The sequence below is a fragment of the Papaver somniferum genome, chromosome 5, assembly GCF_003573695.1.
Source record: "Papaver somniferum cultivar HN1 chromosome 5, ASM357369v1, whole genome shotgun sequence".
NCBI lineage: Eukaryota > Viridiplantae > Streptophyta > Magnoliopsida > Ranunculales > Papaveraceae > Papaver > Papaver somniferum.
Window position 1 is genome coordinate 1,748,109 of NC_039362.1, and position 60,948 is coordinate 1,809,056.

General features: G+C 36.6%; 2 protein-coding genes, 1 long non-coding RNA gene and 1 pseudogene across 4 annotated transcripts; all 4 read left to right on the top strand.

Annotated features, from left to right (window-relative positions):
- Window positions 1-9,862: 9,862 nt before the first annotated feature.
- On the top strand, window positions 9,863-13,792 carry LOC113277207. The gene is made up of 8 exons (XR_003324782.1): window positions 9,863-9,997; window positions 10,114-10,208; window positions 10,389-10,487; window positions 10,588-10,719; window positions 11,270-11,346; window positions 11,868-11,974; window positions 12,128-12,221; window positions 13,735-13,792. It is a non-coding gene; the product is annotated as an uncharacterized LOC113277207 (long non-coding RNA).
- Window positions 13,793-40,835: 27,043 nt separating this feature from the next.
- On the top strand, window positions 40,836-46,809 carry LOC113277208 (ribosome biogenesis protein BMS1 homolog). 2 transcript variants are annotated; one of them, XM_026526362.1, is made up of 9 exons: window positions 40,836-41,049; window positions 41,151-41,337; window positions 41,473-41,591; window positions 42,503-42,696; window positions 42,883-43,093; window positions 43,173-43,421; window positions 43,522-43,761; window positions 43,871-44,020; window positions 45,803-46,809. In XM_026526362.1, the coding sequence occupies exons 1-9, from the start codon at window positions 40,846-40,848 to the stop codon at window positions 45,941-45,943; spliced, it is 1,695 nt and encodes a 564-aa protein (XP_026382147.1). In that variant the 5' UTR covers window positions 40,836-40,845; the 3' UTR covers window positions 45,944-46,809. The 2 variants fall into 2 exon arrangements, with proteins under 2 accessions (XP_026382147.1, XP_026382148.1); XM_026526363.1 differs by having other exon boundaries at window positions 45,806-46,809.
- Window positions 46,810-51,733: 4,924 nt separating this feature from the next.
- On the top strand, window positions 51,734-53,396 carry LOC113277169 (annotated as a pseudogene).
- Window positions 53,397-56,582: 3,186 nt separating this feature from the next.
- On the top strand, window positions 56,583-60,628 carry LOC113277170. The gene is made up of 10 exons (XM_026526329.1): window positions 56,583-57,115; window positions 57,227-57,582; window positions 57,781-57,998; window positions 58,155-58,340; window positions 58,425-58,605; window positions 58,660-58,976; window positions 59,067-59,706; window positions 59,836-59,858; window positions 59,929-60,003; window positions 60,143-60,628. Exons 1-10 carry the CDS (start codon window positions 56,583-56,585, stop codon window positions 60,626-60,628), a joined length of 3,015 nt encoding a protein of 1,004 aa, XP_026382114.1.
- Window positions 60,629-60,948: the final 320 nt, after the last annotated feature.

Sequence of the window (60,948 nt, forward strand, 5' to 3'; positions counted from 1 at the left end):
GGGTTATCAATTGGTTCTTGTTCACTTTGATTTATCAAAAGACGGAAAAAAACTCGTAGGGTATATCTGTGGGAGACGTATTTACCTATTACCGTAAACTTTTCTGTGTGATACAGATTTGTTTATTAAAGTCTTCGACTTTGGGTCGTATCAACTCTTAGTTGTGGGTGATATCATCTAAGGGAATCAAGTGTATAGTATCTCGCTGGGATCAGAGACATATGAGCATAACTGTAGCTTGGATCAGTGTGAGATTGATTGGGGTTCAACTACAGTCCAGACCGATGTTAGCTTGTAGTAGGCTAGTGTATGTAGCGGCTTAATACAGTGTGTGTTCAATCTGGACTAGGTCCTGGGGTTTTTCTGCATTTGCGGTTTCCTCGTTAACAAAATTCTGGTGTGTGTTATTTCTTTTCCGCATTATATTTTGTTATATAATTGAAATATCACAGGTTTTGCGTTGTTCAATCATTTAGAATATTCGACCTTTTGGTTGTTGATTTAAATTGATTGACACTTAGATATTGGTCTTTGGTACCATCCAAGTTATCTCTCTAGTATTTGATAAAGACTCGCAGATTTCTATTTTCTTGATTGCAGATCAAATCGAGAGATTGAGATATTAACTCTTTGATATACTTTTTATCTAGATTGAGTCTGACTGTCTAGTTGATTCGCTAGAAAGTGTATTGGAGTTTGTCCATACAGATTTCTAAGCGAAATATTGGGTGTGGTTATTGTACCCCCGCTTTTTCATACATATTAATTCTCCCCATTTTTGTCAATAAAATTGGCAAAGGTACAAGAACGGGATCCTAATGAAATTTCCGAATGAGACATTTCATGACCAAAAGAAAGCACATATCAACTTATTTAGATGCAATCATATAGCCGAAGCTAAAAGCATTCATCAAGGAGTTTAAAGATACAAGATAACCCCTATAATATTCCATATCCGCACTACAAGAGCGACCTTAATTTCGAAAGAAAAGAAGGATTTCTTTGGACATAAAAAATCGCATAAGTATGAATTTGAATCCAAAATACTTAATTAAATTGACCATAAGAGAATCCATGATTAATTTAATCGGAAATGCTCAACATAAGTGAACTTATGGAGACTTAAAAAAAACTAAATTAGATTAATCACAAGAGAACCCATAATTAATCTAATCGGAATACACAACCAAACTAATCACAAAAAGTAATCAATTTAATTGGTCATGCTCGATATAAAGTATCTCACGGAGCAACAACTAAGCTAATTATAAGAAAATAATCAACTCAATCGATAGTGCTCAACATAAGAAACCTTACGTAACAACACAGTATATGCACAAAAATTGTAGACCGGAGGTCGACCAAATACTGTGGAATACACAAGGATTCATTCTATTTTCCATCACTATTCGCATAACGAAATTAAATAGACATAATCCTTGCAAACAAAAAGTTCATCCTATCTTCCATCAATAATGACATAATAGGCTTAACTTTTGTATTTTGTCAAAAATCCATTCATTCTTTTATCAACACATGCATATCGACTTACGAAAGACTTTACTTTTGACAAGGTATGGGACAATCATAGTTCACGGACGCAAACACACATATCCCATAACAAATTGCAATATATAAAACCATAAAGATTAATATTGCAAAAATCATCTTCCAAAAATTTTTAGAATTTAGACAAATAAACCTAAAAACATGAAGATGAAAATGTTGGACATAGCTATGTGTACTGACAATAATGGCTATTCCAAACTCTAGTAATCCTTCTCAAAAATAAGAACAAATTCTCATAAGAAGTTTACTAGGTATCAAGACAAACTCATAGTGTACATATAAGATGATTTTTCCTTAGAAGGTAGAATCAATCTTTTTCTCCCGGATTTACACCAAGAATAGCTACCAAATGCGTATAAAAAGATTTTCTTAACAAATAAGAACATAGAAAGTCATTAACGGCCATGCACCATAGTTCACAAAGGATGATTGTGAACATTCAAGAATCACATAACAATACGTACAACTGCCCATTCTTGAACTTCCTTCTTTGTGATTCATAAACAACATCCTTGTAAAATCTACAAATTAGCTTAAAAGAGTATTACTCCAAGAATCCAAGTGCCCAAGTCCAAGAGCAGTGGAACAACTGCGACGAAACCGAGCAAAACACTCAAAAACAAGAGACAGGACAAATACCAATCTTAACTCATCCAAATTCAAGGTTTCTCGTCTCCACTTTGAACAAAATTCAAAGAGAAAGAGAATGCAAAAATAATAAGGTCATTCCGAGTTCGGACGAAGAAGTTACGGCCAAAACAAGTTTACCGACGTTAAGTACACATACTGGTTTCTAAACGAATTTTCAATTCCGCGAACTTAAACCCCTGGATTTTATAAGATGTTATGCATACCTGGTAGGTGTACCATGAAGTCCAAACATCCCGAACTACTATTTTCAAACCTTTTTATAAGAATCCGATCGAATTCTATAGCATTACCAAACATTCAAAATCATACCCAACTTAATATGTGTGCCCAAGTTCTTGTGCTTCCCTCACCGTATACATAATAGGGAATTTCTTGGTGAGGATTCACTTTCAACACAATCAAGTTGTGTTGAGGTGAAAAAAGTCTTGCTCACCATGGCACCAATAAAGAGTTTCTTTCCAGCAACTCTTACATCTTGTAGTGTTGAGAAACACCAAGGAACTGTTTTTATAAGTCTATCAAGGAACTTCAAGAGAATCCAAAAAGATTTGTGTTTCCGATTTATTGTTTTCCAACTTATATAGAACAATTTATGTAGATAGTTTTTAGTACTGCGAAGGGAAACTTTTTTGATAAAAAGAAACGTCCTAGTTTCTTCATAAAAGAAGATAATACTACTATCTTGATAGTAAGTGTCAGAAATTGAGCAATGAATCGATTCATGCTTTGAAGTGATATACTCAGATGACTGAGATTTAAACACCTATTGTAATTCGTTTAGTTTGTTACAATTAATTGAATTACGCAGAGGAGGAGCATTGATCTCATTGATTAGTAAATCAAAGTCGACTTCAACATGAATATTATTCTTCATAACTTGATTTAGCTTGTCAAAATATTCTTGTTATTTATGGAGGTATAAATCAACATCAAGAGATAAGCTTTCAAGTTTCTTTTCAAGCCCTGAAAACACTTCAATGGATTTTAACCTCGTGGAGGTTTAGATAGAATTTCTTCTACATATTTTATTAAATCAGTCGAAGAAACTTCTGCAATCCCTGGATCTGGTGGTGCATTTATTGAGAAACCACTATTGTCCATATAGTCAGATCGCTACAAACACAGACTTATGAGGTCTTTAATGTGTTTTCCTGCTCTGATACCAATTGAAAAAGCGGGGGTACAACAACCACACCCAATATTTCGCTTAGCAATCTGTATGGGAAAACTCCAATATACTTTCTAGAGAATCAACTAGATAGTTAGACTCAATCTAGATAACAATATATCAAAGAGTTATAATATCTCTCTTTCTCGATTCAATTCTTACTCAAGCAAATAGAAATCTGTGAGTCTAATTAAATACAAGAGAAAAAACTTGAACGGTACCAAAGACCAATGTTCAAGTATCAATAAATCTCAATCAACAACCAAAGGTCGGATTTCCAATTGATTGATTCAAACGCGCAATCTGTGAAATTTCAATTATATAACAAAATATAATGCGGAATAGAAATAACACAGATACCAGAATTTTTTTAACGAGGAAACCGCAAATGCAGAAAAACCCCGGGACCTAGTCCAGATTGAACACACACTATATTAAGCCGCTATAGACACTAGCCTACTAAAAACTAACTTCGTCTGGATTGTAGTTGAACCCAATCAATCTCACACTGATCCAAGGTACAGTTATGCTCCTACGTCTCTGATCCCAGCAGGATGCTACACACTTGATTCCCTTAGATGATCTCACACACAACTAAGAGTTGCTACGACCCAAAGTCGAAGACTTTAATAAACAAATCTGTAACACACAGAAAAGTCTACGGTAATAAATAAATCCGTCTCCCACAGAAATACCTACGAGTTTTGTTCCATCTTTTGATAAATCAAGGTGAACAAGAACCAATTGATAACCCAGACTTATATTCCCGAAAAACATCCTAGTATTATCAATCACCTCACAATAATCTTAATCGATGCGACAAAAGATGATATTGTGGAATCACAAACGATGAAATGAAGATGTTTGCGACTACTTTTATATCTTGCCTATCAGAGATATCAATCTCAAGCCAATATTTTCGATTGTACTCGTACGATAGAAACAACAAGATCAGATCACACAACTACGAGAAAATAGTATCGGTCTGGCTTCATAATCCCAATGAAGTCTTTAAGTCGTTAACCTGGTTTTAGAGAAGAAACCAAAGGTTAAAGGAGAATCGACTCTAGATTACACAACTAGTATGACACCTAAGGTGTGGGGATTAGGTTTCCCAGTCGTTAGAGTTCTCCCTTATATAGTCTTTCAAATCATGGTTTGCAATCAATGTTAGCTTGGTAATAAAGCATTCAATATTCACCGTTAGATGAAAACCTGATTAGAATCAATCTAATATCTTTCAACCGTTGGATCTAAAACTTAGATTGTTACACACAAATAAAATGCAAGTTTCTAGGTTTGTGTAACCGTACCCAAACATGTACATTTTTTGGTTCAATAGTTAACCAAATGGTTTAGCCATATGAGCAATTTCATATCAACCATATTCTTCTTCACCATAACTAGTTCAAATGACTCAAATGAACTAGTTAGAGAGTTGTTCAATTGCTTAGATCTTATAGAAGTATACAAGACACAATCGAAGCAAAAACGATTTGATTCACTTGAATCGGTTCATGAAATTTATGGCCACGGTTTTCAAATGCATTCCTTATTTTATATAAATATAATTTCAGGAACAATTGTCTTTAGATATAAACAACTCAAGTTCGCGGACGTAAGTTCTCTGAAGGAGTTCTCAAATTCCAGTAGATATTCACGGGTCGAGAACTTCCGCCAGTTCGCGGACTGAGTTCACGGATCTTGTTCCGGTTCTCTTGATCAACAAAGTTAGCAAACTTCGGTTCAAAGAATAAGGACTTATACATATATGTGTTTCCACACAATGCTTATATCCAACAATGGTTATATAAACTCTCATTTCAATCATTAAAAAATTCTTAGAGGACGTTATAGAGTTGTTATTCACAAACCATTTCTCGTCAAAGAAATTTTCAAAGTGATTGAAACATGGCATGACTTTCGTCACTAGGTAAAGATGAACTTGTCAAAAGCAAAAGCTTACTAACACATATTTCGAGAAATAGATAGGCGAGATAAACTTGGATCGAAATATCAAATGTGTATAATTAAAGTCTATATATCAGAACGACTTTTGTCTCAAGATATTAGATAAATATACTTTTGAGTGATAGATAAGTTCAAGTCTCCACATACCTTTTAGTCGATGAAGTTCCACCAGTTCCTTGAGTAGTTCTTCGTCTTGTATGATGATTGCCATGGAGTTCTTGAGCTCAACTACACTTTCTATCCTAGTCCGAGACTTATCTATAGAAGACTAAAAATCAAGACTTATAGTTTTGATCACTAACATTGACAAACATGCTTGAGATAGCAACGCATGCGAGTTCGACCGAGCAATGCTCTAACAAACTCATGATTCTTTCTTCTTCTTCTTCTTCTTCTTCTTCTCTTTCCTTCTTCTTTTGTTCTTCTTATATGCGAGTTCGAGAGAAATCGAATGGGAGTTCTGTGATCGGTAGAAGGTGGGGAAAATTATTGAGTAGAAGCTGGTGATGATGAAGATGAAGAAAATGATTAATTAAAAGAGAATTTGAGTAGTTGGTGATGAAGAACAAAAGGGGTTGTTGTTTAATTGTAGTTATGAAGTTGATTCGGTGATGAAATGAAGAGTTAATATTTCGTTAAAAATTCAAAGAAACAGTTAAAAGGTGAAATTGATGTTCCAAGAGGTTGATTTGAGTTGCGTAATGAGTGATTGGAGGGATTGAAGTTGAATTAAAGGTAAAATTAAGTAAAGCATATTAAGCCAACATATGCAATAGAAGATGTTGGAAGTGAAAGAAGCAAATAGAGTTGGTGGCATAGTCGAGTTTGGAGTTGAGAGTTATGTGGAAGTGCGACGGCATATGGCAGCAATATTATGGAGTAACGCAGCAAGAATGAATATGTAAGTCCATCAAGGATATGATTTAAGAGTAACTCATAGTTTGGAAGAACATGATGTTGTTTTTCCTCTACATTAATGCGTAGCATTTTGAAAGAGAAAGTGATGCTTAAGTTACTGGTTTCAAAGGCGCGTGAAGAGAAGACATGTCCAGTGAGGCGGTGTGATGTCACGGGTATCCTAAGTCATGACTATACCAGAGTCATGTATTTCAATCAAAGTGTTGAGACGATGCAAGAACAACGAGGTGCTGGTTCTTTGGCATACAAATTATGCAAGTCCAAGAAGGTGAAGTTTGCAATATGATTTGCAGGCCAAATCTAGTGAAAGTGATGATGTTTGCAAGGTTCAGCAAAGGCTATAGGTTTTGGCACATACCAAGTATGGTATGGAATCATAGAGTGCGTACCTCAAGGCATGACATGATTTAGTGTAGGCGCACATGATTGAAGAATGAGGCCGAGTTTTGTATAAGTCCTGTTATGTTGCGAAGTGCAACTAATGTCAGAAAATGAAGGCAAAAGACTATGGCGGTGATCATTGTGATCAGTTGGAAAGAATCATTGCTTGCATATACTTAGACGCAAATGATTCAAGTGAAATTCAAGCCTAATTCAGGGAGTTGGCAAGCGGAATTTCCAAGTTGCATTTGGGTATTGATGCATGATTTGAGTAGTCGTGTAAGCGTAATGCATGACGCCGAGAAGTGGCTCAAGTATATGAGATCAATGGAAAAGCAGTGAAGCTAAGTGGTGCTGATGTTAAGGCATGAAAAGTTGCCATAGTGCGAAAGCCAACAGTGATTGCTGAATATCAGAAAGGGTTCTGAAAGTGCATGCAGCGAAGATTGAGACCAGTATTGAGTTTATGCTTGGCTGCGTTCAACGAGGGCGTTTAACGGATTAGGTGAGAGAGGTCTATTACAGGTCATGCAAGTGACACATAATGATTGCGCGTTATAGTTGAAAAGACAAGGGTACCAAAATACACCATAATCTTAAACTTTTGATCACAACCTATATAAGACCCACTTTGTATAAACCTCTTGGAGCAACAATCACTCAAGGAATATTTCAACAAAGTGTCCACTTGAAATAGGGTTAGTCCGAACTGGCCTAACACGTGTATAATTATATCAGACAAGTGGAGAAATCCAATACACTTTGTGGGATCGTCTATGGATGTGAATCGAGACAATACAACAATAAAGTGTTCACTTGATAAAGGTACAATAATGAACGAAACCAATAGGATTGATATCAAGTGCCTTGTTAACGTACAAAGTGCAATTTACTTTAATTATAATAAAACAATTATAATGCGGAAATATAAAGTAAATGACACAACAAGATTTTGTTAACGAGGAAACCGCAAATACATAAAAACCCCGGGGCCTTGTCCAGAATTGAATACTCTCAGGATTAAACCGCTATACAAAATCAAACCAACTTAGTATAGTTGAGACCAAGCAACTAAACCTATAGTTCACCTAGTTTTGTTTGTATTCCCACGCCCCCAACTTGTAATAAGTCACGTATTTGGAACAATTCCTTTGGTTCGTATTCCAAACAGTAATGGAATAACAAATCTTTTTGGTAGCAACTCTTTTCAACCAAGTGATATGAGTTCGACAAAAGAATCTTCCATTTATCCCAATAAACTCCTTTGTCAGGTCCTTAGATCTATCTAATAAAAACTACCAAAGTAATTGTCAAGATTTTACAATCAATACTTTGAATCACAGATAATTCTATTGATGCCGATCTACTCAACTAATCAATCCAATCTACCACAAGGATAAACCGATTATAGTTGGATCCTCTTTAACCGAAACAAATATTGTGCACACCAAAGATTATGAACCTAAATCAGAAATCTTTTTTTTCTTCTTCAAATCTTCTTAGATCTTCAATAAACACTTGCACACAATCAACTTGAATCTATTGTGATCAATCACGTACAGAACGGAGTCTGTTAACAATGGATTATCATAAGACGTCTTTAGATCTACAAACAATCTAAAGATCCCCGTCGAAACATCGATATAGTTTGAGTGAATCTTATATCAGAAGAGAAGATTCTCAAGCATAAACAAACCAGGTGCAATCAAAGTTCAACAACCGTTAGTCAATCAAATCAATGGAAAACTAATAATAAACCGAAATTATCTAGTTTCCCACCAAAAATACTAATAGAGTTTCTCAATCCCAAATAAGTCTTTAAACCGAGCAGCCGTAAGATATTTCGCCTAATTAGGTTACTTTCCTCTCTGAATAGGCGGCTCCACCAATAACAACACAACTAGGTATTGCTGGCTCTGAGGATTAGTTTGATCGAAATGCAAACTTTGATAATTATAGACCAAGGAAGTTTGGACACCAAAGAATTTCCAAAACCAAAAATATTCTCAAGATATGCAATATATTTCCAAAATCGATTTCCATAATTCCTGGAAATGCTTTGTCAAAACATTGAGCGAAAATCTCTTAGAAAATATCCAACTAGTAAATGCACATTACTAATTTTTATTTTCCAAAAATAAAATTAAAAGATTCTCAATTTATTTTTCGATCCGGGATTTTTTCCTTCAGATATTAAGGAATATCTTTGAACAATAAAAGATAAGTTTTACTGCACATGTTCAAAGTATGTCGACATCTTTACTTTGTAAGTCCTCTTTCATACTTACAATCTTGAAACTGATTTTCCACACTTCCAAACAAGTTTAGAATTGGTTCATCTGACTTTCAAGCACTATGTGATTGATCAAGAACGTTCAATAACCAAACATGGGTTTCACGGTTCAACCAAAACAAATTTCGGTTCTACCTCCATGTGAGTACTGGATTAGTCACACTATCTTTTCAAAAATTCGGTTGACTAGGTACTAGGATCGGTTCACACATATATATGGTATCTAACTTGTATTTGTTGCACATGTCCATAGGATCTGTTCCCAATGTCTAAAAACGTGTTGCACATGTTCATAGGATCAGTTCTCAATATCTAAAATCTTGATGCACCTCATACAAGAATCGATTTCCCTTTGTGATCGGTTGCACCTCTTACTAGGATCAGTTCCCCTTTGCCTAGAGTTGGTCATTCCAATTAAAACAAATCGATCATACCATCTCAGGTGATTACTTAAGATCGGTTTCACAAATAAAAGTCATACCAATACAAAAGTCAGGCCTTTGTGAATAGTTTTACCAAGAACATAAACAAGTCATGGGAGGTTATACTAATCACACATATTGGTAGTTCGAAAGATATGCAATGAATAACAATACCAATAAGCCTATCGATTTCCCTTTCGATTCACAAAACAAGTTTGTGAATTTACTTCCTTTAAACGAATGTAAAACATTATTTTCTATGATGAAATTTTCACCTCATCAAGAATACATGGCACAGTTTGGATAATTTTTCCTATGTAAAGAGTGGTCAGGATTTTTTCATGAAAAAGATAAATCTACTGCTATGAGGTGATGTTTAGGCATGATCTAGAGTCGTCTCAGACGCGTGGCTTAGGTGATGTTTCCTCTCCCACTTTTTATTGACAAAATTGGGAACGAGATGGAGAGAGAACTAAGAGGCGAAACTATTTGGTTCGTCTTCCAAACACTTCAGAAAACAAAGAAACAAGAAAATGGAAAATGATCAGAGACTTCCGACCAATCTGATTTCTCTAACTCCTTTAATAGTTATGAAATAGGATAATTTCAAGTATTGAGTTTGATGTAAGTTTTGGGTTTTCCGCCTATTTCATTCAATTCTTACTTCTCTTACCGTTTCAGGAGTTTTATAGATAGATCATATGAATGTTCTTATTGTTTTCTTTTGTTTGATGTTACAGAACGTGGACGTAATGGAGCATTTAGAAAAGTATAACCATTGGGATCCACAAGGTGATAGAACGGGAGTCTGCCAAAAAAATAATATATGAGAAAGGTAATCGATTTCAACCCTATGAATGTGGTAACTGGTGATGGAGTTCATTGGGAATTGTTATTCTTAGAGTCTCATGAATTAGGGATTTTGATATGACTGATCTGTTTTTCTATTTTGTTCTGTTCTGAATGATTTGATTACCCTTTTTTGATTGTTTAAACTGAAATTGGTGGATAATAGCTATGGAAAAGGAAAGTGAAGGGATTGATTGGTATCTTTCCTGTTAGAGACGTTGCAGAAGGGGTTGATTGGTGTCTATTAGTTCAGTATTATCTCAAGGTATTATTTTGTTTTTTCGTTTGATGTTCACCAGCCTCAATAACCTTATAACTAAAAAATGTTTAATATTATGATTGAATGAAAACAAATATCATTGAAGGTGTGGCAACTGTTTCTGGGAAAAGAAGCACCAATCTCTTTTGGCAACTTCAGATACTCATAAAGTTAGATGGGAAGAATCAACCTGAATACAATGGCATACTAGGAACGACCGTAGATGGATTCATATGTGGTTTGTAGCATTTTTTTTTACGATATTTGTCTTTTCTTGAGATGTGATGATAATTGAGATGATACATCACGGGATGTTAAGTCAATTAAGAAGTATCTTACAATTGGATTTATTTAAGGTTCTAGCATGAGGATCTCAGTTTTTTAGTGTTGAATGTGTGTGACTGTGTGTTTGCAATGCATCAAACCATTTTCTTATTATGTCGACAACAACAAAAATGGCATTAGTATAATGAGGTGTTTTCTTATTACTTATTTGTGGATTTGGCCCATTTGGGTTTTCTCTTATTGGCATGACCGTTATATTAACTGAAACTTTCATCAGTTGCGAGTGTTTACATTTGCTACAGATGATATCGAGGTTGTATGCACAAGCATAAGATCTGAGAGAATTATTTGTTGCTCGTACTTTGATCATTTTTGCATTGTGCTTACTAAAATGCCAGATTTTACAAGCAATCTTTAATTTTGGAATATTAATCCATGTTCCATTTAAAAAATTAGCCTTAATTCTTATTTTGTAGTCTCAAGGTGTTATTTGTTCGTTGCAGCCACATATGGATTTGATGCTGGTAAATCTAAGAAAGGAAACTTACTTGAAAGGGTTAGATGGTGGTATCAGAGGCATGTAAGTGGCAGACCATGTTAGATATGTCAAAAATCAATTCTATTGGTCTATTTCATAAATTCTGATACAGGGAAAACAACTTTGCTGGATAAGTATACCGTTTTACCATTATGCGAGTGACATACCATGTTTGGCTAACTTAGGATATATAAAGAGCGATCTAGATTGTTTTTGTAAAAGATAAATTTATGGTTGTGGTTGACTCTATGAAAGTTGAAACACATTTTACACCCGTATTTTTTGTGACTCGCCTTATAATTTCTTAAACCCTTCATTTTCGATGGATGAAGATGAATGCCTTTCTTTTAGTTGAGTTTTTGGATGTTCTTCCCTGCTAACTAGATCAACCTCTCTCACTTCCCCTCGGCTTCCTAGATTTACATTTCCTGCATTTAAGTTTTCTCTCCATATCTCTTTGGCGTATTATTATCTTGAATTTCTTCAAATTAGAGACACCATCTCTTTAAATCCTTTAGGTTATTTTGCTTTTGTGATTTCATTTAGTTTTTTTTTTTTTGAAGTATAAGGTGGTGGTTCAGATTATTTTTGTTAAGGAAGCGTCACTTCTGAAGGAATCAAATTCAGTCATTTTCTCTTTCTCTAGATTCATCGTAGACCCAAAATATGTGTAAGTAATCTTTCTCTATCTTCTCGCTTTCTCTACTGAGCTTAAAATTATAAGACTGATATTTAGATTAGATTTTCGAAGAATTCATAGTGTCTGCAACCTGACTTGAGTGGATTGAATGTTTGATAATTGCTTCTGCGTTGATAATTGCAGGGGTTGTGTATATAAATGATATTGCTGATAACTACTTCACTGACTATTTCAAAGGATAATCTTGGTCATCCAAGAATCTATCTTATTTATCACGGTACTTCTTTTTTCTCTTCTTGAGTACATTCCTTACTATGTTTGGAGTTATACACAAGTAATTCTGTTTGGGAAGCATTGAGTACTCATATTTATGTGCATCGGTTTTGTTCGTCCAACTACACAGTTGGTTTTATGTGGACTCATCCTGTATTATCTAATTTTGTTTTGTGTCATGGATCTCTTGCAAACCTGTATATAAACAAAGAATGATAGTTGTTGATTAGCTTTTGGATTAATACCTACCACCGTTTTATGGCAGCAGTGGCAGGAACTTTGAAATGAAAATATTTTTTTTGGTTGGTAGAACTTTGAAATGAATTGATTTTATGTAATCATGTACCTAGTTATTGAAGGTGGGCATGAACTTGACTGCTTGAGAGATGAATCCAAGATCTTAAATCATTTCCTTGGAAAGTAAGGAAACTTAAAACAAAACCCTTTTTGTTTCTTCACGGTTTTTCATTGTTTATCGGCACTCGCCGAGTTTTATTTCATGTTTTCGTCTTTGAAATTACTAGCTTTTAATCTATATATATAGGATATATGATCAATTTTCCTTCAACTTGGCATGACATAACAAGGTTCAAATTTGATTTGCTGACGAGTGAAGAAGACCTTACTAGGAAAAACAAGAACTTGCCTGATTAAATATTTCATAGATTTGCGAAAGCTCTATAGTTCTGATTTGCTGGCCAGATAAAGCAAGAATTAGGTGTAAGACCTATATGTCTAAGGATTCAAATTTTGATTAATAATTTCTAGGCATGGTTTAATTTTCATAGTCCCTTTGAGTCAGCGTAGAACCTCTTCTTGGAAGTCCTTGAGGGTTAAAACTTTCTTTTAACCAGTTAGTTTAGACATCAAAATGGCCATGACTTTCATAAGTGTATATGTGGATCCTCTTATGCAATCATAATTTTTAACTTATCTTGGATATGATATTTTCATGAGTTTATTTTTGTGTACACTAGTAAACTAGAAATAGTAGCAACACGACTATTTTAATGTTCAATCAATTTATTCAAGTTGTTGAACTCTGGGTTTCCATCTCAGGACTTTTGGGTTATGATAGGTGAGATTTTTTACCCATTTATCCTTGGGCGATTTTTTTTTTGTTTTTTGGATTATGAGTATTTAGCTATCGCAGAGTCTTAGGATTTTTAAATTTCATAAAAGCGAAACAAAAAGCAATTATTGAACCATTAGTGATGAAGTTCTTCTGGCAATTATTAAACCATTAGTGATAAAGATCTTCTGGGAGCTAATATGGTTAGCTAATCCAGTTCATGTCGATCTAATTTATTTACTTTTTTATGTTGTAGTCTGAAGCCTAGGTATGTCGTTTCATGTAGTCATCCGTAAGGTACTGTTGTATGCTTACATTGAATCCAGTTTCCCATATATTTGGCTCCCGTGGAATGATAGACACATTTATGTGTCTAATATGTCTCAATTGTATGTATTGTTAGTGCCCGATCTGGTATTTATTTTGTTATTTTATATCTTTGTAGGTATTTTTAGAGAAATAAGCCCTTGCGGCGAAATGGGCTCAAAAAGCAGTGTTTTACACCCGGAGAAAATTACTAAAGGCACCCCAGAAATGTACCGAGGCACCCCCGAAATGCACCGGAAGCGTCCCAGAAATGTGCCGGAGGAATCCAGAAAAATTACCATTTTCACCCCAAAATTACTATTTCCACCCCGATTGCTATTCGCATCCCCAGTTTGGATAGGGGGACACCATCTTCTTCATTTCAAATTTCAAAATTGGCGGGAAAACAAGCTTCTTCACTGGCAGATTTGCCAATCGATTTTTGAAGGATTTTCAGGCCGATTCAATGGCTGAAACTCATTGGGTATCTTCTTATGGAATAAACAAGGATGTTGTGGAGCTTCGTTTCGATCCAGTTGGTCTAGATTCAGAGTTTGAAGAAAATCAGGGCAGTTCGTGCATGGGAAAATATTTCACGGGATTGATCGAATTCAGGCGTGTACTGCACGAGTTTGAGGGAGTCGAGATGCATTATAGATTGTGTAGAATGTATAAAAGGATACTACACCAGAAACCAACACAAGCAGACGCGTGCAAGGGAACAAAAATGGAAAAGAAAATATTCGAGAATATCTTCTTTCACTGCCGAATACAGAGAGGATTATTCGCTTTAAACTCAAGGGATTTGGGAACTGCTTCAATATAAATAGGTGTTATGGATCACATAGAGAGGGGTCGAGAGTTTGGGGAAGCTTTGGAGGCTACAGAGTGAAGAAAAATCGAGTTGCAGAGCCACCATTTCTGCTGCTGCAACTCAAGAACATTAGACTACCAGAGACAGTCGTTCATTATACAGAAACAACTACAGTCGCCTGTGTGTCGTAGTTTTCCGTATACTACAGCACTTCATATTATCGTTCTTCTTGTAACAGCTGAACAAGGCCTTTGCAACAGTTATTCCTGTTGCGATTTTTCTGTTCAATTGTTTTACTCCCTTTTAATCAACTTTTGAGATTTATACATGTATTTTGAGATCATGATTAATATGAGGAGTTAAAACCCCAACATTGGGGCGATGGAGGAAGCCTTATTTCACACTTGGGTAATTATATTTAATTCTTTTCATGACTTTTGCATTAATTTTAATTGAAATTATGATTTAAATTAATTAGTTGTGATTTGATTTGATTCGGCATGCTTAGCTTAGATGATTTGATGTCCCATGCTTAACATTTACACCTAATATTTTGAGACTCTATCTTGGCAATAAATTAGAGTCAATATATTTTTCGAGCTATTATTGATAAAAGAATTATTATTTGAACCTTAGAAATGAATTTGGTGGAATCCTAAGCCCTGATACCTCTCACCATTGTTAATATTTTTATTGTATATATTTATCTTTTTTATTAAGTCAAAAAAATTATCCTTCACAAGTCCGAGAGTTTGAACCTCATTACTACAACCTCAGAAAATCATAAATCATTTTGGCGTCGCCAACGCGGATTTGTGTTTAGGTAAATTATTCTTTTTTACGTTCTTTGGGTATTTGTCTATGTGATACAGGTTTTGAGGCTTGGATCGAAAAGAAAAGAAAAAAAAGAAGAAGAAGTTGCCAAGAATTTTGGCGATTTCATAAAGACTAGGAGCTAGAGCGTAAAGCAAAAAGAACGGAAAGAAGACGAAGGACTTTTTTTTATTATTTATTATTTTTTAGATATTTTTTTTATTATTCTTAATTTATTTTTTTTTTGAAACTGCAATTAAGGTTTTTATTTTTGTAATCTTTTATTTTTGGACTTTTTTTTTCCGGACATTGAACATTGGACATTTTTTTTAAACCCTACGGAAGGGTTATATAATTAAAAAAAATAAAAAAAATAAATATAAATTGTTTGCAGGGAAGGACGACGATTACAATATCTCTCGGCCCATCGGGTTCCCACACTGACACCGGAGTCAGTGGCCCGAGTCGACGACAACGGTTCATCCCCCGTCTGGTTAGGGAGGTAAGTCCAACCGAAACACTCGTGAATCCCCTGCAAGCGAGTTAATGTACTCCTTAAAGGTGCTAATTGTTTGAGGATGAACCAGACTGTCTTTATTTTCCTAGTAAAGGGCAAGGCCTGGCCTAAACAAGATAAGGGTTCGGATTTCATCACCGCTCCCTTCTTGCCCGCTTTAGGAAAACAAAACCTAACGCGAACCCAAGCTTTAAAATCTGATTAGAAAGAGACCTATAGGGTGTCGAGCTTGTTAGGAAAATTTTTCGAATAATATTGGTTACCTTTTAAGCAATTTCAAAGTTCATGATGACTTCTGGGAGTTGAAACAAGCCGCCTAGTAACGCCGGTGAGGCCTTGGGTATCAAAGCTCCATTGAGCTTCCCTCGCCTCAGTTTCATCTCACATTAGCTCGGATTTATCCAGATGGGTTGCTCAAATTGTAACGAATTCCCCTTCGAGAGATAGAAGCTAGTCTAGAAACAATCTATGTGGACCAATCATGCTTTTTGTTTGCTAGATTTTATAGATTTGCTTTGGTGAAGTCGATTCGGCCTTGTTTGTGATTGCGTAGAATTCCATTGCAATTAAGAATGTCGAACTGGTATGATAGAAGCCAATACAATGAATATCGACCCGAATTTGAATATGGACATCATCAGTATTATGACCATGGTGAGAATAGTAGTTGGGAACGCCAACCTTTTCAAGGTTATGGTTCATACCATAGTGAACCCAATTACTATCCACACGAGAATTGATTTTACGAGCAAGAAAGTCAGGAACATTATAGTACTAGTCACTCGTTTTTGGAAAATTACTTAAAAACTAGTCTTGATTATGATATTTCTAAACCTGTTCAATCTCTAGAAGAGACCTATCAACAAGTTCGAAGGCAGTATGAACGTACAGTTGCAATGGATAGTTCAAGAGAAGAGGCTACACAATATTCGAAGATGTTCAACGAGACTTGTGAACGTATAAGTGTTAAGCTCAGTGGAATTCAAGCATATCTAGAGGCAGAAAATGAACAATTAGCTAATACTGCTCGAAATAATCTAAAAAATAGTGTCTCCAATTATTCCCTTGATATCAATAATGAACATTTGCCTAATTTAGAGGACGGGGTTAGAATAAAAGACACTACTTATTTAGATAAGGTTCAATCACACTATTATGATGATGAGGATAGTAGTAATGAAGAATCTGAAATATGTCGGTATAGTGATCAGGAATCTAGTAATCCAATTGATCTTTATAGTGATTATATTATTTCTAGTTCAAACCCAAATAATTTTTATGATTATTTACTTATTCAAAAGGACGAGGATTTGATTAGGGATACAACCATTTTAGACGATGTAGTATTTCCTTTTGATTACGAAGTCGATAGAGGTTTAGAGGAACGGGTTTATACTGAAAATGCAGTTTTAGAGTCTAGCGACTTAGAAACAATAGTCTTAGACAAAGAAGATATACCCGTAGAGATGAATAAAGATGCACTACCTGATAATAACTTATAAGAATCTCTTGAATATTTTAAGGACTCTGAAGATTTGGAAATTCAAGAAATAATTAGAGGTCTATCTAAAGACACTGAAAACTCTGAGTTTGGGGGTGATTATCACCTTCATAGTGCCTTAACTCTCAGAAAGTCCCTTCACTTAGGACTTGATATCTCTGCCTCGACCATTTTACAAGATTACCTTCATACTCGTTTTCCCGAACCTAATGATGTCCAAGAAGAAGTTCAGTCGTTAGAAACCCATCCTCTGGTTGATGTGGTTAGCCTAGGAAATAACACCCAGATTGACTTTGTTTTCCCACCAAATAGTTTTCTTCAATATGTGGGAACGTTTATATTTAAAATGAGTCGAATATCAAGTTCTGAGACTAAGCATAAGTACTTTAGGTTAATAGAATCGACACATTTTCCTAAGAATGACCATTACTCTCATTGTGGTCAATTATGTAAATCAAATCTGATTGACTTAGAGGATCCTCAGTTATTTAGGTTATTATTTTGTGATTCTAAGTTCTTATTTGAGTTTTTCCAGACTCTAGGACCTAATACTTTGGATCCAACCTATGAGGAAATGCATCCGAGGAAAATATTTTATTTAGACCCTTTCATAGAACCTGAACCACATTTAGCGATAGTTATCAGGAAACTAGGTAAGGGCATGCTAGTCTTGTTCATTTTCTTGGTTTACTGCAATTTTCTTTGGTCAGCTCTATTTGGTTTTGAAGACCCACAGTTATTCCGGCTACTGTTATACGGTTCGAGTTGATTAATCCTTTCCTAAGTCTGGCTGAAGACTTTAAACTTAGCACTTCTTGGGAGGTAGCCCAATATTCATGCGACACGGTAATATCTTTCCTTTCCCTCAAGTGATAATAGTTTCTCCTTGTTCATGCTTTTAATTTCATCTTTAGAACATTGAGGAAAATGTTAGATTTAAGTTTGGGGGTATGGGATAAACTTTTTAGTTGCATTAAACTCCAGAGCCTAGAAATATATACTTATTGAGGTAGGCACTAACCAATCTAAGTGGATGAAAACATCTTGGTTATAGGAGTTGAGGAACCAATCTGATTATATGGAAATATCTACAAGAGTCTATTCATAAAAGCACAGAGCTCAGGTGTTAGAAAAAAAACATGGTAGTTCGCCATATCCTCGTGATGGAAACATCGAAAGAATCCTGATCACTTCTTTTTGTTTTATTTTTACCATTTCTAGGGTGAAATAGAGTGACTGAAATACACACACAAAAAAAAAAAAGAAAAAAAAAAGAAAAAAAGACCAGACCATCAGACCAACCGGAATAAAGTCAATAAAGTCAACCACTGGAACCCTTGTATATGCCAGTTGTGTTGACCTAGAGTTAGGATTATCGACTACTGGTTCCCTTGTATATGCCAGTGTGTTGATATTAGTCCAGACCAGTATCTCAGTACATTAGGATAGGTTCACCTTAGTCAACATCATCCATATTTTTCTCTACATCCATCTTCTTAATCTATCCATGTGATTGGTTGACTCCGGTATTTGATGTCCAGAAACTATCTTAGTAGAGCTCTGTCACTTTATATGAATTTTAGTATGCTTGAGTGCAAACTCGTGTACAACAATTGGAATTTCACATCAGGGTACTTCCTCCTGTAGTCAATAAGTATGCCAACCAAGGAGATTCTTTAGTGCCTTCCAAGGTTCTGCGTAAATAGCTAGGGTCTGGAGTAAAGGTTTTGTGGGTACACCTCTGGTAAACCCTCCGGAGACAACACTCCGCCACTAGAGCCACCTAGGGGTTCAAATGATTTTCCTTTCTAGAATAAATTTGCTCAAGGACTAGCAAATAATAAGCTTGGGGGTATTTGATAGACACATTTATGTGTCTAATATGTCTCAATTGTATGTATTGTTAGTCCCCGATCTGGTATTTATTTTTTTATTTTATGTCTTTGTAGGTATTTTTAGAGAAATAAGCCCTTGCGGCGAAATGGGCTCAAAAAGCAGTGTTTTACACCCCGGAGAAAATTACTAAAGGCACCCCAGAAATGTACCGAGGCACCCCAGAAATGCACCGGAAGCGTCCCAGAAATGTGCCGGAGGAATCCATAAAAATTACCATTTTCACCCCAAAATTACTATTTCCACCCCGATTGCAATTCACACCCCAGTTTGGATAGGGGGCACCATCTTCTTCATTTCAAATTTCAAAATTGGCGGGAAAACAAGCTTCTTCACTGGCAAATTTGCCAATCGATTTTTGAAGGATTTTCAGGCCGATTCAATGGCTGAAACTCATTGGGTATCTTCTTATGGAATAAACAAGGATGTTGTGGAGCTTCGTTTCGATCCAGTTGGGCTAGATTCAGAGTTTCAAGAAAATCAGTAGGGCTGTTCATGGTCGGTTTTGGTTCGGTTTCTAGCTAAACCAAAACCGAAACCAATATTATTGGTTTCTAAAAATCTAAACCAAACCAATCCATTAACCATTGGTTCGGTTTCCAAATGGCTCCAGTTGGTTTCGGTTTGTCCCAGTGGTTTTTGGTTAACCAATAATTATGTCAAACCAAAAAAAAAAATACACAAATTTACAGATAAAAAAATCGTAGTTGCCGATAGTATTGGTTTACACAAATATACAGACAAAAAAAAATCAAGAATAGTTAAAGCTTACTCTAATTCTAGAGATCAAAAGAAGATATATAATATATCATAATTTAGTTATTTACAAATAAAAAAGAAGGAAGACGGGAAGAAAAAAGTCGAGTAGCAGCAGCTGTTGTTGGGGGTGGAGAAGGGAGGCGGCTGAGAGAAGGAGAAAGAGAAAGAGGGAGAGTATCATAATGAAATATTAGATTTAGGGTTTCTATTTATCCTCTAAATCAATGGGTAGAATCTAATACTTTTAAATCGACGGTAGAAACTAAGTTTAAAAATTAATCGGTTCCCCAATGATTTTTGGTTCGGTTTTCAGGTCAAACCAAAACCAAACCAGTAATGTTGGTTTTTCAACTTTTTTTACCAAACCAATCCAAATCTAAATGGTTTGGTTCGGTTTCTTGCTTATTGGTCTGGCTCGGTCGGTTTCCAACGGTTAACCAACACCATGTTCAGCCCTAAAAATCAGGGCAGTTCGTGCATGGGAAAATATTTCACGGGATTAATCGAATTCAGGCGTGTACTACACGAGTTTAAGGGAGTCGAGATGCATTATAGATTGTGTAGAATGTATAAAAGGATACTACACCAGAAACCAACACAAGCAGACGCGTGCAAGGGAACAAAAATGGAAAAGAAAATATTCGAGAATATCTTCTTTCACTGCCGAATACAGAGAGGATTATTTGCTTTAAACTCAAGGGATTTGGGAACTGCTTCAATATAAATAGGTGTTATGGATCACATAGAGAGGGGTCGAGAGTTTGGGGAAGCTTTGGAGGCTACAGAGTGAAGAAAAATCGAGTTGCAGAGCCACCATTTCTGCTGCTGCAACTCAAGAACACGAAGAACATTAGACTACCAGAGACAGTCGTTCATGCTACAGAAACAACGACTGTCACTTGTGGGTCGTAGTTTTCCGTATACTACAACACTTCATATTATTGTTCTTCTTGTAACAGCTGAACAAGGCCTTTGCAACAGTTATTCCTGTTGCGATTTTTCTGTTCAATTGTTTTACTCCCTTTTAATCAACTTTGAGCTTTATACATGTATTTTGAGATCATGATTAATATGAGGAGTTAAAACCCCAATATTGGGGCGATGGAGGAAGCCTTATTTCACACTTGGGTAATTATATTTAATTCTTTTCATGACTTTTGCATTAATTTTAATTGAAATTATGATTTAAATTAATTAGTTGTGATTTGATTTGATTCGGCATGCTTAGCTTAGATGATTTGATGTCCCATGCTTAACATTTACACCTAATATTTTGAGAATCTATCTTGGCAATAAATTAGAGTCAATATATTTAATATATTTTCGAGCTATTATTGATAAAAGAATTATTATTTGAACCTTAGAAATGAATTTGGTGGAATCCTAAGCCCTGGTACCTCTCACCATTGTTAATATTTTTATTGTATATATTTATCTTTTTTATTAAGTCAAAAAAATTATCCTTCACAAGTCCGAGAGTTTGAACCTCATTACTACAACCTCAGAAAATCATAAATCATTTTGGCGTCGCCAACGCGGATTTGTGTTTAGGTAGAATTTTTTTAGATTTATTTTTCTTTGTTATTTTTTACGTTCTTTGGTTATTTGTCTATGTGATACAGGTTTTGAGGCTTGGATCGAAAAGAAAAGAAAAAAAAGAAGAAGAAGTTGTCAAGAATTTTAGCGATTTCATAAATACTAGGAGCTAGAGCGTAAAGCAAAAAGAACGGAAAGAAGACGAAGGACTTTTTTTTATTATTTATTATTTTTTAGATATTTTTTTTATTATTCTTAATTTATTTTTTTTAGAAACTGCAATTAAGGTTTTTATTTTTGTAATCTTTTATTTTTGGACTTTTTTTTTTCCGGACATTGAACATTGGACATTTTTTTTAAACCCTACGGAAGGGTTATATAATTAAAAAAAATAAAATAAATAAATATAAATTGTTTGCAGGGAAGGACGACGATTACAATATCTCTCGGCCCCTCGGGTTCCCACACTGACACCGGAGTCAGTGGCCCGAGTCGACGACAACGGTTCATCCCCCCGTCTGGTTAGGGAGGTAAGTCCAATCGAAACACTCGCGAATCCCCTGCAAGCGAGTTAATGTACTCCTTAAAGGTGCTAATTGTTTGAGGATGAACCAGACTGTCTTTATTTTCCTAGTAAAGGGCAAGGCCTGGCCTAAACAAGATAAGGGTTCGGATTTCATCACCGCTCCCTTCTTGCCCGCTTTAGGAAAACAAAACCTAACGCGAACCCAAGCTTTAAAATCTGATTAGAAAGAGACCTATAGGGTATCGAGCTTGTTAGGAAAATTTTTCGAATAATATTGGTTACCTTTTAAGCAATTTCAAAGTTCATGATGACTTCTGGGAGTTGAAACAAGCCGCCTAGTAACGCCGGTGAGGCCTTGGGTATCAAAGCTCCATTGAGCTTCCCTCGCCTCAGTTTCATCTCACATTAGCTCGGATTTATCCAGAGGGGTTGCTTAAATTGTAACGAATTCCCCTTCGAGAGATAGAAGCTAGTCTAGAAACAATCTATGTGGACCCATCATGGTTTTTGTTTGCTAGATTTTATAGATTTGCTTTGGTGAAGTCGATTCGGCCTTGTTTGTGATTGCGTATAATTCCCTTGCAATTAAGAATGTCGAACTGGTATGATAGAAGCCAATACAATGAATATCGACCCGAATTTGAATATGGACATCATCAGTATTATGACCATGGTGAGAATAGTAGTTGGGAACGCCAACCTTTTCAAGGTTATGGTTCATACCATAGTGAACCCAATTACTATCCACACGAGAATTGGTTTTACGAGCAAGAAAATCAGGAACATTATAGTACTAGTCACTCGTTTTTGGAAAATTACTTAAAAACTAGTCTTGATTATGATATTTCTAAACCTGTTCAATCTCTAGAAGAGACCTATCAACAATTTCGAAGTCAATATGAACGTACAATTGCAATGGATAGTTCAAGAGAAGAGCCTACACAATATTCGAAGATGTTCAACGAGACTTGTGAACGTATAAGTGTTAAGCTCAGTGGAATTCAAGCATATCTAGAGGCAGAAAATGAACAGTTAGCTAATACTGCTCGAAATAATCTAAAAAATAGTGTCTCCAATTATTCCCTTGATATCAATAATGAACATTTTCCTAATTTAGAGGACGGGGTTAGAATAAAAGACACTACTTATTTAGATAAGGTTCAATCACACTATTATGATGATGAGGATAGTAGTAATGAAGAATCTGAAATATGTCGATATAGTGATCAGGAATCTAGTAATCCAATTGATCTTTATAGTGATTATATTATTTCTAGTTCAAACCCAAATAATTTTTATGATTATTCACTTATTCAAAAGGACGAGGATTTGATTAGGGATACCACCATTTTAGACGATGTAGTATTTCCTTTTGATTACGAAGTCGATAGAGGTTTAGAGGAACGGGTTTATACTGAAAATGCAGTTTTAGAGTCTAGCGACTTAGAAACAATAGTCTTAGACAAAGAAGATATACCCGTAGAGATGAATAAAGATGCACTACCTGATAATAACTTATAAGAATCTCTTGAATATTTTAAGGACTCTGAAGATTTGGAAATTCAAGAAATAATTAGAGGTCTATCTAAAGACACTGAAAACTCTGAGTTTGGGGGTGATTATCACCTTCATAGTGCCTTAACTCTCAGAAAGTCCCTTCACTTAGGACTTGATATCTCTGCCTCGACCATTTTACAAGATTACCTTCATACTCGTTTTCCCGAACCTAATGATGTCCAAGAAGAAGTTCAGTCGTTAGAAACCCATCCTCTGGTTGATGTGGTTAGCCTAGGCAATAACACCCAGATTGACTTTGTTTTCCCACCAAATAGTTTTCTTCAATATGTGGGAACGTTTATATTTAAAATGAGTCGAATATTAAGTTCTGAGACTAAGCCTAAGTACTTTAGGTTAATAGAATCGACACATTTTCCTAAGAATGACCATTACTCTCATTGTGGTCAATTATGTAAGTCAAATCTGATTAACTTAGAGGATCCTCAGTTATTTAGGTTATTATTTTGTGATTCTAAGTTCTTATTTGAGTTTTTCCAGACTCTAGGACCTAATACTTTGGATCCAACCTTTGAGGAAATGCATCCGAGAAAAATATTTTATTTAGACCCTTTCATAGAACCTGAACCACATTTAGCGATAGTTATCAGGAAACTAGGTAAGGGCATGCTAGTCTTGTTCATTTTCTTGGTTTACTGCAATTTTCTTTGGTCAGCTCTATTTGGTTTTGAAGACCCACAGTTATTCCGGCTACTGTTATACGGTTCGAGTTGATTAATCCTTTCCTAAGTCTGGCTGAAGACTTTAAACTTAGCACTTCTTGGGAGGTAGCCCAATATTCATGCGACACGGTAATATCTTTCCTTTCCCTCAAGTGATAATAGTTTCTCCTTGTTCATGCTTTTAATTTCATCTTTAGAACATTGAGGAAAATGTTAGATTTAAGTTTGGGGGTATGGGATAAACTTTTTAGTTGCATTAAACTCCAGAGCCTAGAAATATATACTTATTGAGGTAGGCACTAACCAATCTAAGTGGATGAAAACATCTTGGTTATAGGAGTTGAGGAACCAATCTGATTAGATGGAAACATCTACAAGAGTCTATTCATAAAAGCACAGAGCTCAGGTGTTAGAAAAAAAACATGGTAGTTTCGCCATATCCTCGTGATGGAAACATCGAAAGAATCCTGATCACTTCTTTTTGTTTTATTTTTACCATTTCTAGGGTGAAATAGAGTGACTGAAATACACACAAAAAAAAAAAAGAAAAAAAGAAGAGAAAAAGAAAAAGAAAAAAAGACCAGACCATCAGACCAACCGGAATAAAGTCAACCACTGGAACCCTTGTATATGCCAGTTGTGTTGACCTAGAGTTAGGATTATCGACTACTGGTTCCCTTGTATATGCCAGTGTGTTGATATTAGTCCAGACCAGTATCTCAGTACATTAGGATAGGTTCACCTTAGTCAACATCATCCATATTTTTCTCTACATCCATCTTCTTAATCTATCCATGTGATTGGTTGACTCCGGTATTTGATGTCCAGAAACTATCTTAGTAGAGCTCTGTCACTTTATATGAATTTTAGTATGCTTGAGTGCAAACTCGTGTACAACAATTGGAATTTCGCATCAGGTTACTTCCTCCTGTAGTCAATAAGTATGCCAACCAAGGAGATTCTTTAGTGCCTTCCAAGGTTCTGCGTAAATAGCTAGGGTCTGGAGTAAAGGTTTTGTGGGTACACCTCTGGTAAACCCTCCGGAGACAACACTCCGCCACTAGAGCCACCTAGGGGTTCAAATGATTTTCCTTTCTAGAATAAATTTGCTCAAGGACTAGCAAATAATAAGCTTGGGGGTATTTGATAGACACATTTATGTGTCTAATATGTCTCAATTGTATGTATTGTTAGTCCCCGATCTGGTATTTATTTTGTTATTTTATGTCTTTGTAGGTATTTTTAGAGAAATAAGCCCTTGCGGCGAAATGGGCTCAAAAAGCAGTGTTTTACACCCCGGAGAAAATTACTAAAGGCACCCCAGAAATGTACCGAGGCACCCCAGAAATGCACCGGAAGCGTCCCAGAAATGTGCCGGAGGAATCCAGAAAAATTACCATTTTCACCCCAAAATTACTATTTCCACCCCGATTGCTATTCGCACCCCAGTTTGGATAGGGGCACCATCTTCTTCATTTCAAATTTCAAAATTGGCGGGAAAACAAGCTTCTTCACTGGCAGATTTGCCAATCGATTTTTGAAGGATTTTCAGGCCGATTCAATGGCTGAAACTCATTGGGTATCTTCTTATGGAATAAACAATGATGTTGTGGAGCTTCGTTTCGATCCAGTTGGGCTAGATTCAGAGTTTGAAGAAAATCAGGGCAGTTCGTGCATGGGAAAATATTTCACGGGATTAATCGAATTCAGGCGTGTACTGCACGAGTTTAAGGGAGTCGAGATGCATTATAGATTGTGTAGAATGTATAAAAGGATACTACACCAGAAACCAACATATGCAGACGCGTGCAAGGGAACAAAAATGGAAAAGAAAATATTCGAGAATATCTTCTTTCACTGCCGAATACAGAGAGGATTATTCGCTTTAAACTCAAGGGATTTGGGTACTGCTTCAATATAAATAGGTGTTATGGATCACAGAGAGATGGAACGAGAGTTTGGGGAAGCTTTGGAGGCTACAGAGTGAAGAAAAATCGAGTTGCAGAGCCACCATTTCTGCTGCTGCAACTCAAGAACACGAAGAACATTAGACTACCAGAGACAGTCGTTCATGATTCAAAAACAACGACTGTCACTCGTGGGTCGTAGTTTTCCGTATACTTCAGCAGTTCAAATTATCGTTTTTATTGTAACAGCTGAACAGGGTCTTTGCAACAGTTATTTCTGTTGCGATTTTTCTGTTCAATTGTTTTACTCCCTTTTAATCAACTTTTGAGCTTTATACATGTATTTTGAGATCATGATTAATATGAGGAGTTAAAACCCCAACATTGGGGCGATGGAGGAAGCCTTATTTCACAATTGGGTAATTATATTTAATTCTTTTCATGACTTTTGCATTAATTTTAATTGAAATTATGATTTAAATTAATTAGTTGTGATTTGATTTGATGCGGCATGCTTAGCTTAGATGATTTGATGTCCCATGCTTAACATTTACACCTAATATTTTGAGAATCTATCTTGGCAATAAATTAGAGTCAATATATTTAATATATTTTCGAGCTATTATTGATAAAAGAATTATTATTTGAACCTTAGAAATGAATTTGGTGGAATCCTAAGCTCCAGTACCTCTCACCATTGTTAATATTTTTATTGTATATATTTATCTTTTTTATTAAGTTTAAGAAATATCCTTCACCAGTCCGAGAGTTTGAACCTCATTACTACAACCTCAGAAAATCATAAATCATGGAACATGACCATCTTTATAGACGTTGCAGGTGGCACAAAGAAATAAAGTTTTACAAAAGAAAGAACATGTGCTTCATGTTGGAAAAACCTATGGTTTACAATATACAGAGAGAGATTAGAAAGCAATCACTTAGACCCATTTAAACTTCAACTTTATAAAGTAGTTCTTGGTTACATTGTAGTTTATATATGCCTGACATCATTCTAGTTAACTACCTGTGTACAACTGATGTAATACCAGCTTTGTAATTAAATTATAGAGTTCTAATTCTTCTACTTATTTAAGTGTTGATTATATTTACCAGCGACAAGTTGCAGTTGATCCTATGCGGTTAAAAAAGACTTATAAATCTGAGAGAGTGTGGTTAGAACTATTTTTGTTCGTATATCATTATAAATGACATCTCATACGTGTCAAGGGTATAACTTATTGTATGAAATTCAACTCCAGGGGAAGAGGGAACGACCTGTTAAAAAATACAAAGTAATGTGAGAGTCGTTTAAAGAAAGGAAGGAGTATTTATTACTATATGAACAAACATCAAATACATTGTGCATTTAGAGGGTCGTAACTGTAAAAAGGAGATGCTTATGAACAATGTCATCATATGTTGTCCGCTCGCTACTATTGGTAATGTCATAGGAAAACCAATATCACCATTTCAAAAAAAAAAATCCTGGGAGAAATCTCAGTTCAATATTCCCCAGAGGCATATGAAGGATGGGATGGGGGTCACAAAAACGTAAAGTCAGTTGTACATAATGAAATTATATTTGAAAAAGCATCCACTCCCGTGCCATTACGGCACGGTTTAATCCCTAGTACCCATACATAATCACAATATCATTCAAACGATTATGTCGATGTCTTATATACAAAATTTAACGGTTAAGCAATAAACCTCGTATTATATTCCTTAATACTATGTCTAACTAGAATAAAATCATTCATGCTTCGCAGTTATGTTTTCAATATGCACGACTTGAAAAATACGTGTTAGGGAATGAAACAGTTCAAGTCAAATATCACTAACCTCGAGTGGAAGGATGATGTTTTCATTGTAGCTCATTACTTCTTCACTTCTTCAAATTTTCGTAATACTTGTAATGTCTCATATCCTAATACTTTCAAGCTAACCTATGCGAAGTTGACTCTAGTACATAATCTAACGAATCTTTAAATGAGTTTTAGCTCACTAAAATATGACAACCAAACTTGACATACCAACGCTTGGTGGGTTCAAACGAGCTATGCTCTAACAACAGTATAGCAGGCCAAGTCAGTGTCCAACAAAGATTGCGCGACACTGCATAGACTGTCGAGTGCTAAGAATGAAAAAACCCTGCAGGGCCAGTGAAGCACAAAGGTGGCGTTATATTGTAAATACATTTGGCTAAGTAATGATTCTTATTGTCCGACACAATGAGGCTTCATTGAAGGATTGGCAAGTCAAGGCCAAAGTTGACAGATGCAACATGCGATGTTGGCATTGAGGCATATCCGTGGAATTGAGTTGGCCCAAACTCACGGATAATGCGAAAAGGTAGAATAGACCAAGAGTTGGTCTATGGCATTAGTTCAAGGATGGTCAAAGATTGGACAGTGCAAACAAGTTGGTAATGCAAGAGTTGCATTGCTATTGTCAAAAAATTGGTTAAGTGAAGCATATGACGCATGAATAACTAGAATGAGCTTAAGCAGTTGGCATTAGTAATTCAAGCAAAAGGATTGTTCGTGCTTCATCTTAGAGCAATAATAATGCAGGGACAAGGTGGCTGAGCATTGAAACAAGGCAGAATTCAGTAAAACACAACAGTAGAGCAATAGGCTCAAGTGACGGTTACGAGTTGGTTATGAGATTCACAAGCATGCCAATGACGCGAGTATAATTAAAACGGTTATGAAGGGAATTTATAACCATGTGGGATTGTTTATAACTGCCAAGAACAGGTGTGGCATCAATTGTCTAGACAACACAAAAGTTAGCAGTTGAAAAGTAATGTATGCGGTTATGAAAACTACCTTATGAGACACATGGCTGTTTCATGTGTGTGCACGTGTTGTGCACGGTTTTGGATAGTAAGTTTGTTGTATAAATAGTACTAAGGAGTGGGAAAAATTAGTAAGCTTACATAAGAGAGAGTTTTGTAGACATGTAGTCTCATACTTTAGAGAATAAGGCATCACCAAGAGGGTGATGGCCTGTTTAGTCCATGTGATGGACATTTCGATGTAATCTTCCTTTAGTGAAATAAAATGAGTTTGTTGCAGTATGTCTTTGTGTTTGTGATGTTGCTGATTTGTGTAAGAATTGTTTAAGTACATGGAAGAAACTATTATGCTTATGAGGGCATGAATAGTTATAGAGAAAGAAGAAAAGACTACCATTGTGCAAAGCCTTATGAGTGAAGGCAGATGCTTACTTTGATGCGAGTATGCAAGTTTGAGTGATTGTGGGTGAGTTGATTTAAGCGATTAAATGGGCGTGTGACAGGGATGGAGACAACACTTTTTAAATCTGGCAGGCAGAAATGTTTTGTGCAAGTCCACATTATCTGCAATTCATATTTATGCAATAGGAATTTGTCTTCTTCCAAAAGAAGTTACCAACAATATCGATAAGACTCGGAGATATTTTTGGTGGGGTCATTCTCCAGAGGAAAAAAGATGAATTTTATTAATTGGCAAAAAATGGGTCTTTTAAAAGATTCTGGTGGATTAGGAATTCAGAATACGGAAATGATGAATATCTCTCTAATCTGTAAGTTAGTATGGAGATTCTTGGAAGGGGAGGATGCTATGTAGATTCAATTAATGTCTGCAAAATACTTACAAGATTCTTCATATTGGATTGCTTCTCCTCCAGCTAAGTGTCAGCTGTTTGGAATAGCATGTTGGAAGTTAGACATATTATGGAGAATAGAGTTTCTTGGAAGAAAGTCTGGTCTTTCACTGAAGTCCTTCCAAAGATTCATATTTTCATCTGGAAAGGTTTTCATGGGGGTACTGCTGTTAAACAAAATATAAACAGGTTATCTCATTATACTGACAATATGTGTACTTTCTGTAATCAAAGAGAAGAATCAATTTATCATTTGCTGTTTAAATGTCCTTTTACTATTTTGATATTTCATAAAGCATCTCTAGACTATGATCATTTGGAGTTCAATCAAAATGATTTGTGTATTATTGAATTCTGGATGGAGCAAAATATGGATAATAGCTTTGTTTACAGAGTTTGTATTCTGTGGAATATTTGGAAACTTAGAAATGATATGGTTTTCTCTGGCCATGTATTCTCTTCGGAGGTTATTTGTTGTAAAGCTGCCCTGGACTTTAATCTGTGTACTCGACATCGTCAATCCTCATCTCCAAATTTGGCTCATGGTTCAGATACCTTGCAATGGTCGCCTCCAGATGTGCCTTTTATCAAAATCAATGTTGATGCAACTTTTGTTCCAAATAAGGGTGCAGGTGGTGCAATTTCTCAAGATCACAATGGTCAGTTCGTAGGCTGTGAAACTTCTATATTTGACGCTACTTCTTCTTTACTGGTAGAGTATGTGGCCTGTAAATTGGGTATTTCTTCGGCAAAAGCCTGTCACTACAACATGTTATCATTGAAGGTGATGCAAAAATGTGACAACTGCGATTCTAGGTGATTCATGAGACATACCATGGAGTATTCGTTCGGTGATTTTAGACATTTTCAATGAAGCAAACTGGTTTGACGATATTAGATTTGTTCATATACCAAAACCTGTCAATGAGTTAGCGCATAATTTATGTCAATTTTCTATGCATGAAAATGCAAGATTTAGATGGAATGCTTCATCTCCACTGGATTGTATTTCTTCTAACCTCAGTTTCAATGAAGTAATTGAATAAAGTTCTCGGGCTGTTTATGCCCGTCTTCCCTTCAAAAAAAAAAAATAGAAAATAGCAAAAAATATTTGCTTCAACTATAGATTTTTTAGCCAGATTGTGTGCAAAATTATTTCCAGACCTATTAACTAGCTTACGAAACCAAAGTTTATTACTCAAAAAAATTGTCTTCAATTGAAAGAAGAAGGTTCCGAATAAACCAATGAACTTATAACTCTTCGATGTGAATGGAAAGCATCACCCGTTGACAATCCATCTCAAAAATGACTTTATTATTGTGACCTTAGTTTGTTTTTAGTGGGGATGGGGTAAGATTTTGGGAGGCCCTAAACTTCGATTCTTGTAAATACATGTTGTAATCCATAATGGGATTTGCTGTGGTTTGGCCCATAGACCGAAACCGGATTATGTTAACCGTTTTTCTATGAGTATAAAAAACCTAAACCTAAACATCAGAATTCTCTCTTCTGTTTCTCCTTCCCCACAGCAACACCGCCTCAATGGCTGCTGCTTCTGCATCTTCTACCCATCGTAGTCTTTATTCCTCTTACCCTTATTCTATAGGAAACAACGCCATACGGTCTCGTCATCGACATTATTTTTCTTCACCTCGTGATCGAAAACGAAAAGTGGGAGATTCCTATATAGAAAATGGAGTTTCATACATACAGATCTACAAGAAGATGAAGAGCTGTGATGACGAGGTACACTCTCTTTTGATTTTAGGGTTTTCAAATTTTATTTTCTCGCAAAATGATTGTCCAGATCCAACTTGTATTGATACTACTTCTTGTGACAATTGTAGGTATCTGCTGATGATTATCGTCACCAGGATGATCCAGATCCTACTGTTGAAGAAGAACGACCACCATATATTATTGTTGTTCAAGGACCTCCTAGGGTCGGTAAATCTCTTTTGATTAAGAGTTTGGTCAGTTTCTATACCAGGGGAAATCATTGCGACACGGCAGGGCCTATCAGAATTTTAGCAGGTATATTTGTTATTTCATATCTTGATTTGCTTCATTAGTAGTCTTATAAATATTGGGATTTTCGGAAGTAGTGTTTATCATGGTCTCTTAGACAAGGGTCTCATGATATCTTTTTGGTTGAATATGTGTTGTCCTAGGCGGAAAAAGACGGATACAGTTTGTGGAGTGTCCAAATAATGTCAACGGCATGATTGATGCGGCAAAGTATGCCGATGCTGTCATATTTGTTGTAGATGCAGGTTATGGGTTTGAAATGGTATTCTACTCTTATCCCTTGCTTTTTTTCTTACCCTTCATTTTAGCAATACACTATTTAGAGTAAAGAAACATGATTCTATGGCTTGATTCGGAGATTTAAACAACATTTTTAATAATTCATCTTATTAAACAAGTTAGTACTCTACTATTGAGCTTATTCTGAATAATGAGTTCATTTAATTTCTTGATTTGATATATTCCTTCTAGGTATGCAATGTCTGTAGGAAATTTAATTAGAATTGGTAAAGCTTGTTTGGACATCTTCCCTGACACCATCTAAAGAGTACAATATGTATGGCAGCAGCTTTAAGTGAGAATGCTAGTCCAGAAAAGTCTACTACTTTAGACAAAATTCAACAGCTTCAAGCAATTTTATGATGCATACATGGTTAGCATGATTTTGTATGTAAAGATGTATATGTAATCTGCTTTATTCATATGGTTCAGCAAGATGTAGTGGAATAATGTGTTTGGTGTAAGAATATGAGTTCATATTGTGATGCCTAAGCTAGAATAATTGTAAAAAGTGGGTTGTAACATTGCCATGATGTACTGTAGAACTGTTAACTTAATAGTGAAGTCTAATCGACACCTGTTAGATTGATTTTTGAAGGAAGTAGTCTGTGTTCTGTTATGTTTTGCTTTTTTTTTGTATTGCTTACATTGATGTTCAGCCCTGCTATGGGTTTATGTGGAGCATGGTTACATGATGTTGTGTAAGCATTCTTGTAATTATATTATACAATACCCCTTAGACAAAATCTATCATAAGAGCTGGGCAATTGAATTCAAAGTATGTTCAATCCTCAAACGACTAATTAAAATGTCTTTGTTGATTTCAGGAAACATTCGAGTTCCTTGAACTCTTAAAAGTTCATGGGATGCCCAAGGTTATGGGGGTGCTTACATATCTTGATACCTTTAGAAACAAAACCATGCTCGTAAACACTCAGCGAATCCTGGTAGACCAATTCCAGACGATATGCAAAGGAGCACAAATATTTTGCTTATCTGGTCTTGATAATGATGAGATGTAAGTTCCTCAGATGAATACTGAAAGTAGCATCTCGTAATTCTTATCCCTATCTTTGTTATTGTTAGTTTCGTTATGGTCGAGCCAATTTGTAACCCGAGAGAATCACTTGAAGAGGAAAAATAAAGTATATCCAAGGAATTCCAATCAAAACGTCTTATTTAGCTTGCAATATGATGTTAACAGGTATTTCAATCATGAGATTGCCAAGCTGGTAGCATATATATCCACCATGGAATTCCATTCTTTGTCATGGGGGGCTGCACGACCTTATCTGTTGGTGGATTACTTTGAAGATGTCACTCAAGAGACGGTCCAATTGGATGATGAAAATTGCTCAAGAAAAATCATCCTAAAAGGTTGCCTTCGAGGTTGTTACATCGAGGAAACAACTAAGGTATTTCTGGTGACAGAATTTTTTTTTTTTTTTTTTATTTCCCCACTCCATTTTGAAATTAGAAAAATCCTTTCTGTTGCCAGGTGCATATTGCTGGAGTTGGCGATTTTCCTTTAGCTTGCGTTACTAAATTAGCCGATCCGTTCCCTTTACCTTCTGATGGGGATCTTAATGAGTTAACTTGTATGGATATTGGGTGTTTCAGAGCAGGAACTTATGTAAGTTTTGAGTTGCATGACGTCCCATTTGAGACGGTCAAACATTATGATCCTTGTCGGCCTGTTCTTGTTGGAGGTATCAGTCTTGAAGAAGAAAATCTTGGATATATTCAGGTTCTACTTCCATATTTGATTGTACTTCTTTATTTTATTGTTTCGAGAGACTCTATGTTTGTTTACTGTAAATGGAAATGAATTCTGTTTCCTCTTCCAGGTGAAACTTAAACGACATAGTTGGCATACAAAGTTATTGAAGATCAAGGGCCCTATAATTGTTTCAGTTGGTTGGAGGAGGTACCAGACAAGACCTATTTATGCCTTCAAAGGCTGCCATGGCAGCTATCGGGCGCTTAATCACACTCCGGAAACAAGCCCTGTCTTGCGATGTTCTGGGCCCCCCTTGCACCTCTTGGTACTGGGCTTGCTGTGGTGCAAAGTCTGGCAGACAAAAAGGTCTGATGTTTTTTGTTCATGTTTGGTTAAAGTTAATTTTATAATGCTTATATAATAATTATCATTCAGTTATTTCGGTTTCTGAACTGATTTTTTTTTTGAATTTCCAGGCAGCATTTCGGTTTTTAAGAAAAGCTTATGTAGTTGATATTAATCAGGGGTCAGTGAAGATAGTTAAGAAAAGCAGGAGGACTGCTCTTTTAAAGGATATGTGTACAAAAATTCATACTACTACTGGAATTTGTGGGAAAATTGATGAGGTTTGTGTTCGTAGATATGTTCTCTAATTTGCATCTGAATTGTATTTACTTTTGTGGTGTAAAATTTATGAATCAGCAAAATGTTACTTGAGACCTTTAGTGTGGTCTATAGTATCAAATTGTGCTTACAGTATACTTAGTTTGAGACCTTCAATGTCCAAATTGTGTTTGCTTACTTTGAATGCTACTGTTGTATCATGTTCTATGCAACGATTTTATTGCTTTATTTTCTTTATTGTATTGTTTATTGTGCAGCCTGACTGCATATGGGAAAGCGGGGTGAAAACCTCTGGGTGTCAACTCTCTGTGCCTGCCGACTATGAATCATTTCATAAGGTTTATACTTTTCTGTGGCTTTAAATTGTAAATCGTCTTTATGTGAAAAGTGCTAATGTGGTTTATTTGTGTTTTTTGAAGACCTATATAGACCCATTAAAACCCAAGGACCACGAACTACTTAAGCTTTTGGTAGAGGCGAACCGTTTAAGATCTGCCAAGGGTAATAAAAAATTAGTAGAGGATAATAAAAAATTAGCCGAGGATAAGCTTAAAGAGGGGGAAACTATAGCTGCTGAGAGGAGGAAAGAGCTAACATCAACTCTGAGACGGGATTCGCCTGAACAGTTGCGTGCGGTGAGGTTCCGTAAGGTAAAAACTGACCTTCACCCACCCCTTTCTTTTGGTATGAAAGAAGAAGAAAAATTTAATAGATGCTTCAGAGTTTACAGACTGAGCGTCCTCAAGAAAGTTTCCCTTTAATACAGTTATAAGTTTTCAACTCTACTTAGGTTTCTGACTCTAAATTTAGGTTTTTCTAAGTTTTAGGTATCTGACTCTATGCTTTAGGACCTGTTTTCAGTTTTGGGTTTATGCCTCTAAACTTTAGTTGATCATTCATCAAGATTTGTAGTTTTGTGAATTAAATTGCTCTCCTGGAATGCCAAACCACACAGCTCTAGCATAGTCACAATCCACAACACATCTGAACCAGTTTCTGATGAAGAACAACAAAAAAACTAACATCAATGTTACTCATAGTTCCACGCTTTAGTTCTTTCACTTTGTAGGAAGAATGTCAGTTAATCATTTCCACAGAAAACGTTGTATTCTTGGGATAACTTGAAGATTCCAAAGCATTTCCAGCCTGAACAATATTTTACTTCAGAATTAGTAGATTGAATGTTATGTTGCTCATATAGCTTCCTGTAAGTTGATCTGACCGAAAACCTTTCAGAATTGGTAGAATGAATGTTGTAATGTTGCTCATATAGTTTCCTGTAAGCTGATTTGACTGAAAACCTTTCTCGTTTCTCTAGGTTCCAAATGACACAGTCTTGTTGATCTTGATGAATTTGCACGGTTACAATTTTTGTAACAACTTCATATGGAAATATGTCCGATAATAGATTGATATTCCATGTAGAGCTATCAACATTTAAAAAAAGAGGGACTGTAGTAACTGCATAGGGATTTGGAGCATTCTATTTGGGTACTGGGATCCTAACATAGTTCCACGCTTTAATTCTTTTGCCGTCACCCACTGTACATGAAGTGTTTTCTTTTATAAATGGGATTTCAGAGCTTTAACCCATATGTCATCCATGCAGATTTAGCCAGCAGAGCTCTGTTAAATAGTTGAAGGTCTTTATGCTTGCATAAATTCCTCCAAGATATCTTGTTATCGCTTTCCTTGCAGTTGATTGCTTTGCATATATTCTGGTTTAACTTTTTTGGTTTGGGGTATAATGAAGTTGTGTCTGACTAGATTTGTACATTTAACTGGCATAAGGAAATTGAGAAGGAAATTGAGGAACCACGGCCGTTTCCGAAGGAAGATCGGGCACTACTACTAGCAGAGTTGTTAAGGCGATTGAAAGAAAGAGAAGAGCTGAAGGCAAATGGCACTGCAGAGTGTCAAGTCTATTAATAATATATCCATGCATCCTTGTCTATTAGATTAAATTAGTTTCTTTGTCTGTCAAGAGGTAATGTACTGGCATCGGATCTTATGTTACACAAGCAATGTCGATTGTATATAATTTCCCGTGTGTGAATCCTGGATTAGGTAACATTTCTTCTACCGTCTAGTGTTTCTTTGAGAATTTTATGTTTGAGAACAATAATTTCAATTGCACTTTTGCAACCTCCAAGAAATGAAATTCTCATTGTTCTTGTTCAGGATATTATTAAGGTAACCACAAATTGTTTTATGTGTGTATATGGTTTATTAATGAGACTTGCGGTCAGAGTCGGCTATGCTGTTAGGGAGACTGCAATGGCCTCTGAAAGAACTTCCCAATTAGACAAATAATGTCTCGCTAAAAAGCTTACAGATCATGGAACAATATCAAGTGTAAAAAGGAACAACTTATTTCAGTTCATTTTTACGAAAGCAAAGCGTGTACAACTGCCTATGCTTTTCGTTAAAAATTCGTTTTTTATCTTTGGAACTTCAATTCCAGTCAGTACTAGACAAATAATGCATCGTTAGAAAGCTTACATATCATAGAACAATATCAAGTGTAAAAAGGAACAAAATATTTCAGGTTAATTTTACGAAAGCCAAGCGTGTACAGCTACCTATGTTTTTCGTTAAAAATTCGGTTTTGCTCTTTGGACCTTCAATTCCAGTCAGAACTAGACAAATAATGTCTCGCTAAAAAGCTTACAGATCATAGAACAATATCAAGTTTAAAAAGGAACAACATATTTAAGGTCATTTTTACGAAAGCAAAGCGTGTACAGTTGTTTATGCTTTTCGTTAAAAATTCGGTTTTGCTCTTTGGACCTTCAATTCCAGTCAGAACTAAACAGATAATGGCTCATTATAAAGATTACATATCATAGAACAATATCAAGTGTAAAAAGGAACAAAATATTTCAGGTTAATTTTACAAAAGCAAAGATGATAGACGCATTTATATGTCTAATATAGCTCATTTGTATATATTGTTAGTGCTCGATATCGTACTCATTTGGTTATTTTATTTATTTGTAGGTGTTTTTGGAAGAATAAGGCTTTGTGGCGAAATTGGCTAAAAATGTGGCCCTTGGATTGCCGTTGATAGTGTACCGGAAATACCCCGGAGGAACCCTGAAAAAGTGCGGAAAACATCACAGAAGAATTGCTAAAGGCACCCCTAATTTGGATAAGGGGCACCCCATTTCAGGGCATGTACTAAAGGGACACCGGAACTGGATAGGGGGAGGTCATCTTCACAATTCAAAACAGAAATTGGCGGGAAAAAAAGGCAGCAGCGACAACAGTTTTTGAGCAGAGATTTGAGCGACTTAGGAGGAGATTCAATGGGCATATTTGGTACCTTCTGACTCTAGAAGACATAACAGGCCTAATGCAATCGTCTAGACCCATCCAATTGGGCTGGATAAGTCGGAATAATTGTTCAAAGTCCCAACAGGATACGGCTTCTCTGTTTAGGGTTTGGGATTGGTCAGAGAGATTTATGGGATTTTCTTGCGTGGGATATACTTGAAATAAGTTGAGTCCAAGTCCTAGAAGATATTTGAGACGAGAGAATAGCTAAAAACAGGGTGGAACGCAACAAGAAGAGGATTATTCTTCAAACTGCCCGTAGAGAATAATGGATATTTTCAACGAGTTTGATCGAGTTTCAAAGTGATTCAAAGCCTATAAATAGTTGGGTTTAAGTCATAGAAGGGTTAGAAACCTTTAGGAGAGAGCTTAGAGTCCAGGAGAGCCGAGGAGAAGCGATTACAGAGAGTTACAGTGCTGCTGCTGTTCGAGGAGGAAGAAGAAGAGGAAGAACAGACCTGCTAAGGCAGTCGTTCTTCAACAGTCTTAAAACCAGAAACGAGTGTCGTTGTTTTACAGCAACAGAAAAGTATCGTTTAATTTTCAGCTCTTTCCCTTTTGTAACAGTGACACTGTAACACTATTACAGCGTTACAAACTTCAATTCTACACTATTTACATCAATAAAAACACCTATTAATCCATGGATACATCTTGTGAGTGTGTTTTTGGGATGAGGAGCTAAACCCATTAGCTGAGACGACGGAGGAAGCCATTGGTCCATATTGATTGGTATAATTCTAATTTTATTATTTATTTGCAATATTATTATTTGATTATTCGCATGGAATTGAATTTGAAATATTAGTTTTTATTGAATAGTTGTGAATTATTTTGATGAAGCATGCTGGGTTTTAAAAACTTTTGATGTTTTATACTTTGTGATTACAATTATTACTTCAAAAATATATTTGAGGCAAATATTAGAATTATTTTTAAAGATAGAATTGCATGAATATTATTTAGAGTTTACTATTTAATTGGTCAATGGTGGAATCCTAGTCTTGGTATTTTCTCTAAAGGTTTGAACTATTTTATTTATTTGCCTGTTTAATTTAAATCTAGAAAAATTGTTTTCTTCACAAGTCTGAAAAGAACCTTTTTACCACTACAACTACAATCACTTTTGAAATACCATCAAAAGCGTGTACAACTGTCTATGCTTTTCGTTAAAAATTCGGTTTTGTTCTTTGGACCTTCAATTCCAATCAGAACTAGGCAAATAATGGCTCATTATAAAGCTTACAAATCATAGAAAAATACCAAGTGTAAAAAAGAACAAAATATTTCAGGTCATTTTTACGAAAGCAATATCAAGTCAGAACTAGACAAATAATGTCTCGCTCAAAAGCTTACAGATCATAGAACAATATCAAGTGTAAAAAGGAACAACATATTTCAGGTTAATTTTACGAAAGCAAAGCGTGTACAACTGCCTATGGTTTTCGTTAAAAATTATGTTTTGCTCTTTGGACCTTCAATTCCAGTCAGAACTAGACAAATAATGTCTCGCTAAAAAGCTTATTGATAATATAACAATACCAAGTGTAAAAAGGAACAAAATATTTCAGGTAATTTTTACGAAAGCAAAGCGTGTACTGCCTATGCTTTTCGTTAAAAATTTGGTTTTGCTCTTTGGATTCACAAACTCATTCATGTTCACATTATCATCCATGCTCTTTGAGGAATTAGAAGAGTGATGAAAACAGTTGGAGATTGAGAAATGAGAAATTCTTGATAGATTTAGAAATTCTTGTGTGATTTGAAATGAGATTGAAATTAGGTATTTATAGAGGGTAAAAATGGTAGTCGTTGGATGAAGATCTGATAAGCGATGATCAGACCGGCGTGCGACAGCTTGACTATCGCTGGCGCTTTTATGACCACCAAGAGTTGTTATTATCGTTTCCATCGCTTGCTGGAAACTCCATCGTATATGCCTATATATTATTTCCAGCATATAGGCATATGAGTTTGGAAGTTTGGAATACCCATAATAAATGCATATATGCCAAATATCATTTTTTGGTATGTGCATAAGAATAGGCTTAATGATGGCAGTCACAACTTGGAATTTCAGTCTCAGACGTTGAAGTTAATTATGCCATAAGCAGAACAAGCCCCACTTTGGGGCAACAACGGCCTGAGGGCTACAAAACCTGAAATGTTATTCACGTAAGTTGTAGTGACAAGATTTTAATAATGTTCGAATTATGAAAATTTCAGAAGAAACAACTTTTCCCTCTCTTATTTACCTAGGCTATGTTTAATTTTTTTCTTTATTTTTACCTCATTCTCCTTTCTTCTCTATCTGTTTCATTGTTTCAAACTTTCATCACACACCACATCTGTGTGCATTATCACCTTTAGTAGGTACTACGCTGCCAGAATGTTAGCACCCACTGCCTCTTTTTTTTTTCCTTTCCTTTCTCACAACCATCATTAACTCAGGTGGGGTATTAGGTACTGATGTTGTAAATATTTTTTTTGCTTGAACAGTCCTTTTTTGCCCTAATTTATGTTTTCATAATGGATGACCTCCATGTTGGTAACGGGTTTCTATAGTTTTGAGTAATTATGATGCTAATTATATTTAATTCTCTGAAATGAATCCAATGCCCTTTAATTTCTAGAATTTGTACATTATAACAACATATTATGGTTTCATTTAATTATTAATGTTATGAAACAATGATTTTCTATTTCCTGTTTTTGTGGAAAAAAATTATGGGAGCAAAAAAAATTTACTTTGCTTCGGGGTTGAAAAGATTTCAGGAACGGCCCTGACTTGATTCTCTCGCTGATAAGACTAACCATTATTATAATAATTAGTTATGGGCAAATTAGACATTATAAATTATAAAGGGGTGTCTGGATTTAGTACTGGGTGACCTTATGTTGTTTCTAGTCGGGAGAGGGTAAGATTTTGGGAGGCCCCAAACATCGGTTCTTGTGAATACATGTTGTAATCCATAATGGGATTTGTTGCGGTTTGGCCCATAGACCGAAACCGGATTATGTTAACCGTTTTTCTATGAGTATAAAAAACCTAAACCTAAACATCAGAATCTTCTGTGTCTCCTTCACCACAGCAACACCGCCTCAATGGCTGCTGCTTCTGCATCTTCTACCCATCGTAGTCTTTATTCCTTTTATCCTTATTCTATAGGAAACACCGCCATACGGTCTCGTCATCGACATTATTTTTCTTCACCTCGTGATCGAAAACGAAAAGTGGGAGATTCCTATATAGAAAATGGAGTTTCATACATACAGATCTACAAGAAGATGAAGAGCTGTGATGACGAGGTACACTCTCTTTTGATTTTAGGGTTTTCAAATTTTATTTTCTCGCAAAATGATTGTCCAGATCCAACTTGTATTGATACTACTTCTTGTGTCAATTGTAGGTATCTGCTAATGATTATCGTCACCAGGATGATCCAGATCCTACTGTTGAAGAAGAACGACCACCATATATTATTGGTGTTCAAGGACCTCCTAGGGTCGGTAAATCTCTTTTGATTAAGAGTTTGGTCAGTTTCTATACCAGGGGAAATCATTGCGACATGGCAGGGCCTATCAGAATTTTAGCAGGTATATTTGTTATTTCATATCTTGATTTGCTTCATTAGTAGTCTTATAAATATTGGGATTTTCGGAAGTAGTGTTTATCATGGTCTCTTAGACAAGGGTCTCATGATATCTTTTTGGTTGAATGTGTTGTCCTAGGCGAAAAAAGACGGATACAGTTTGTGGAGTGTCCAAATAACGTCAATGGCATGATTGATGCGACAAAGTATGCCGATGCTGTCATATTTGTTGTAGATGCAGGTTATGGGTTTGAAATGGTATTCTACTCTTATCCCTTTTGTTTCTTACCCTTAATTTTAGCGATACACTATTTAGAGTAAAGAAACTTGATTCTATGGCTTGATTCGGAGATTTAAACAACATTTTTAGTAATTCATCTTATTAAACAAGTTAGTACTCTACTATTGAGCTTATTCTGAAGAATGAGTTCATTTAATTTCTTGATTTGATATATGCCTTCTAGGTATGCAATGTCTGTAGGAAATTTAATTAGAATTGGTAAAGCTTGTTTGGACATCTTCCCTGACACCATCTAAAGAGTACAATATGTATGGAAGCAGCTTTAAGTGAGAATGCTAGTCCAGAAAAGTCTACTACTTTAGACAAAAATCAACAGCTTCAAGCAATTTTATGATGCATACATGGTTAGCATGATTTTGTATGTAAAGATGTATATGTAATCTGCTTTATTCATATGGTTCAGCAAGATGTAGTGGAATGGTTAGCATGTAAATATATATGTAATCTGCTTTATTCATATGGTTCAGCAAGATGTAGTGGAATAATGTGTTTGGTGTAAGAATATGAGTTCATATTGTGACGCCTAAGCTAGAATAATTGTAAAAAGTGGGTTGTAACATTGTCATGATGTACTGTAGAACTGTTAACTTAATAGTGAAGTCTAATCGACACCTGTTAGCTTGATTTTTGAGGAAGTAGTCTGTGTTCTGTTATGTTTTGATTTTGTTTGTATTGCTTACATTGATGTTCAACCCTGCTATGTGTTTATGTGGAGCATGGTTACTAGGATACATGATGTTGTGTAAGCATTCTTGTAATTATATTATACAATACCCCTTAGACAAAATCTATCATAAGAGCTGGGCAATTGAATTAAAAGTATGTTCAATCCTCAAACGACTAATTAAAATGTCTTTGTTGATTTCAGGAAACATTCGAGTTCCTTGAACTCTTAAAAGTTCATGGGATGCCCAAGGTTATGGGGGTGCTTACATATCTTGATACCTTTAGAAACAAAACCATGCTCGCAAACACTCAGCGAATCCTGGTAGACCAATTCCAGACTGAGATATGCAAAGGAGCACAAATATTTTGCTTATCTGGTCTTGATAATGATGAGATGTAAGTTCCTCAGATGAATACTGAAAGTAGCATCTCTTAATTCTTATCCCTATCTTTGTTATTGTTAGTTTCGTTATGGTCGAGCCAATTTGTAACCCGAGAGAATCACTTGAAGAGGAAAAATAAAGTATATCCAAGGAATTCCAATCAAAACGTCTTATTTAGCTTGCAATATGATGTTAACAGGTATTTCAATCATGAGATTGCCAAGCTGGCAGCATATATATCCACCATGGAATTCCGTTCTTTGTCATGGAGGGATGCACGACCTTATCTGTTGGTGGATTACTTTGAAGATGTCACTCAAGAGACGGTCCAATTGGATGATGAAAATTGCTCAAGAAAAATCATCCTAAAAGGTTACCTTCGAGGTTGTTACATCGAGAAAACAACTAAGGTATTTCTGGTGACAGACTTTTTTTTTTTTTTATTTCCCCACTCCGTTTTGAAATTAGAAAAATACTTTCTGTTGCCAGGTGCATATTGCTGGAGTTGGCGATTTTCCTTTAGCTTGCGTTACTAAATTAGCCGATCCGTTCCCTTTACCTTCTGATGGGGATATTAATGAGTTAACTTGTATGGAGATTGGGTGTTTCAGAGCAGGAACTTATGTAAGTTTTGAGTTGCATAACGTCCCATTTGAGACAGTCAAACATTATGATCCTTGTCGGCCTGTTCTTGTTGGAGGTATCAGTCTTGAAGAAGAAAATCTTGGATATATTCAGGTTCTACTTCCATATTTGATTGTACTTCTTTATTTTATTGTTTCGAGAGACTCTATGTCTGTTTACTGTAAATGGAAATGAATTCTGTTTCCTCTTCCAGGTGAAACTTAAACGACATAGTTGGCATACAAAGTTATTGAAGACCAAGGACCCTATAATTGTTTCAGTTGGTTGGAGGAGGTACCAGAAAAGACCTATTTATGCCTTCAAAGGCCGCCATGGAAGCTATCAGGCGCTTAATCACACTCCGGAAAACAAGCCCTGTCTTGCGATGTTCTGGGCCCCCCTTGCACCTCTTGGTACTGGGCTTGCTGTGGTGCAAAGTCTGGCAGACAAAAAGGTCTGATGTTTTTTGTTCATGTTTGGTTAAAGTTAATTTTATAATGCTTATATAATAATTATCATTCAGTTATTTCGGTTTCTGAACTGATTTTTTTTTGAATTTCCAGGCAGCAGTTCGGTTTTTAGGAAAAGCTTATGTAGTTGATATTAATCAGGGGTCAGTGAAGATAGTTAAGAAAAGCAGGAGGACTTCTCTTTTAAAGGATATGTGTACAAAAATTCATACTACTACTGGAATTTGTGGGAAAATTGATGAGGTTTGTGTTCGTAGTTATGTTCTCTAATTTGCATCTGAATTATATTTACTTTTGTGCTGTAAAAGTTATGAATCAGCAAAATGTTACTTGAGACCTTTAGTGTGGTCTATAGTATCAAATTGTGCTTACAGTATACTTAGTTTGAGACCTTCAATGTCCAAATTGTGTTTGCTTACTTTGAATGCTACTGTTGTATCATGTTCTATGCAACGATTTTATTGCTTTATTTTGTTTATTGTGCAACCCGACCGCATATGGGAAAGCGGGGTGAAAACCTCTGGGTGTCAACTCTCCGTGCCTGCCGACTATGAATCGTTTCATAAGGTTTATACTTTTCTGTGGCTTTAAATTGTGAATCGTCTTTATGTGAAAAGTGCTAATGTGGTTTATTTGTGTTTTTTGAAGACCTATATAGACCCATTAGAACCCAAGGACCACGAACTACTTAAGCTTGTGGTAGAGGCGAACCGTTTAAGATCTGCCAAGGGTAATAAAAAATTAGTAGAGGATAATAAAAAATTAGCCGAGGATAAGTTTAAAGAGGTGGAAACTATAGTTGCTGAGAGGAGGAAAGAACGAACATCAATTCTGAGACGGGATTCGCCTGAACAGTTGCGTGCGGTGAGGTTCCGTAAGGTAAAAACTGACCCCCACCCACCCCTTTTTTTTGTTTTGGTATGAAAGAAGAAGAAAAATTTAATAGATGCTTCGGAGTTTACAGACTGAGCGTCCTCAAGAAAGTTTCCCTTTAATACTGTTATAAGTTTTCAACTCTACTTAGGTTTCTGACTCCAAATTTAGGTTTTTCTAAGTTTTAGGTATCTGACTCTATGCTTTAGGACCTGTTTTCAGTTTTGGGTTTCTGACTCTAAACTTTAGTTGATCATTCATCAAGATTTGTAGTTTTGTGGATTAAATTGCTCTCCTGGAATGCCAAACCACACAGCTCTAGCATAGTCACAATCCACAACACATCTGAACCAGTTTCAGATGAAGAACAACAAAACAGCTAACATCAATGTTACTCATAGTTCCACGCTTTAGTTCTTTCGCTTTGTAGGAAGAATGTCAGTTAATCATTTCAATAGAAAATGTTGTATTCTTGGGATAACTTGAAGATTCCAAAGCACTTCCAGCCTGAATAATATTTTACTTCAGAATTAGTAGATTGAATGTTGTTATGTTGCTCATATAGCTTCCTGTAAGCTGATCTGACCGAAAACCTTTCAGAATTGGTAGACTGAATGTTGTAATGTTGCTCATATAGTTTCCTGTAAGCTGATTTGACTGAAAACCTTTCTCGTTTCTCTAGGTTCCAAATGACACAGTCTTGTTGATCTTGACGAATTTGCACGCTTACAATTTTTGTAACAACTTCATATGGAAATATGTCCGATAATAGATTGATATTCCATGTAGAGCTATCAACATTTAAAAACAGAGGGATTGTAGTAATTGCATAGGGATTTGGAGCATTCTATTTGGGTACTGGGATCCTAACATAGTTCCACGCTTTAATTCTTTTGCCGTTACCCACTGTCCATGAAGTGTTTTCTTTTATAAATGGGATTTCAGAGCTTTAACCCATATGTCATCCATGCAGATTTAGCCAGCACAACTCTGTTAAATAGTTGAAGGTCTTTATGCTTGCATAAATTCCTCCAAGATATCTTGTTATCGCTTTCCTTACAGTTGATTGCTTTGCATATATTCTGGTTTAACTTTTTTGGTTTGGGGTATAATGAAGTTGTGTCTGATTAGATTTGTACATTTAACTGGCAGAAGGAAATTGAGAAGGAAATTGAGGAACCACGGCCGTTGCCGAAGGAAGATCGGGCACTACTACTAGCAGAGTTTTTAAGGAGATTCAAAGAAAGAGAAGAGCTGAAGGCAAATGGCACTGCAGAGTGTCAAGTCTATTAATAATATATCCCTGCAGCCTTGTCTATTAGATTAAATTAGTTACTTTGTCTGTCAAGAGGTAATGTACTGGCATCGGATCTTATGTTACACAAGAAATGTTGATTGTATAGAATTTAGTCAAATTCCCGTCGTCATTGGTTGGAGTATTACAACCCCGTGTATGAATCCTTGATTAGGTTGGATTTCTTCTACCATTTAGTGTTTTTTTGAGAATTCCAAGGCTGAGTAAATACCTTGTTGGCGGGTCAGCTTGTCCCCAACAAAGAACACAAGTAGCAGACAACCGCTGGTGGCTGGGTTGGGACATCGGCTCGTTGGACCCAAGCCGGGGCGGCTGTTCCGGATTGGACACCATCGGTAGGGCGGGATGTACAAGGTAAGGATGCTTTGGGAAGTGGATTCAATCTAATAAGCGGAGGATCGAGACGGAAAACCGAACTAAGCAATCGGCATCGAGATGGGTCGAGCGAAGAGTGCTCCTCTTGGCAACAAGGGCGTTGAGGCGGTCGGGCCACGCCGGCGGGATATGATGTCCGCAGCACTCACGGTCTTATCAGGGCGGATTAGCTCCACGCCCGAATACACCTAAGCCAAATGAGCATTACGGGAACAAAAGGTCTCTTATTACTGGAGTGGAAGGATTGAAGGGTACAATAGTGATTGAAAACCGTGGTTAAAAGCGTAAGAAATTGAAATCCCCGGTCAGAGTCGGCTATGCTGTTAGGGAGACTGCAATGGCCTCTGAAAGAACTTCCCAATTAGTACTTCTGTAGCCGACAAACCCTTGATGGCTGGGAGTTAGCTGAATAAGTTGGGGCTGGGCCGGTGGATAAGTCAATGTACATTTTCTTTTTAATGACCTGTAGCCCAAGTGATGAGTGCTAAAAAGTGCATATTTCTATATATTTTTCTTGGCATTTAACTCATCTTTTGTGCATTAATTCTACATTTTATCCTATATTCTGTATTTTCTTTGTTTTCAAGAATAAATATTTTTATTAATTAATTTTGCATTTTTAGGTAATAAATAAAGTTTGGATGAATAGCGGAGCGAAAAGAGCAGAAAAGTAGTGAAAAGCCGGGAGGAATTACACAAGGAAGCCGCGAAGAATGTTGTGCACAAGACCAAAAGGCTAGAAGTGGGCTTGAAGAGGAAGAATTGTTCTTAAAGAAGATATGGGCTTGGCATACCCAAGGCCCAAAACCCTCACCCAAACCCATTTTCTATATCCATAACCGTCTCCATTCTCAGCCGTTAGATGGGACTACATCGAAATCCTACGGTCGCTCCTTCATAGAGCATCAAAATCTGAAGTCTCTGCCAAACACCACAGCGCTTAAATTCCAAGCCTTCAGATTAGATTGTAGTTGAATCCAACGATCGCTTCTATGCCTGTGCATCAAAATTAAATACTCCCGATCTACACTACAGTACCTAACATCATCTAACACCGTTGACTTCGTTGTGTTTCAAAATCCAACGGTCGCAGCGATTCATCTCTCATCTCACCGTTAGATCTACCAACCATCTTCGCATCCCGCAGCTCAGAGTCACAGAACATCAAAATTTGATGAAGCCGCTCAACACTCTAAAAACCTAATACCCATACCTCCAAATCGACCACTTCTTCTTCTTTTCTTTCTTTCTTCTTCACCCATCCCTGTTGCAGAACCACCACCACCTACCCTGCCACTGCCATCGCCACCACCTACTCCATAGCCACCTAAACACCACCAAACACCTAACCCTTCATCATTAGCACACCCTACACCTCCCTCAACAACCAATTTCACCTCCTCTCACGCCACAGAAATCCTAGGTGTGAAATAGGTGAAATAGGATGATGAGATGGAGATAATCAGAGGCATGGAGAGGAGCAGGAGACTAAGGAGAAGAATGGGTCGAAGTAAGTAGCGTGTAATCGCATCAATTTGGGTAAGAATTTACCAAACCCTAGTTCTGTCAATTTGGGGGTTTTTACATAAATCCTAATTAGGTTGAGATAGAGCATGGAGAAGATAAAGTGGGTGATATAGGGTAGGTAATTGAACCTAACTGTGATTTTCTGTCACATTAGGTAGAACCCTAATGTCTACTGTTTTGGGAATTTTTGGGGTGAAAAGGGTGTAAACCCTAATTATGTAATTGGGTATAAAAGGGGATATTGGGTGAGTGTTGGAATCATGCCTGGATTAGATAGTGTGTCCAGAACTGTGAGTTCTGTAAAAAATTCCATTTTATGCTCTGTTTTTATCCTTTGTTCTTCACTGTTTTGCTATCCATGTTTTTCCATGTTCTGTGTATTGTTCAGTTTCTCCATTTGATGTAATGTGCTGTTGCTATCCATGTTATGTTTCATGTCTCCTGTTATGTTATGTTTCTGTAATATTTGTATCATGTTCTGTACTGTTTCTGTTATGTATGTTCTGAATCCCAAATGCTAGGACTAGATGAAATTATGAACCAGCTGAGATAGTCTTCATCATGTGCAGCTCATGTTCAGTGTTGCTAAGCCCTTAGACTAGTTGTGCTTTAATTAGACAATTAGCACTTTGGTAATTATCTTAGCTGTGAGTAGAATATCCCTTAGGTTAATGGTGGATTCAACATCCTAGTGTTCTTTCATCACTCTTGTTTACTGTCTCCCTTCATTGATGTTTTCTCAATTGTTCACTGTTAAACTTTCACTGTCCACTTGTTTTACTTCTCTAGTGTTTCTTTGTCACTTCTCTTCTTCTTTAACTTGACTGTTTTATTGTTTCTTCACATCACTTCCCTTGGCTTAGGCCTTGGTTTATTACACTGTCATTTTATTGTCTTTGCTTCACTGTTTATCTCCATTGTTGTTTGCTGTTTTATGCCTTTCTTATCGCTTGTTGTTCACTGTTACTTTGTTAGTTTATTCTTTTTCTTACTTGTTTCCACTTGTTCACTTGCTTCCACCTTGGCCTAGTGCCACTGCTACATTTAGTTTGCTCCACCTCCCCTACCATCTTCTTATTTCCCTGGCCTTGCTGCCAGTTCTGCTCAGTTGCCCTGCAACCCTGCCTGCTTACCTTCCTCCCCTGCTGCTGCTGCTTCTTCTCCAGCCCAGCCTTGTCTGCTGCTGCTCCAAACAGTTAGCTTAGAACCAAAGGCTAAAAGCCCAGGTTCAAAGTCCAGTCACTAAAAGCCTAAGGCCCGGCCACAGTTCAGGTTAAGGCCTAAGGCCCAGTCCAGTTCAGTTCAGTCTTGGGTTAATCTAGAAGCCCATTGACACTCAAAGCCCAGTGCACTTCAAAGGCCAAGCCTAGTGCACTTCAAGACCAACTGATCCCAAGCTCAGTTCACTTCATTGTCAAACAAGCCTATAATCCAAAGGTACCCAAAGCCCAAAAGGCTTCATAGTTAACCAACAACAATTTAGGAGCCCAAAATAGCTAGAAAACTCCAAAACACTCCCAGTCTCTGTGGATCGACCCGTACTTGCACGAGCTACAACTGACGACCGTGCACTTGCGGTATTACTGTAAGCCCGTTTCATTTCGCTTCAATTTTATACGCTTTCCCGGGCCCACCACCAAGCTGGATATGAACAACTTAAGTATGAACCCTGATTTTGGGCATACCAAAATCTTTCAAGGCATACAAAACAATAGTCTCATCTTGGGTGACCTTATAAGGGGTACCCTATGGGTAGTTCAATTATATACCCTTAATATAAAAATTTAAAATCAGTTTTCTAATCAAAATCAGTTTCCCTTAACATCTCTTCTTCCTCCTCCTCTAGCCGAACTCTTCCCCCTCCCGCGAAAAAAAAAATTCATCATCGTGATTAATTGTCGATTCGTAAAAATTTGATCATCGATTAAACTCAACCACATAATGACTCGTACAAAGAAAACTAGGGACTAGGCAAACCAAATCGTCTTCTAATCCATCAATTGAAGAAGAAGAACCAATTGAAGATGAAGGTGTAGAAACTGAAAATCAACCACCAATTGAACCAGAAACTGAACCAACTGCATCTCCAACTCCGGAAATAAAGATAAGAAAGTAAGTTTTACAAACCCAATCTCCTATTTGTTGTTTTTCATCGATTAAATGACGGTTATAGTGTTGGGTTCGGCTCAAAATTGAGTTGCATTTTTAGCCGAATTGTTCATCACAAAAGCTTCCTGTAAGTGTATATGAACAATTCGGATTAAAATTTCATGAAATTTCAAGCCGAACCTAGTCACAGATAGAGATGCATAGGGGTTCGGCATATTCGGTAATCATAATATGTGCCGAACCTAGCAGATTTATGAGGTTCGGCTATTACGATATTCTCAATATGTGCCGAACCAATAACAATATTTTAACCCAAAAAATAACAAATTGATGTTCGACTCATACGATTTTCGAAATATAAGCCGAACAAGTAATTATTATTTTATTGGGCTATTCAGGATGTTGTTCGGCTCATAGATGTGAGCCGAACCGTTCATCAATTGGTAGATTCGGCTCATAGATGAGAGCCGAACCTCAACATGTTTCGCCGAACCATGATCAAAAAAATCATCTAAACAACCTTTTATAATTCTGAAAATTATCTTAATCACTAAACAAAATATTTAATCACTAATCAATATTACTAACACTAATCGTAAAAGGCAGAGTTGCCATTAAAAAAAAATTGGGTCAAGAGATAATCTGATTTTGCTATTTCACAACCTTTTTTGTCTTCATGTGGTATGCCTTGAAAGATTTTGGTATGCACAAAATCAGAGTTCAAATTTAGCTCCAAATGCTTTGTCGTTTTCATCCCATCCTCAATACACGGAGGACTACCATCACGGTGTTAAGAAACCACCCCGCTGTGGCATAAAAGAAAGCATTCGAAAGAAATCAAGCCTCTGACCCAACCGGTAAGAATTTGTGCGCCACTTGTACTAGCAATATGTTGCCTCTTATCTTCTTCAGCGACAACTATTTGTTTGGATTATTGGCCGGGTCTAAATAGTTTTTCATCTGCATGCATGTAGCATTGTAAATTAGCATTACTAATGGATGGAACTACTGAAATAAGCGCCTTTGCTACTTTGTAAACATTTCCTCGTTCACGTCTAGCTATTTCTAGATAAATTTTCTTCATATACGTAAATCGTGAGAGTACTGTACGTATTTCTTTCTGCAACTTATATAAGTTCTTCGTCATAACATCCTCAACATCCTTGGATGATTAACATTTCAGCTCAAGAGAGTCAAAATGGTACGTGGAAGTTTTCTTTAGGCTGACAGGTCCCTTCATTTCTCTTATTTGCTGTGCGTGATGAGCATTTGGTGTGGAACGACCTCTACAACAATTATTTTTTCAGCTCTCTGTGCGTTCCACATGTTTTAAGTTATTTAAACTGGAAATGTTATTTGTTCCCGCAATGATGGCTATGGCGCTCTTCAGTTATATATTACTTACAAAACCCTTTCCCTTGGCATAGAAAACCTAAACAGAAAGGAAAAGTTTTAACAAGGAATCCGAATAGCAGTGAAACTCCAGATATCAGTGTTCGCAACCCATTCTACTGAAGATACCAAGTAAGGTTCATTGAGATGCCCAGTTACCGAGATCGACATGGATTCAGTAGCTCATAGTAAACAACACTTCCCACTGTTAATCAACTCCACTTCTCTTTCTATATTTTTGGCGTCACTAAAAGTGTCATCATGCTGGTGTTGACTTTCACAACGACCGCGCATGTTGGCTTTGACTTAATATAGGGGGTTAAAAGGTCCATAACATTTTCATTCAGGTACGTTATTTGCTGATGATGAAAGCTGGGTTAGATACGTGTATGATTCGTACGCGTAAGACTTAGATAAGTTGTTAGCTACGTTATTTCCGACTTTTTTTTATGGTTTTATCTCGATCTCTATTTCTGATGTTATTGAGTTTCGGAAGTCGTCTTCATGCTATATACCGTATATAACAATAACTAGAATTCCTAATCATCTAGCTTTTCCTTGATCGAAAAGAACTCTCTACATGTATATATATAAGGGTGTCGAGGCACATTGATATATTCCGCACAACTGGAATTGAACATGACGGACCAGAAGGTGAGATTTAATGTTAGAGGTAGAATCATTGAAACGACTGCAACAACTCTAGCAACTGCACGCCGAGATTCAATGTTTGGAGCTATGTTTGACGATGAATGGAAGCTTCAACCAAGAGGAGATGAATTAGTTAAACCAGAAGAAAAAGAATACTTCATTGATCGTGACCCAGATTGTTTTTATGTTCTTCTCAATCTTTTAGGGACGGGTAAGCTTCATGTGCCTTCTAACATACCTGAAAAATTACTCTATACGGAGGCTAATTATTATGGCCTTCTTGATCATGTTAGAACTGCAAAGTGGGATGATTTTGATAGCAACAGGTTAAGATGAGCGAGTACGGTCAGTGGTCAAGCTCCTGGTAATTGTACTGCGATCAGAGCAAGTCCTGACGGAGGTTGTGCTGTTGCTCATGGTGGCATCGTTCGTGTATATGACTGGATGCTCGAAGAACATCCACCGCTAAATCTTGAATATCAAAGTGTTAATGATATTGGATGGATGGATTCAGATAAAATAGTGATGAGTGTTCGCCAAAACTCGACTAGGCGTCCGGGAATGGGTGTTTTCAATTCTTTAACGGGGGAACTGAGGCACCGGTTTCAGTTGGGCGACGGAAAAGATCAGGTCAAAGGCTTTGCTGCCGGAGCTTTATGTTTTAACTCTGATAATAACAAGGTACTTGCTAGTTGTAGAGACATAAGTAATGAAGGAATCTGGGTGTGGGATCAAGTAACCGGAAAACTAACTGAAACAATGAATCAAGGAATCGGGGTGTGGGATCAAGTAACCGGAAAACAAACCGACTCTTTTGATTTTTGCCTTGGTGGTGATGCTGGAAAGATACAATGGTTGAACGGAAGTAATTGTTTATTTGTCGGCGGTCATATCGATTTTAAATACTACATGAATGTTTTGGATTTTAGAGATAAAAGTGTGGTTTGGTCGTGGCCTAATGGTACTAAAGCTTGTGTTACTAAGTCTCATATTTGGGATGCAAGTCCAATGGACGAGAGTAAATTTTGTGTGGTTGGTGATGGTGGAACTTTGGGAGTTTTAGATTTGAGAAGTACCAAAGACGGAGTTAGATGGAACCCAAGTAGGGACGTCAAAGGTCACTATCGTCCTAAGTTAACATGTCATGCGGGGCAGGTCTTTTGTTCCATGGGTGATGAGATATCTGTATATTATCATGGTCTTGATCAATGGGTTTTAACATCTAGTCTTGGAAGAAGTCAAGGTGGTTCAATTCGGGACTTCTCGATAGGTGGTGATCGCCTTTTTGCTCTTCACGGTGAGGAGAATGTGTTCGATGTGTGGGAGACTCCATCTGCCCCAATTATTTGATCAATATATATAGTGCAACAAAGTCGGGTTGTTTCTCTGGTAACGTTACAAAAATCGGTTTCTTCAGCGGATTGACCCTAAACCAGCTTTGTGAAGTAAGTTGGATTTTTTTTTTTGTTGATTTATAGTAGGGTTTGTTACCGAGAAATGAATGAATTCTTTTTAATGGTTCGACCGTATATGGGTGTGTCATAAAGTTGTTCTAGCAACATTCATGCATGCACACAAGAGTGGGCTCATAAGTCATAACATCCGACCAGTAATAGAATTTTACCTCAAACACATATATTCTGATGATGATTATGTTGGTTTGGACAATAACCTTTGTCTCCGCACGAACAAAGTTGAGAGTACCCGCACAAAGGCACTTCAATGCTTCAAGTTAGCTTTAGGTTTTTCGCGAGAGATTTGTGTAGACAAGATTACGTAGTCGTTAGGGTTCTGAAACTTGTATTTATGTGCCTCCCAATGACACAAAAAATGAACGTGATTGTTATAACAATAAAATCCAAACTACTTGGCTGGTAGGGAGTTACTACTTGTTTACTTTTTCTGGTCGTAATATTTGAGTCCTTGTTTTGTTTTTGTGCATTATAAGTATTTTGGGATATTACAAGAAGATAAGTTTCTTATATATAGATCCGTAGATTTCTAAGAGCATCTACAATGGACGACCAAAACTACAATTTTGGTCGAGAAATCAATTATAGTGGAACCGACTAAAACTAAAAACTGGAGTATATTTGGTCTGAAAGCTTGACCAAAACTATATTTGGTCGAGCGGAGGTTAAAAATGCGTTTGATTGCAGGCGCATATTAAAAGTTCGTTTGGAGTGGGACGTAGATATAAACTTCGCCCCAAGCATAGACGCAAATATAAAGTTTGTTCGACTGGGCCAAAGTATAATGTTCGCCCGATGGGGCGCAAGTATAAAGCTCGTATGTTGTCAGACCAACTTATAAACATGGTTTGTCCATGGATTTTAAACATACCAACTTATAAACATGGTTTGTCCATGGATTTTAAACAGACCAACTTATAAAGCTCACCTGTTTTCAGACGAAGTTATAATGGGCGTCTGGGTTAGGCGTAGCTGTAATCTTCGCCTGTGAGTGAGGCAGTTTATATGATTGTTTCGTTTCGGGCGCAGATTATACGTACGCTTGAGTGTAATTTGGTCGTGCCCGATGTGTTTAACACCGACCATAAACTAAAAAATACCTAATTTTTTAGTTTTTGCTCTTTGGTTTTGCTCGCACCATTTTGGATGCTCTAAATTAATATTTTCTGAAAACTACCTAAGTATCCGAATTTAATGGGTCTGAATGTCCAACAGATCTGTAAGGTTGTATTCGTACCTTACTTATAATCTGTTGGATTTAAAAATTCCCATCCGCTTCACACCCTTTAGTGAATGGTATACGGTTGGTCTTCAGTTTTCTCTCTCCTAAATTTTTCCCTCTCTGGCAAAAAGTTTAGGGTTTTCAATTTTTTTTCACTTTTTCTTTGATTTGCTCAATCATCCTCGGGTGATTTGAGATGGGGGATGATATTGATCCTCCCCAAGCGCGAGTTCTCACATATGCTGAAAAAAATTTAGGTAAAAAACAACTTCCAACAACTTCTGTGGATTTGAATACACTGCCAAACCCTACTTTGAAAAAAGTAAAACCGACAGTTGTGTTTCCAGTTTCTTTTTACGAAGAGGGTTGTGATATTTGGAGATTCAGCCTTATAAACCGTTTGAATTTTAAGGGAGTCAATTCTCAGGATGTGAAGAATATCTTTGAGCAACAATGGCAGCAAGGTCAGGGCCAAGTTCAATTCATTCCTACGAATAGAGGTTTCTTTATTATCAAGCTGCAAGCTAAGGAAGATAGGGATAAGATACTTAATGTTGAGGTTTGGATGTTTGATCAACAAAAGCTTAGCCTAATGGAATATTTTCCTAGTTTTGATGTGGATAAACACAATACTTCTCATGCTATGGTATGGGTTAAGTTCCCTGGATTGCCTGTTGAATTTTGGATTGAGAAAACGTTGTTGGCGTTTGGTAAATCACTTGGTACTCCAATTTTTGTTGATAAGCGTACATTAGATCATGAGTATAGGTATTACACTTCAGTTCTCATTGATATTAATTTCGCTGAACTTGATACTAATGGCATTCATATCATTGTTGGGGGTAAGGAATTCTGGCAGCCTATTGAGATTCAAAAATGACCTAAATTCTGCACTAAGTGCAAGATTATTGTCCATGTTGATTCTGAATTTAGGAAAAAACACAAGAACTCTGTGGGTAACGTGAAACAACAGGCTTCTGCGTCGCTGCAACAGGTAACAACTTGGCTATATCACATGATGCGTGTAGTAATAATGTTGTTGGGGATGGGAATGAATGGCATGATGCCAGACGTAGGAAAGGAAAGACATCTTCTGTCATACCAGTAGTGCCTGAGATTGTAAACGGGTTACCTAATGGAAGCCAAGTTTCCTTGGGTAATGGCCAGCGTGACAGGTTGATTAATAATCCTATTGGGAATCAGAATTCTGGTGTGCATGGCCAGCGTGCAAACGTTAACTTTGTTCAAAATGGTCTTGAGGAGGATGAAGTGTTACCGGGGAGTGTTCAAGTGGCCATAGAAAAATAGCTGCAAGATGAGTTAGCCAAGTCTGAAGCTATCTTTCGCTCTGCATATGTCGAATTGGAAAGAACTAGACAAAGAACAGAGGCGCAAATAGTTTCAGCTACTAGTGCTACGGAGGGTATGCCTAGTTATAAGTCACCATTGAATTCTGAAGCGAGGGAGAATAAGAATTCAATTGTTGATAGGACTGTTGTTAACTTATCTGACACTCCTTTAACTGATGAACTTTTTTTCCATGAAAGCATTGTTTCTCCAAATAGGTTCGAGGCTTTGAATGCTGAACTTGGTTTGGATGATGGAATTTCTTCTACTGTTGGTTTGGGTGTTCAAGAAAATTTACAAGAAGGTTCAGCTCCCGTGTTTAATGGGGACGTCTGGAACACCAGTTATCATGGCACACAATTGTGGTGGTCCACGCAATTTTGGAAACTCAAATTTGATGGAAAATACTTCTAAAATTGTTGTTGGTTGTAAGATTAAACTTGGTAATGGTAGACTGAAGTTTGATTCTACAAGGTTGGCGCAGAGAGTTAAGTTAACTAATAATCCCAAACCTGTTTCCCAATGAGAGTTCTCTTTTGGAACATAAACGGGATCGTGCGTGATGAAGTACAAGCTAAACTTAGAGAGTTAGTTAAGAAATTTAAACCTGGTATTATTGGTATTGCTGAACCAAGAGCGTCAGTTAATTCAAGGTCTGTTCGTAGATTTCGTATTGAAGGTTTCAGTAACTCGATTATTCATAACTCTACTGATACTTGTATTGGCAATTTGTGGTTGATATGGTCTTTGAATGTGGCTGATCCGGTGGTGGTAAACTGCTCTAAACAGGCTATTACTATTGGTGTTGATGGTGTCCATGTTTCTCTTGTGCATGCTAGATCGGTGCAAATTACTAGGCGTAGTCTTTGGAGGCAGTTGGATATGGGGTCTTTTCAAGTGTCGTGGCTGGAAATTGGGGACTTTAATTGTGTTATTCGTAATGAAGAGAAAAAGGGTAGTGCGGCTCCTAGAACCGCAGTAGTTAATGAATTCAGCGATTGGATGGATGACAACAGCCTCTTTGAAGCGGAATCTTTGGGTTGTAAATTTACTTGGTATAATAGACAAACTGGGGTTCACAAAATTATTAGTAGGCTTGATTAGGCGGTGATTAATGAGTTTTGGTTGAATCGTTTTGAGAATTGGCGGTGTAAATCTCTTCCTAGGGAAGTTTCTGATCATTCTCCTCTTATTGGTTATCCATTAATTAATGTGAGGCCAAGAAGAGCTCCTTTTCGTGTTCAAAAAATGTGGTTTGGGCATCCTGATTTTATGCGTATGGTTCATGATAGTTGGAAGGAAACTATTGTTAGCTCTCCGGCTTTTATATATCCTCAAAAACTTAAGCGGCTTAAAATTGCTATGAAGTTGTGGAATCAAGAAGTTTTCGGTAATGTTAATGTTAGATTGAAACAGGCGCAACTTCGTCTTGAAAGTGCTATTCATCTAACTGATGAGGATACTTTTGATGTGGACAAGTTGAATTTGATGAGGAGTGCGACAGTTGTGGTTAATGATATTCGTATGCAGTAGGCTACCATGTTAAAGCAAAAATCCAGAAATAATTAGTTAGTTGAAGGGGCCAGCAACTCTAGCTTCTTTCATAATTCTATTCGTATTCGAAGGAGTAGTAATACTATCTCGGAGTTAGTTGATGATAATGGGGTAATAGTAACAGATAATGACCAGATTTGAGACCTTATTGTGGGTTATTATTAAGCGAAGTTTAATGGGGATGATTCAGTTCCATTTAAAGAGATTTTTAATATTGATCATAATAGCATTTCTATGGCGGATAATGCTAAAATGGATCAGTTGCCTTCTATTGAGGAAATTCATGCGGTTGTCTTTGAGTTGGGAGCGGATAGTGCGCCTGGTCCAGATGGGTTTGTTGGATTTTTCTATAGGCATTGTTGGGAGATAATTCAGGAGGATTTGGTGAATGTTATTTTATTTTTCTAGTCTAATAAATTTATTCTGCACGGAGTGAATTCTAGCCTTCTTATGCTTTTACCTAAAGAGAGGGGTGTGAATACTCTTCGGAAATTTAGGCCGATTGGTCTTAGTAACTTATTTTTTAAGATTTTTATTAAGATTCTTGCTGCACGGCTTGGCAGTGTTTTGGATAATTTGATTTCTGAGGAGCAGGTTGCGTTTATGAAGGGTATGAATATCCATGAAAACATTAGTCTGGCTTCGGAGATGGTGAATGAAACGCAGATTAAGAGGAAGGATGGGAATGTTGGGTTGAAACTTGACATCACTCAAGCCTTTGATACGGTTAGTTGGACTTTTGTCTTGGAGGTGTTTAGAAGATATGGCTTTTTTGATAATTGGTGTGACTGGATTTACCAAATTCTAAAGTCTGCTAGAATTTCAGTGCTTGTCAATGGTAGCCCGGAGGGTTTTTTCAGTATTGATAGAGGTGTTCGTCAGGTTGATCCTTTGTCGCCTTTTATCTTTGTGTTGATTGAGGATGTTTTAAGAAGGAATATCACGAAACTGTTTCGTGAGGGCTTCATGACTCATATGGTTGGTATAAAAGGTACTGCTCCTACTCATTTATTTATTGTTGATGATATTATGATTTTTTGTAAAGGTAACATGAAGAGTTTGAGAAATCTGGTAGATTTTTTGGGTTTATATCAACGTGCTTCGGGTCAAACAGTTAGTCGAGAAAAGAGTAAAATCTATTATGGTGGTGGTTCTTTAAATAGAAGAGCTACTATTTATGCTTTTCTGGGAATGCCTATTTCTGTTTTTCCGCATAGGTATTTAGGGGTTAAGGTTATGCCTGGTGCCGTTAAATACCATCATGTAGCCAATGTTGTTGAGAATATTAAGGAGCAATTATCGGGTTGGAAGGGAAGGAAGCTTTCTTTTCAAGATAGAGTGGTGTTGGTGAAATCTGTGATAGTTAGTTATTCAATTCATAATATGGCTATTTATAAATGGCCAAGAAAATTTGTTTATGAGTGTGAAGTTGCTATTCTGAATTTTTTATAGTCTGGGGATTCTAAGGTGAGTAGATCTTTTGTTCTGGCTTATGACAAAATTTGTGCTCCTTATGAAGAGGGTGGTTTGGGTTTAACACAATTAGGTGTTATGAATAAGGCTCTTCTTATGGGTCTTTGGTGGAAAATCCGAAACTCTAAGAAAATCTGGGCACGTTTCCTTCGGGCTAGATTCTTTAAGAGAAATGGTAACTTGGTGCACTATATTAAATCTTCCATTTTTCCAGGGATAAAATGTGTTTATTCTTTGGTGGAGGATAATTCCAAGGTGTTGATTGGTGATGGCCGTCGCACATCTCTATACTATGACGTGTGGGTGGGTGATATAGCTGTTGCGGATATTTTAGAGGATTTTACTCTTGAAAAGTCTGTTTTGGTGAGTGATATGCTTTCAAATAGTAACTGGAATCTTAGTGAAGAGTGTCGTAATACAATCCTTGCTGCAGGTATAGAAGAAGATGATCTGCCAGTCCCATTAAGTGGTGTTGATTGTAATGTTTGGAAGCCATGTCAGTCTGGCAAATTTTCTGTTAAATCTGCCAAGAATTTGATTCGTAGGAGGTATGAAAATCTGGAGGGTGTGAATTTGATTTGGAGGAAGGCTATTCATCCAGTTCTGGCAGCGCGTAACTGTAAGATATTAAGGGGGACATGTGCTACTCTAGACAAAGTGAAAAGTCGCTTCAAATTCAGGTAGTCAGTAAGTGTTGTATGTGCAATTGCGATGAGGAATCTTTGGAGCATTTGATTTGGTATTGCAGGTTTGCGCAGAGGGCTTGGAACTGTATGTCAGACATCTTTGGTTTGCAGTCTAACGTGAATCTGTCAACAGCGTATAAAGTTGCTCATGGCAGGAGTGGTATGATCAAGGAGCTATAGCTTCTTGCAAATCTTGTGGTTCGGTCAGAGCTATGGCATACGAGAAACCGGTTTGTTTATGAAAATAAGAAAGTTTTCTGGAGCTTCTTTCGGAAGAGTGTGTTCAACCAAGTTCAGGATTACTCGAGAAGACTTAAGGGTTTCATGTTTAATACTATTGAGGACTTATTGGTGCTGGATTTCTTCAAGGTGGCGCATAGGAGTGTTAAGGTGACAACACCGATTGAGTACAGGTGGATTCCTCCGGCTATAGATGAGCTGTTACTATGCTGCGATGGAGATGTTCGTGGGAATCCAGGAATTTCCGGAGCTGGAGTTGTTGCAAGAGATCATGGTACAAATGTTATTGGTGTTATGAGTGTAGGTTTGGGTATCACTACTAATTACCTGGCCGAGCTTTTGGGTATTATTTCAGGTTTGGAATGGGCTAGACAATGGGGTTATGTGAATATTTGTATTCGTTCTGAGTCGATGAGTGCAGTCACCACTTTTTCATCTTCTACTATTCCGTGGTTCTTTAGACAACGTTGGAGTGCAGTTTCCTCTCATTACGAGGTTATAAGATTTGAACACACCTATAGGGAGGCTAACTTTGCTGCGGATAATATGGCTAAAAGAGGTTGTAGTCTACCTAATGAAGAGATTACACATTTTATGGGCGACCTGATTTCTTAAATTCAGTTGAATTACCACATGTATCTTATTTTCGTTTCAAATGAATAGTAAGTTTTTTGGGTTGCTGTGACCTCTTTTCTTACTATTCATTTTTCTTTGTAAATTTGGTTATTTATTAATACATTTCGGATTAACAAAAAAAAGGTATGCGGTTGGTACGTGTCGTGTTCGCGGATTTTAGACCAAATGCTCACCCCTACTAGAACTTCGTCTAAGCGTTGGCCAACTAGTATTCTGGACACTTCATTAGAAGGTGCAAATGACCAAGCCCAAGCTGCAATAAAAACCAAGCCAAACTGTTGAAAAATTCAAAGACTTGA

Excerpts from the sequence above, each read along its gene's own strand:
- LOC113277208 (XM_026526362.1), top strand. The coding sequence starts at position 40,846 with ATGGCTGCTGCTTCTGCATCTTCTACCCATCGTAGTCTTTATTCCTTT. Across the intron at positions 41,050-41,150 it reads TGAAGAGCTGTGATGACGAG|GTATCTGCTAATGATTATCG; the intron begins GTACACTCTCTT and ends TGTCAATTGTAG. Across the intron at positions 43,762-43,870 it reads AAAGTCTGGCAGACAAAAAG|GCAGCAGTTCGGTTTTTAGG; the intron begins GTCTGATGTTTT and ends TTGAATTTCCAG.
- LOC113277170 (XM_026526329.1), top strand. The coding sequence starts at position 56,583 with ATGAGAGTTCTCTTTTGGAACATAAACGGGATCGTGCGTGATGAAGTA. Across the intron at positions 57,116-57,226 it reads TTGGGTTGTAAATTTACTTG|GGAAGTTTCTGATCATTCTC; the intron begins GTATAATAGACA and ends ATCTCTTCCTAG. Across the intron at positions 57,583-57,780 it reads AGTTGTGGTTAATGATATTC|CGAAGTTTAATGGGGATGAT; the intron begins GTATGCAGTAGG and ends GTTATTATTAAG.